General features: G+C 45.9%; 1 protein-coding gene across 2 annotated transcripts; it reads right to left on the bottom strand.

The window, feature by feature from the left end:
- Window positions 1–2,295: 2,295 nt before the first annotated feature.
- Window positions 2,296–61,936, bottom strand: MAP3K3 (mitogen-activated protein kinase kinase kinase 3). 2 transcript variants are annotated; one of them, XM_052657111.1, is made up of 16 exons: window positions 61,839–61,936; window positions 53,881–54,002; window positions 42,836–42,876; window positions 37,430–37,529; window positions 32,143–32,256; window positions 24,466–24,586; window positions 14,916–15,049; window positions 11,168–11,241; window positions 9,257–9,324; window positions 8,975–9,067; window positions 7,905–8,096; window positions 7,237–7,385; window positions 6,492–6,623; window positions 5,891–6,020; window positions 5,352–5,529; window positions 2,296–4,163 (listed from the first exon to the last, which is right to left on the bottom strand). In XM_052657111.1, exons 1-16 carry the CDS (start codon window positions 61,840–61,842, stop codon window positions 3,935–3,937), a joined length of 1,881 nt encoding a protein of 626 aa, XP_052513071.1. In that variant the 5' UTR covers window positions 61,843–61,936; the 3' UTR covers window positions 2,296–3,934. The 2 variants fall into 2 exon arrangements, with proteins under 2 accessions (XP_052513071.1, XP_052513072.1); XM_052657112.1 differs by having other exon boundaries at window positions 11,180–11,241.
- Between the last annotated feature and the right edge of the window lie 574 nt (window positions 61,937–62,510).

The following is a 62,510-nucleotide window of genomic DNA, read 5'->3' as shown; positions in this document are numbered from 1 at the left end:
ATCCTATTTTAAACGTGTTTTGACAGATTCTGACTCTGTATTATATGGCCGATGGGGGGGGGTCGGTTTGTGGCAGGAAGGAAACACCACAAAGAGGTGAAGGGGAAAAGCATCAGGCCAACGCACTCCTGGCCTTGATTGGTGGCAGCGGCTGGTGGTTAGGGTGATGGGTGTCAGGGATCTTATCAGGCAGCCTGAGAAAAGGGGGTGTTCTTCCCGACCAGGTCTCCATGTTGCCAAACTCAGTGAGTTTGAGGACTGAACCCCACTGGGTCTCAGCCCGCGTTGCCCAAGGTCGGGCTGTCAGCGGGTGACGGTGCTGAGCCTCACTGCACTTTTGCTGAGTCCTTACCTAGATCCTGTTTGTCCTGGCAATCAGGAAGGGATGGTGTGAACCAGCGGATCCAACAAGTGTCCAAGAGCTTAGTCTATATGCCCTTTCCTCAGCAAGGAGTCAGTGCGCCCCTTCAGGGTCCCTCTTCCTTCTGCTTTTCCAGCTCCAGGGGATGGGGCACTCCGTCACCATCCCAAGTAGTCGAAGGAGAAGTAGCTCTTCTGCTTCTCTCGGGGACACCAGTTTACAGTGAAACAAACGAGGAGGACCCAAGACCCCACCCCTCAGAATACAGACAGGAAGTCTGGACTGTCCTGCCCCAGACCCGACTGTCTTGGTTTCCCCCAGCTGACTAGACTGTGTAAATTGGCAGAACAAGCGGGCAGACTCCTAGGGGATTACCCGACCCTAACCCTATGCAAGTCTTTAAGTTCCTAAGTGACCTCGTGCCCACAGAACAGGGCAGGAAACAGGGCCTCGAGCTCCGGTGGTAGACAGGCCACTGTGCTGTGTTGCCCTTGGAAGTGACAGAGCTAACAGGAAGCAGAGCCGGCACTCAGCCTGGGTCCTCAGAGTATGAGGGGAATGCGGAGAGCCTCACTCAGGGCAGCTCTTAACTTCTGCACCAGAGGCCTCAGCTGGGGACGAGGACGGTCTTCCTCTGCTCAGAGCTAAGCAACAGCATCAGATCACCCAAGAAGAGAGGTGGCTCGTGGCGGTACCTGCCCTGCAAGGATGTGACTCCGGTCAGCAAGGACTTCCCGGGGCTGGGAGGAGTAGTGGGTGCTACAGAAGTCCTGGGAACTGAGCCACAGTGATGTCCAAGCTGGGTGAGCTGACAGTGTCACCTCAGGAAGTCAGCTGTGGTAGGACTACCCTCAGTAGATCTCTGAGGATTTAGGGAGGAAGAGAGGGTGCCACCTCTGAGCTAGCAGCGGTACCAGCCAAGTCCCACCAACCCAGGACCCCTCTGGGAGTCATTTCAAGTTCTCTGCTGAGGGACACAAGCTTGTTGACAGGCAGCATAACCTGGTCTCTCCCAGGTACTTATTGCCTCCACCCCACAACCAAAAGCACTGCCACAGGACCCCTTGAGTATAAATGATCCCTTTTATTGTAAGTAATGCGCGACACTGGCCTGGCTTTGCACTGCAAGCCCTCGGTCAAGATATAGTCAAATAACTATGGCCGCAGGTTCTTCTGCACGATCCACAATTCAGACACACAGAGCTGGGGTGGGCAGGAGGGCAGTGGAGAGTGGACTGTCCCCAGCCCTGGCCTCTCCATGTTGGGTTGGCCAAGGCCGACATACCCCACGGAATGATAAGCAAATGGTGGCATGGCCCTTCCCACAGCCAGCCTGGGGCTGCTAGGAGATGGCCCTTCAGATCCTTTGGGCCAGGCCATCCTAGGCCCCACAACTTTTCATCTGGATTATTTAATAAAAAAACAATAAATTAAAATTAAGCAACAGCTTGGTCCTGAGGATGCTGAGCCAGCATATCCACAGTTTTTGGCACAAAAAAAAAAAAAAAAAAAAAATTCAGGGTCTTGTTTTTTTGGAGTGTAAGATTTGTTGGCTTGTTGGCAAATTCATTTTAAAAAACACATTCCCTGTGAGGTAAGACCCCGGGGGTGGGGCTCTGTGAGAGCCTGAACCTGGGACACAGAGTCGTCTCATCTGGCACCGGCACCACTTTCCTGTTGGGGTCGGGGCCCCAAGAAGAATGCTACAGCCATTAGGACGGGGTTGTGGAGAGGCCGAGCTGCCAATCGGCAGCTTTGGTCGAGACAAGGGGCCGGCCCCCTCCCTAGGCAAGAGCCGAGGTGGAGGCAGGAGCATCGCTCACTGTCTTCAGAGGGCCCGGCTGGGGTGCCTGACGGGGGCCCCTGGGGGGCAAGGATGGAAACGGGCCCAGGCCCAACTGGCACCGTGCAACACACATTCCTGCAAAACCAGCTGCTTTCGTTTGCTCTTCTCTCTCGAGGCGTCCACCTGTAACAGTCTAGAATTGATATATATAAAAACCATCAAATATGATCTGAGATATAAATTAACAAGTACAAAGCCTCACATTACATGATGTGAAAAGGCTAAAAACAGCGATAGAAACTACATTCATAAAAGTGCATCGTCAACATACAACGAAGGCTTTGGCTTGTTCTGGTGCCCGTGGGGGAGTGGGCATGGCTGGCAATGAGCTGCCTGGCACAAATCCCCAGCTCCTTGGAGACACCCATCCCTGGGCACTGGCTTTTTTTTTTTCCCTCTTTTAACAACAACTCCCAAGGAAACTGGGTGTTGAGAGGGAGGAGCTCTAGCAATAGGCACATTTTGGAGGGGAGGGGCCGGAAGAAAGGACCAGCGCCCAGGCTGAGGTAAATAAGGCCAACTCTAAGCTGCTTGAAGATACTGGCTCCCTGACCCCTGCTGCCATTCCTCCCCCAGGGGAGCGAGAAGGGAAAGGGGCTGAGACCTCGTGGGGATGGGCGAGGCTGGCCACGGAGGAGCAGAGCTGGAGGTTCCAGACACAGGTGGTGGCATCACACAGGCTTTCCCTTCTACCAGGCAGAGCCCTGGGCTAGCAGGTCACAACCCGCAGACAGCCTGATACAACTCCCCGGCCTGTGGAGCGCTCCGCTCAGGGTAGCCAGCCGGCTCAGATGCCCTCACCGTATTGTCTGTCGTCTTCTCTGCTCCGGTGGGGGAACAGGTGCCAGCCAGGAGCACAAGGCCTGGGGCGATGACCCTCAGCTCTTTCCAAGCTGGCCCAAGGCCCCAGCCCACAGCAGGGGCACTCAGAGCCCAGAGGGCACACGAAGTCTCCAGTTTAGAAACTGGGTACAGCGTAAGAGTGACTCCAACTTGTAAAACACAGACAATTGCATTGACAAAACCGGGTCTCCCCTCGGGGGGGGTAGTTCCACATCTCAGGCCCCTGCTTGAGGGTGGGGGGGGGGGGGGCAGGGTCATGGGGGCAGGCAGGACAGGCTCCTCCTTCCCTGAATAAGGCAGCATAACAGTTGCTTCATTCATCTTTGGTAAAGGACAGGGGCTGGCAAAGCTGGCCTGGGGCTCCAGGGAGAGGGCCGCCCCGGCCTCTGCTCTCCATTGGCTGTGGGGTACTGGGCTTTACCTCAGGCTTGGGTGGGCTCATCCAGCCCAGAGATGCCCTGGTGGTCTCCAGACATGGGGAGGAGAAACAAAGTAACACTCTGAAAGAAAGTAACACTATTCAGACCCTTGTGTCCATCCTGTGCCCCAGACTCTCTGGGGTCTGGTGCTGATGGCCATGTCAAGACACAGCCCCAAGGGTGGGGCCCTGGATGCCTCGCACACTGTTCCAGCTCCTTCCCCCCTCCAGGCTGAGCTGAGGACGCTGGCGCTTCGGGTCTGGCAGGCTGGGGGCTCCCAGTCCGTGAGGCTGCAGCCACCCTCCCTGGCCCCGGGCCCCAGCAGCAAAACGGCACAGACAACGCTGGCTGGACTCAGCTCCGTGGTCCGTGGCCCTGCCTGGGAGAAGCAGCAACTTTGCTGAGCCCCCAGCAGCCCCTTGCCCATGCAGAAGGGGCGGCCAGCAGCAGTGTGGCCTTGAGAGCTCAGTACACGAGCTGTGCAAAGTGGTGTGTGAGCAGCTCCTCGGCCGAAGGTCTCTGGCGGGCCTCCACAAAAATGCGCCTCAGGAAGTCCCGGCCGTGCTCAGAGATGTGGGAGGGCAGCTGAGGGTTGGTGGGCTGGGTGGCGATCTTGAAAATGGCAGCCATGGCTTCATACTCTGCCCAAGGTGGTTTCTCTGTCAGCATCTCCACCACTGTGCAGCCCAGGCTCCTGGAGAGAGAGAACCCCTGTGTCACCCCGCAGCCAGCCCCAACCTCCCAGCCGCCCTGCACACTGCTGTGAAAGGAGCTGCCTTTCTCGAAACACACTGAGGCAGGATGGGCCAGGCTGGGGGCTAACACCCCTGAAGAGGGCGTCCACGGCCAGAAGAGTTTTCACAGCCCCGTCAACCTCGTCCACGTGGGCTTCATCAACCTGCACCCACCCAGCTGCTTCCTGATGTTGGGGGGAACCACTGAGCATGTGCAGAAAGTGCTCTGAAATAACGGTACTGGTTTCCTACTGCTGCTCTAACAGTGACCACGAACCCAGTGGCATAAAAAAGCAGCCTAAGTGTGTTACTGCTATGGAGGTCAGACATCTAAGGGCAGTCTCACTGGGCTGAAGTCAGTGGGCCAGTCACGACAGTTCCTCATGGAGGCTCTCAGAGGAAAGCCCATCTCCTGGCCTCTTCCCACTCCTAGAGGCTGCCTGCGTTCTCGGCTCATGGCTCCTTTCTTGTCTCACACCAACTTCTTGTTTCCTTTGTCACACCTCTTACTACTCACTCTAATCTCTTGCCTCTCTTTTATAAGGACCTTTATGAGTACTGGGCCCATCTGGATAATCCAGGATCATCTCATTTCAAAATTCTTAAAAATCACTCTGCAAAGGCCCTACTGCCACATAAGGTAACACTTACTCATCCCTTTGGGATTAGGCCATGGACATCTTCAGGGACCACTATTCCTCCCGCCACAGTAACATTCTAAGAGGAAGGGATGCTCTCATAACTTTCAGGACCTTTCAGAGGACGGACACAAAATTAGAGCAGCTGCAAGGCATTTGAGCACTAGTGGAGGGAGCCGAAGCCTACTACTGCTGCTTAGAGACCCATCCAGGCCTTCAGATGGGATCCGAGCTCTTTCAAGCATTTAGCAAACACCCCAGGGATGTTTACCATGACCTAAGTTCTCAGCAATAACAAACAGTTGCTGTTCAGAGTGAAAACACAACACATCTGCTGTGTGTATTGCTGCAGACCACCCCTGCCCACAGGGAGCCTGCAACCTGGCCTCGCTGGCCAGAGGCCACCCTCACTCTTGCCACACTGCAGAGCCCTCAGCCCCATTTCTAAGCTGGAACCACTACAGCCCAGACCGGGAGACGAGGGTCCCAGCATGTCCCCAGCACACTCACCACACGTCTGCCTTCCTTCCGTAGCCCTCACCACTGATCACCTCGGGGCTCATCCAGTAGGGAGTGCCAGTGACTGAGCGCATGCCCGTGCCGGACATGCAGATGGTTTGCAGGCGCTTGCTGGCCCCAAAGTCCCCCAGCTTCACATTCCCAGCAGAGTCTCGCAGGATGTTGGCTCCTAAGGCGTGAAAGGGCAGAGGCTGCAGCCCTAGACCCCTGGCACTTGCCACCATCCTCCTTCTGTCCCTCCCTCCCAGTCCAAAGGGCTGCTGGGTAGGATGGGGGCCTTGTGAGCTGGAATGAAACTGCACAGAGCAAACAGGCTAGTGGTAGGAGGCATCTGCCCTACAGCAGTGAACAATCACCACAGCCAGCATCTGCAGAGCCCTTCACTGTGTTTCCCCAAATCACTTAACTGATCTTCACACCAGTCCCCCAAGGAAGCCATTAGGGTTTCACTTTTCAGAAAGCTCACAACAACCAGGTGGAGAGTCCCTGAGTTCCCAGGTCATGGGGAGCCCAGAGCCTGCCCCGCTCACCCTTGATGTCCCGGTGAACAATCATGTTGCTGTGTAGGTAGGACATGCCTTCCAGTATCTGCCGGGTGTACTTCCGGGTCACGCTCTCTGTCAGAGCGCCGTAGGCCTTCAGCTGGTCTTTCACTGAACCCTAAAGCCACAGGAGTCAGAGGGGTCACTGCAGGAAGGAGGAGGGAAGGGGGCAAGGCTACTTCCAGCCCCCAGTGCTCACCGAGGGACTGAGGTCCAGTCCCCATCTGTGACAGGCCAGGCACTTGGCTAAGGGCTGTCAGTCAGCTTGGAGAAAAGTATGAGACGGCCCTTCCCTTAGGCCAGGGTGACCCAAACCCAGAAGGGAGGTCTGTGTGCTCCACGTAAAGGTAGTACCTACTGGACAGTGCAGCTGCCCTGTAAGCCTCAGGTCAGAAGAACCTGGGACAATTCTCACCCCACACCATCACTGCAGCTAGACGCAGGGCCTGCTGACTCCACGTCCTGCCCCTGCCTCGCCTTTCCCCTGGAGCCTCTGGTAACCAGACTCATGTCAAAGGGGCCCCTCGCCACAGCCCCAGTGCCATGACAGTCCCTCTCTTGCTGTCCGCCTGCATCACGGGGCACATACCCCTGGCATGTACTCCATGAAGATGGTCAGAGTCTTCTCGGCACGGTCCCGCAGGCAGCCATAGTACTGCACTATGCGCTCATGCTGCAAGTTCTTCAGCAACTGGATCTCGCACTCCAGAGCACTCACCTCCTGGGAAGGGGCCCAGTGTCACCGAGGCTGGCAGGCCTCAGCTCTACCTGCCTGGCGTCAGCTCAGCTTGCCCTAGCCAGTGGCCTCAGAGGAGCCCATCTGCCGCGGGAGCTTCGGCTGGAGAAAACGGGGAATGTCTCGACTGTCTGGCGCTTACCCACAATGCTGGCTAAGCCGTGGGACTGGGCACTCCCGTGCTGGAAGACAGCAGATGGTGGGGTGGGAGATGGGTTTGTGGGTGCAGTTAAGGAGTTCAGGTAACTGCTGAATTTGTCCACTCAAACTGGAGTGAAGGCCACAGCCCAAGCTAAGCTCCAAAGACAGGGTCCTTCCTGGCTCAGGGGCTGGGAGAGAGTGGCATCTGTCTGCTGAGGTGGGGGTTGGGGGGCAGGAGCTGCTCGTTGTGGCACTGGCCATCCAAACCAGTCTGGGTGGTTAGGTACTTTGACACCAACTAATCTCTCCCTAGGACCGGGGTAGATGGTAAAGGAGCTTGGGAGGAAGAATGATGGGAGAAACAACCTGTAGCATCTCAAGCAATTAGTCTGTGCAACAAGACAGGCATTTTGTCGAGAAGGAGGAATTGGAAGTCAGACCATAGGGAAGGCAGTACCTTGCTTGTCTCAGGACTGTCTGGGTCAAACTGCACCTGCTTGGAAGCAAGTTCTCGTCCGGTGTCCACGTCATAGCACAAATAGACCCTGCCAAAGGCACCCTGGCCTAGGAGCTTCCCCCGGCGCCAATTAATGGGGGCACTGGGAGCTACAGGAGAACAGAAGGAAAGAGCATCAGAGTTTACACACTTATTTCCCAACATCCTGCCTCACTGTCCGAAAGCCCGAGCTGCCCCTCACCCGGCATCATCACACCTCAGCACAGCATCTCCACCCTCACCTGGAACAGGCTCAGGGTCCTGGCCAATCAGACCTCAAGGCCCATGCCCTGAGAAGCACAGGACTGGCTAAAATCACGGGTAAATGCTTATCTGAACTGATTAAACACCTTCATACTTCCAAGGCCCCCAATAGCTCATTCTGTCAGGGAGTAAGGAGATCACTCTTCAATTTAAATGTGGAGAAACTAAAGGCCAGAGAGGAGTACCTCATCACGCAGTGGAGTGAGGACTAAGGTCCAGGGGGTCTGCGGCCCCTCAGGCTCTTCCCCTGGGTACGGATGGGCCAGGGCAGCCACCCGCCGAGCCCAACAGCCCATTGGACTCGCTGGCCCCCCGCCCTAAGCATCCCCTAGGCAGGCCCTCCCCAGCCAGGGCGCACTGCTCACACTTGGTGGGCACACTCCTCTCCTGCACAGAGAGGGCATTCTCGCTGTCAGCGCTCCGCAGGCGCCCACGGGGGTCCAGGTACTGCACCGCCAGGCCCAGGTTCTCGCCATTTGTACTCAGGGAGCGGCTCGAGGGCACCAGGGTGAACAGGTTGCCTTGATGACGCCGTATTCGGGGAAATGTTCTTCTGCCTGAAGGGGTGCAGGGGCCAGAGAAGAGCAAGTCAGAACCCTGAGCACAAGGCCAAATGTGCCAACCAGGTCATAACACCAGCTCCAGTCCATCCTCTCTTCCCTCCCACCTGACTCTGGCCAGAATGGCTGATGTCTCAAGCATCCTGAGGATCAGGACAAAAGTAGGAATCAGCAAGCAGCCAAGGGGTTTAGGGAAACCAGCCAAAGGGAAAGCGCAGGGCTGGCCCTCATGCCCCACAACACTGTGGGGCCAACCCATGGCTGCTCTCTGTTTTCCTTGGCATCGTAACCCTACACCTCTGTGGACGCTCCATTCCGTTTGCTGCCTGAGGCAGAAGAGGGCAGTGGAGAGTTGGCGCCTGGAGCACTCCGTGCCCTCAGACAAAGGACTGAGTTCCTGGAGGCAGTATCCATCTACAATACCATCCTCCTTTTGAGATCAGCCCTAGAATTTCCTTGGAAGGAATGATGCTAAAGCTGAAACTCCAGTACTTTGGCCACCGCATGCGAAGAGTTGACTCATTGGAAAAGACGCTGATGCTGGGAGGGATTGGGGGCAGGAGGAGAAGGGGACGACCGAGGATGAGATGGCTGGATGGCATCACTGACTCGATGGATGTGAGTCTGAGTGAACTCCGGGAGTTGGTGATGGACAGGGAGGTCTGGCGTGCTGTGATTCATGGGCTCGCAAAAGAGTCGGACACGACTGAGCGACTGAACTGAACTGAACTGAACTTTTTAAAAAACCCTGACTCTACTGCCTCAAGCCTGGATGCAGTTCCTCAGGAAACGTGGGGCCTGGAGTGCCTCGGCCGCCCCCTTCCAGTGGCTGTTCCTGCGGTGGCCAGCAGGGGGCAGCGTAGAGGCGCACTCACCATCGTTGTAGTCCTTGTGGTGCATGGACACGTGGTAGCGCCGGGGGTAGGTGCCACCTTTGACCCCTTTGTCATAGAGCGGAGTTTCCCGATCTGAGGAAGAGAGAGGGGTCACTGGCTGCCCGACAGGCCCTGGTGAGTGCCTCAGGGGAGCCTCCAGGTCACCTGAGACCTCAGAGCAGCAGGCCCCAGGAAGAGTAAATACAGCCCTGGCTTCTCTTCCCCCCTGAGCTGTCCAGGGCAGACACCTTGCAGTGCTCACCCACCCTCTGCAGAACTCACCCGAGAATTCCTGTCTGTTGTCTGGGAAGCTCTGGGCTCGCGACATTCGTGATTTCCGGAAGGATGGGCTAGAAAAACAAAATGAATCACATAGCAGATTTCAGGGTCCCTCCAAAGTAGCTCACCAGGTCAGAGGGCAGGATACCCAGACACACTGCTTTTTCTGACTCCTTTCCACACGTCATTATACAGTAGGAAGCAGAGTTCAAGAGAACTTTCCTATGCTTCCTTTCTCTTCACTAGTCTGAGGCCCACATCTGACAGGACCCTGCATAATGACGCCCTCCAGTGCTCCCGATTTCCACTGGGGGGCAGAGTGCTGTCTCTTACCCTTTCCTCCCACTCTGGTAACAGGAAGAATGCAAACGATCCCTTGCTCAGGGCAGTCATAAAAACAGTAATAACATCCAGGATCTTCCTTTCAGACTAATCATCACTATCCCCTCTTAGAGATATGGAAAACTGAGGAACAGAGAGGTTAATGGACTTGTCCAAAGCATTCGACTAACATTTGGTGGAGTTGGGTCTATATGGCTCCAGGTGCCATGAAGGGAAGGTAAAAGCTCTGACCTTCGGTTACGCTGGGCCCCAAGGAAGTAAGTCCAGGTCACTGAGTCTGACTCCCAAGGAGATGAAAACAAACCATTGGAGGGGGCCACAGGAAAAACTCAAGAATCAAGAGAGTCATCTTTACCAGCATCCACCTGAACGGTCCTTTTCCCTCATGTGTGAGTGCCTTTGGAGAAGATCAAAACTCAGAAACTCTCAAGGCAGTGGTGCAGGGACTGTCCTCTACTTCCCAACTGCCAGACTTTTTGTGGTCCTGTCCCACACCTCCCCTCCCTACCAGCGTGGCCACAAAACTCAGAAGAGAGTTCACAGCCACAGTTAGTCCCTGTCCTGGAAGAGCCCTCAGTTTGCAGCAACAACTCTGGGACTTTTACCAGTGCCTTCTTGCTCTTCTGCTTGGAAAGCCTAAAATAAGGCTTCAAATTGGATGCCAACAAGCAACTGTAACTGTGCTCTATGATGCCTGGAGGGAGACCACGCTCATCAGAGCACAGATCTGTTAGAAGAGACACAGTACAGACATGGCCAGGGTCAAAGGTGATTGTCTGTATGAGCAATTAATCAGTTCCACAAAGAGAAGAAAACCCTCCGAACTGTTCAGTGGCCTCTGACCACAGCCCTAAGCCCAGCCAGACATGGTCAAAATGTGCTCCTGGGCATGATGAGGTCAAAGAGAGAGACTGGCTGGATCAATGCCAAAGCCATCTCTAAACACCCCTGCTGACTGACGAACCAGCTCCACAGACTATGGGGTGTGTAAAGGACAGCACTTGTTCCCTCCCAAAGTGTAATAAGAACACAGCTGGTGCATAAGATTACACACCAAGCAGGCAGTGTGGTAAGCTAGGCAGTCTAGATTATTTTGTTTTCTGGTTTTTATACCCGTTTCTTTTTCCACCAGAAACACTTGGAGGAAAGAAAAAAATGAAATTAAACCTACAGGTAATAATTCAATCTTGTCCCCAAAACACCGAAGGTCCACTGCTTCTCAGTCCAGACCTCAGCAATGAGGCCAGGGTTACCATGTATTATGTGGGAAGTCAAAACACATAAAACGTGCTGGAAACAACGGAGCCAGCATTTCTCCATGTGAGCTGCTATTATGACCTATTACATCCATCTAATTATACAAACAGAACATTCTCCTGGTGTTTGGAAAATTAAGGAGAGGGCTCGGAATGCTAGCGAGAAGTTTCTTTCCCAAAAGCATGAGGTTCTAGCCATGGGCCTGCAGACCAGTGTCTAGTTCAGGGACACACACACTAGCTAACTCTATTTCCTTAGCTCATCAGTTCCAAAAATGCCTGTGCACCAACTCCCGAACTAGCCACAATCCCATACCTGTCTGCTGACCTGTCCAAGGACTGGCAGCTTCCCGACAAGGAGTTTTCAGCACTGCTCAGAGGATCCAGCATCTGCAAGGCAAGGCATACAGTAAAGACCCAGCCCCACCCCAGCCAGGTACCCAGCCAAGACCAGCAAACGGTCCTTTTTTTCCTCCCCAAATATGAAAGTGCCCTTTCTCTGCCTGGGCAGTGGGAAGAATGGTTAGGCAGGTACCGTTCTCCCCCACAGTCTGAAAGGCAAGTTTCCAGGAGTGAGAAAAATGCCTGGCTGGCATCCCAAGGCGCTCTGCCAGGACAGCAAAGCAGAGACGCTGCTTCTCTGGTTGGCATTTTCTTGGCTTGTGAATGCTGGAGCCTGGTGCTGGAGACGGTACTACCCTGCAGAGGCTTCCAGTGTGTGTGGGTAGGACGGTGATGCTTCTGTTTACACTCCATAATTTATAATTTACAAAGACAAGGAGTGTCCTCGTTTCACAGATGAGCCACTGCAGGTCTGGAAAGGGGAGGAGTATTGTCTGAAGTCACGAAACAAGTCAGTGCACAACTGACACAGAATACAAGTTTCCCAGTTCCTGGTTCTCAGGCAGGGCCAACAGGTACCTATGTGAGTTGAAACGTTTCGCTGGCCCTTGGTCAAATGCAGTAACAAAAAGCCTTCAGATTAGCCTTTTATCCAACTGATCTCCCTTTATTTTGCTTGGGGGCGGGGGGGCAGTGAAGGGGTGTGTTCGCTGTCAGAGAATTCATTATCTGAGATCCAAAGTCAAACATTACGTAGAGAAGCAGAGTATCAGAACTATGAGAATCCATGAACAACTTTCATAAAATTGGTTTCCAAGTCAAATGATCTCTTCCCATTTAATGCTGGAGACCATCTCACCCATAATTTCACCCGTATATTGTCATATGTGATTTTTTTTAAACTGCCAATCAAGGCAAATTAATTGCAAAGTAAAATCCCCAAAATCTTGCTAAGGAGATAAGATTTCCCCAAGTGGATAAAACCAACATGGGAAAGAATTGCTCCCAATCCAGAAAGTACATATTTGGCAAAGTTAGATCAGATAACGGAAGAGAGAACAAGCAAGAATAACAACATGACAGGTGTGATGAAGGAGAATACCAAAGGTTTAAGAGAGGCCACTGGAAAACACACTGAACCCCGTGAAGGTTTCTGTTTAAAATAAAAAAAGGACCCTCTTTTCGGGACTTGCCCTGGTGGTCCCGTGGTTAAGACTCCATGCTTTCGTTGCAGGGGACATGGGTTCGATCCCCAGTGGAACTATTATCCCATATGCCGCTCAGCCAAAAATAAACACCCTCTTCATGACAGTGCTGCAGAAGTCAAAGGGAAGGAAGTTATGCTGTATTAGCAAAATTTTGTTAGAAAAATCAAGCCAAAAAAAAAAAAAAAAAAAACCTAGCCTGAACCATGCTTTGTTCATTCTGAAAATTAGCAAATAGATGCAGCCATTGCTCAAATCTGATTAAAGAAAAAATAAAACAAACTTATCTTAGTTTCACTTTTCAAGAAAGTCCCAGTCGGATATTCTTTCACTACATACCATGCTGTTTTGGTCTCTGTTGAGTAGATTTATCTTGAATGGCCCATTACCAGCAGCAATTCTCTTCCGCTAAAGACGCGGGCACTGAAGAAGGACCTAGTCATTCCCCCGCTGCCACCTTCCACGGCCTCTCTCTAAAGGCCTCTCCTCACTACAAGTCTAATACTCCCATGCCTTCCAGGGCCATGAAGGTAACGTAAAGAAGTAAAAGGACCAGGATATAGGACCATGGGGAAGGAAAGAGAGCAAAGGCAATCAAACTCATTAACAATCTCTGAGGTTTTACACCCAAGTTACCCCTCGTACAGCTGATGTCCGGAAGCACTCTGGTTAGAGAAAAAGGAAAGGATGGTCAGTAAGATAACCAAGAGGGGACTCTGCAGATAAAAGCACTCTAGGTCACTGTTCTAAACATAAATTTATCTGGAAGGCAAGGCTACAGAAGAGAGCAGAAGCTGTATAAAAATGCTTCTCATAGCCTGTACAACTGAAACAATGCTGGAAAAGTCATAAGAATCAGTTTTAGGAAAAGTTGTAAGAATCAGTTTTTTTTTGGCAAAATCCCCCATGTGTTGGTGCTGGCCTTCTACTGGATGCTTTTACCTTTAAGAAATTTCTCCTTTCAAGATCAAATTCCAAAAGTTTAAAAGATGTGTCTTTTTCTTTGCAATCAAAGCAAGCTCACTGAAAAAACATTAGAATGAAGCCAGAGATCTCATTCTTGCTGAGTTTACTAAGCCAAAGTGACATTTTCATCAAGTGAGCCAGAAGTTTAAAAAGCTAACCATCAAAATGGGTAAGCTACTGTAGTGAACACACCCTAAGATGACCCCCCACCCCAACGCCCCTCCCCTCAGATGAGTCACAATCTTTCAGAACCCCATCACCTGAGTAAAGGTAGAACCTGTAATTCGCTTCTAGTCAATAGATCATAGCAAAGTGGATGGGATATTCATTCCCACAATTGTGTTTTACTACATCAGACTCCATCTTTGCAGACTGGAGCAAGAGACTCTCCTGGCAGCCTGGGAGTGAGAGGGCCACACCGCCGGGAGCTGCAGCTGGCTTGCAAGAGCTCAGAGGGGCCCCTGGCTGACAGCCAGCAAGAAAATAGGGGCCACCATGCTACAACCACAAGACACTGACCAACAACCATGTGGACCTAGAAGGGAACCCCAAGCTTCAGGAAGAAATACAGCCTGGCTGACACTTAACTGCAGCCTTGTGCGACCCTGAGCAGAGAACCCAATCAAGTTGTGCCTGTATCTTAGACCCCAGGAAACTGTAAACTAATAAATGTCTGCTGTTTGTGCTGCTAAGCCTGTGGTAGTTTTTACACAGCAACAGATAACTAATTTAGTTGTCTACTATCATAAAAGTTCACCCAAAGTAGCCAGTCCTACTTTGGACTGGTATACTCCCTACCTTTCATAAAGCAATAGCAAAACTAAAAGCTGGCTGATGGAAAAGAAAAAAAACGATCTGTGTGTTCAGGACTGGTCATACGTTCAGACTCTGCTGAAAGGACAGGTGGATTGTAAGGAGCACCCAGACAGCAGAGCGGTGTTCTGCAGCCTGCGTGAGACCAGTGAGAGGGCCGCAGAAGAGGGAAAGGCCGTCAGGCGCACGTCCAGCACCAAGGAGGCCAGGCAGCTTAGCTCCTGTCTCTGGTGGAAGTCACTCAGTCGTGTCCGACTCTTTGCGACCCCCATGGCCTATAGAGTCCATGGAATGCTCCAGACCAGAATACTGGAGTGGGTAGCTGTTCCCTTCTCCAGGGGATCTTCTCAACCCAGGGACTGAACCCAGGTCTCCCACATTTCGGGTGGATTCTTTACTAGTTGAGCCACAAGGGAAGCCCAAGAATACTGGAGTGGGTAGCCTATCCCTTCTTCAGTGGATCTTCCTGATCCAGGAATCAAACTGGGGTCTCCTGCATTGCAGGTGGATTCTTTACCAACTGAGCTATCAGGGAAACCCTGTCTTTGGTAGGAACTGATATTTGGCCCTTAGAAAGGAAACATCCATACCTGGGGAGGGCATGGTTTACAAAAGAGCTACTGGATGGGACTCAAGTCCCTCACTTGCACACCATGTCCACTGAGGACCCCCATTATAACCTTGGTCTGACACCTCCCAGGACACACACCCTCTATATATAACCCAGACTATACTCACGCACTGCTCGCTGGTCTCCGGTATGAACTCCCCCTCGCTGTTGATGCTGGTGTAGGAGCCCTGCCGGGCGATGCGCTGCTGCCGCTCGGGCACATAGCCAGGGGGAGGCGAGCTTCGGCCGGGGTTCTGGGAGCCTAGGGCACAGAAACAAGACCCTTGATGGGAGAGCCCAGGACCCACAGCCTGAGAGGAGCAGACACGGAGCCAGCTTGGACCCAGCATCTGCTTGGTGGTGGAGAGCCCGTTTGGCTCTCTGAACATCCTGGAAGAGAGGGTGGGCCTCCTCCTAGCAAAGCGCTGGGGTTGAGGGAAACTTCCTGAACCAGGCAGCTTCTCCCCCTAATCCAAGGTCCCTAAGAAGGAAGAAAACTCCTTAAGAGAAAAGTCAAAGAATGGTGGCAGGCTTGCTCTTTGAAAGAGAGTCTTTGAGGAGTTTAAAACTACTATTTTCAACGTCCTTCAAAGAAGCGATTCCTTCATTCTTCTACACAAAGTCAGTCATTCAGAATATATGGATCATTCAGTTTGTAGGGAAGATATTTTAATGAATTCACCACCAAGAGGAGTTGGTATTCCAATCTCTTATTGGATGCATCAACTCACTCTCTCTCCAAGAACCACTTGGATTAGGTAGCTCAGGTGGGAAGCACCTGACACTCTCGGTAGCCTGGCTTCCCCACTTGACTCTAAAGTAGAGGCTTGAAACCAAACTGCTCTGAAAACATGTGTAGAATTATGCTGGATTTCCACTTTCAACACCTCACTCACAGCTACAAATTCTGAGATAAGGAGGTGCCTAAACCATGCCTTTCAAGTGATCTCAAACAACCCATGGAAGAAAGAGTCTGCTCAAGCTTTCTAAGCCCTGGCAGAAATTGATGCTGCTCAGAGTAGAAATTTAGTCATTTTCTTTCTCTTTTTTTTTCTGGTCACCCACACAGCATGTGGGATCTTGGTTTTCTGACGTGGGATCAAACCCACACAACCTGTAGTGAAAGCACATTCTTAACCACTGGACCACCAGGAAAGTCCTCCTTTTCTTTTTTATCCTCTGTTACTTTGCCTTTAATCCTCACAACACTCCTACAGTGAAGATGCACTGCTCATCCACCGTGTGCAGAAGCAGAAGCCAAGGCCCAAAGTCATATAGTGAGTGACTCAACGGTGGTGCTGCAGCCAGAAAACAGCCTTTGTGACTCCCAGTACAGTTCGGGCAAGGCCATTTTGAGACTGTAATTTATGTCCAGAAAGGGCAGGCATACTGTTCAACACAGAGATGGAAACCAAAACTTCTCCCCAAGCTGGCCAGGCCATACATTCCCCAGAAGCAATCCAAACAGAGGAGTTGGGGGGATTCACCCATTGGGGAACACGACTGCCTTTCTGCAAGGAGCAGGAGCGAGGCTAATATGGGGATTCCTCGACAGCACAAGAGAAACTCAGGGCCACATTTATACTCAGATTCAGAGCTGTTCTGTCCATGGTCACTTATAAGCTGGATGCAAGATGTCCTTTGGCCAACGGAGGGCTCAAAGGCAACAACAAGATGGAGGGAAGAGGAAATCAAATGGGAATTAGAAAGCTACTCCATTTTTGAGAGGGTCAGATGTCAAAGATCCAGGCAGCCAGCCATTTCTCTCCCCACTATACCATAAAATTCCAGTGTAACCATGGAAAAGAGGTGGCTTTCTTAAGCCTTCAGTTCAGTTCAGTTCAGTTGCTCAGTCGTGTCCGACTCTTTGCGACCCCATGAATCGCAGCACGCCAGGCCTCCCTGTCCATCACCAACTCCCGGAGTTCACTCAGACTCATGTCCATCAAGTCAGTGATGCCATCCAGCCATCTCATCCTCTGTTGTCCCTTCTCCTCCTGCCCCCAATCCCTCTCAGCATCAGAGTCTTTTCCAATGAGTCAACTCTTCACATGAAGTGGCCAAAGTACTGGAGTTTCAGCCTTAGCATCATTCCTTCCAAAGAAATCCCAGGGCTGATCTCCTTCCGAATGGACTGGTTGGATCTCCTTGCAGTCCAAGGGATTCTCAAGAGTCTTCTCCAACACCACAGTTCAAAAGCATCAATTCTTCGGCGCTCAGCCTTCTTCACAGTCCAACTCTCACATCCATACATGACCACTGGAAAAACCATAGCCTTGACTAGACGACCCCAAACAGCACAGTTCACTTTTTTAACACTTGGCTTACAAACATTAGCCAACTGCCTGCTTCCCACTTAGAGCCTTGGATAACATTCTAGTAGCTCACAAGTCCTATGGAAATCCAATCCTATGTTGGCAACAATTTGTCAGCAGCAGAAGCAGCACAAAGAAGTGAGCAAGGTATAGTGAGAAAAGCCTAAGCTTGAAAATCAGATGTGCAGAGGTTCAGAGCAGGTTTTGTCACTCATTAGCTGAATGATTTAAACTCTCACCTAAATTTCCTCACTTACGAAAATGGGAAAAACTATCTACTTTATTGCCTTTTTTGGAAATTATAAATGAAATGTGGTAGCACAGGTACACACCTACATGCTAGAATTCCATTTGTTTCCTTCATTATATGTGGAGGAGATAACGGGTTAGACTCAAGACACATTCTGCCCTTCCAGGGTGCCTTCCTGTACTTCAGAAGTTAATCAGCTAGAAGCTATTAATTCTAAGACCTCCTTTAGGTTCAGCCAGTTGATGCACTTGTGTAGATTTAGATGGCTTCCTGAAATTCCTGCTGTTTCTGGGCACGGTCCCGGAAGCCTTGGTTTTTCTGCTGCAGCGTTAGCAGAGGCCTCACCTGTGGTTCCCAGTTGTCCTGATGTCAAGACACAGGTGCAGGGATCCCCGTGTATGTGGTGTGTGGACAGAGCAGAGGGGCCCTAATTCTGGATCTGGTGGTTTCCTCACTACAGGAGGAAGAGGAGCTCTGCAGCATTTTTAGACTTACTGAGTCTGTTTCTCACTCTTTATGATTTTATAAGCCAGAATGTGCTTTAAATGCCTTCTTCCTGAAACTAGTCAGAGTGGATTCTGTTCTGTGCAACTCAACCCTGACCAATATATTCCAGAGTGAAAAGGTATTACATATTTGACCTAAAACAAACAAAAGATGTCTCTTATGATTAAAGAGAAAGAAAAACTCTTACTTACTGATGAAATCCCACACATTGGTCCAAACTATCCCAAGACAGGCCGAAGTACCCTCAGTCTGTCACACAGAGTGTCTAGGGTGAGACCTCCTGGGACAAAAGATCCATGGCCCCTCGACACCCATTCTCTCTCCTCTACCAGCTACCAGTGAACTCTCCCCTGGTTCTGCAGGTGGGATGGGACTAGCTCACATGAAGCCAGCACTACAGACCCAGGAGGGGCTGGGGGAAAACAGCAGAGGGTTTCTGAGCTTTTATTTCCAGCCAGAGACTTTCACTTTTTCCAATACACATTGCTGCCTGCCGAGAGCCAGCCTTGTTATCTGATGGGCAGTGGGCCAGGGGCTATTGTGCACAGGCCCACAGCTTGGGGCAGGAAAGGGAAGTCTCCCCAGACCAATGGCTATCAGAGGAAGCGAATGGAAAAATCAGGAGTTGGCAGAACTGCTCCAGAGCATTTTCAGTTTTGTTTTTATCTTCATTTCAGAAATTAGGGGCTAATGACACACACAACAGCCGCTGGGGATGAGTGAGACAGGGACCAGAGCAGGACAAGATACTGACCATAGAGACTCACTGATGCTCACATGTTTACCAGTAGGACTGCAGCGAGCCAGGCGGCATGAGCACAGTGCCATGCCGGATGCAGTCAACCCAGGTACCAGCGGGCACGACAGGGAGAGTGGCTTCTCTGGGCCACCCTCCCTTGGCACTCCAGCCTGCTCCTGCTCTAGTCTCATCAGGCCACTTGTGCCAAGGGGCCCCCGTCATTACCAGCTGAAGCAAAAGAACAGACTGATAATCCTGTGTTTAAGGTGGCCGCAGCTTCCCACGAAGCCTCTCTACACAGGATTCACGCTGCCGGCTGGCCACATTCCTCCTTGATCCAGGGCAGCAGAGCTGGAGCAAAACTCTTACCCAGGATATGGCTGAGTTTTTTGCTCTGTTCTCTGACTCAAAGCTGAAAGAGAGGCTCCCAGACTTGAGCCCTTCTCATAGGAGACTCCTGTCAGGAAGCTGATGCAGTCAGGAAGTTGCCTCCACAGGGAGTTCTAGGGCTTTGGGTCAGTGTTAATGTGCAGGTCACTACAAGTACAAAGAGATAGCTGTTTTTGGCCATCAACTATTTTCTCTAAACCCGGTTCTCTCTTGGGGCGCTGATGAGGGGAGGAATCCAATCTTTTTTTTCTTCATCAATGGAAAACCTTAACCAATACATCCCCATTTCCTCACACTGGCCCAGGCTGTACAGAACAAAGCTCCTCGATACTGTCATCCCATGAGGCCCTGAGAACACCCTGTGTCTCAACTTGCAAACCTCCCGTTTTGTTCTGAACTTGCTGCTACCACTGCACAGTTTCTGGTCTCATCCAGAATTGCAGAATTTTAAGCAAGGAGAAAAAGCCTGTGGGAGTGAAGGAAGCTGGCCGTTTGTTTCTGCGTTTGTGGTCACTGCCTCTGCAGCTCACTCCAGTAGATCTGTGCCAGGGCTGGAGGTCCGCCCTGAGTGCAGTTCTCTAACTCGTTACTGTCCAGGTGTCACTGTAAGGCATCTCATCCTCGCAACACTCCTCTCCGAGGACGAGGGCTGCCTTCCTCCTTACCCAGGCACTCTAAGCCCTCGGCCTGGACTTCCCCGTTGACTCTCAGCAGGACCCTAGGGTCCCCTCTTCACCGCCTCCAATCTCCTTTTCAGCTGTCTCTGTGCCTCCCTTCATAAACAAACTCAGATCTCTAGCCTAAAAATAGCCTGACCTTATTTCTGCCACTCCCTTAAGGCACTAGCCCACCTCTTTTTTTTTTTTTCTTTCATGGCCAAACCCTTTGAAAAAGAACTGATTGCCTCTACTCATCACCTACCCATTCCTGAGGGGCTGCAATCTGGCTTGCCCACTGCAGGTCGCAGTAGCAAGAAGAGGAGCAAAATGGAATGAGAACAGGGACAAAGGCACTTAAGAGGCGCTAGGCCAAATGCGAGTCAGATGTGGCAGGGCTGAGTCCTTTACTGAGGGCCTCAGGGCATCGCCTGATGTATTACGGAAGAAACAGTGCTCGAGCTCTCAGTGCCAATGGTGGATAGAATCTCCAGGGGCAAGGACACAAAGAAGGATATCTCCACACAGGGAAATTCCATTTGCCTTGTCTGGAGATCTTCCCCAGGGGTCTCTCTTTTGGGTTAACATATTATCTAGTAGGTTTTATTTTTGGTTTGGCGTGGTTTTTGTTGGTTTTTTTTTTTTTTAAAGCTAATTAGATCGAAAAAAACTGGAATTCAAGGTATGTATATTATGATGGGAAAAAACCAAAGGTGAACATGATAGCTGGTTTCAAGCATCTGAAAAGCTGTCATATGAAAGATGTTATCTGTGCTGCTCAAGAGGGCAGTACTAGAGTCAATGGGTAAAGTGAGAGAAAGCAGAATCTCAACTCAAAATAAGGACTAATCTCAAATAAAGAAAGTTGTCTCAAATTGGGTTGGGCTTCGCTGCACTTCCTCATTATTGAAAATGCCGCACTGGGAGATGAATGACCTGCATGTTCAGTTTTCCGCTCAATACCCACAGGTTATGTTGATGTTGGTGGGGAAGGAAGGCCAAGAGCCCCTCCTGTTGGTGGGGGTTGCATTGCTAAGGCTTCTCATCTGACCCCATTTGCATGGCTAGGACTTCTCCTGTCCCTCATGCTTAAACCCTAACTCCTCTCTTTCTGTTTCCTTCTATTCCAGAAGGCCCTACCCCATTATCAGCAGAGCGAGCAATCAGATGTGTGGGTGAAAAGGACAAGTCTTTACTCTTGGTCTGGCCTTTCCAACCTGGCTGGCGCCATGGAGGGCCTCCTTCCCACCCTGGCATACTCTCCCTCCTACCTCTCTGGCCACTCCTTTCCTGTGTCCTCCACAGGTTCATCCTCCTCTAATGGTCACTGTCTGGATTTCTAAGGCTCAGTCCTAGGGCCTCTTCTCTTCTTACTCTAGAGTATGTTTAGAAACTCTCATCTGGGCCCATGGCTTCAACTTGGTAACACCCATTTTTCTCCTCTACCGCTGGTATTCTCCCCTCTGAGCTAGAGATCTGCAGAGTTAGCTACCCATCTGCTGTCTTCTCTTGGCTGACTCAAACCCATCTCCAATTCAACCTGCCTAAAATTTCATGCCCTTCTCAGCACCTGAAACCAGGCTCACTTCTAATCTCTGTCTTGGTGAAAGGCACTGCCAGATATCCATAAACCAGTAACTTACCATCCTGCTCTCTCAACACCTGAAAATGCAATCCAATACCACAGTGGTTCTTAACCCTTCTGATCTTATAACCCTATTTCACTTCTAAAATTGAGGACACCAAAGATCTTTTATTTATGGTGGTTATAACCAGTTGATATTCACTGTATTAGAAATTAGGGTCAGAAAGTTTAAAACACACTGATACACAAGCACACATTCCATTAGCCAGAGAGCAATGATATTACCCCCAAGCAGGTAACCTCTGGAAAATTCCTCTATTTGTGAGAGAATGAGTGAAAAGCCAATTGATGTCTTAGCATTATCATGAAAATAATAGGTTCTGATCTTGCAGATCCTAAATGGATCTCAGTGACCACCCCACCATCTCCCCAGACCACAATGCCATGTTCTAATAGCTTTACCTTCTAAATGTCTCAGATCCACCTGGTCCTTCCTCTTTACCTTCCATCACTAGTTTAATCCACGTTACTGTCTTCTTTCATCTGGACCACCACATAGGCTAATATGGCTTTCCCTTGGAGCCATGCTTGACCCTCTTGGATCAGCTCTCCACTCCTTATGTAGCTAGAGAAATCTTTCCAAAATAAAAATCCGAATACGTCACCCATTCCTCTTCACTTAAAAATCCTACAGTGGATTTTTCACTGCCTTCAACATAGGACTGAAATCTACCTGACAGTCCACAAGGCTCTGCCCCTCCTCCTCAGCCTCAGCCCATCCTCCTCACCCGGTTCTCAGGTCTCCAGCCCTCAGGGCTTCCTTCTGTTTCTGAAACACATGGCACTCCCCTTTGCGTGAGGCCTCTGCAAGCGAAGCCAGGAACTCTCCTCCCTGTCCTTTTGAATAACTCCCATGCATGCTCTAGGTCACAGCCTAAGGCTTCACTGGCCCTAAAATCAGGTTATATCCTTCACTTATATGTGCTAACACCACCACACACCTTTTTGGTCACAGCCTATAATTAGAGATGAATCATGTCACGACAAGTGAGATCTGACCTCCTACAGGTATACAAGGGCCACAGGGACAGGAACTGTGTTTTTGATTTCCATGATTCTGGCACACAGCAGATACTCTAGGTAATTATTTCCTAAATGAACAAATGAGTAAAAATGCTGTTTGACAGGGAGAGAGATACCATAAGATAATGTGATAAGTGTTACAACAGAGGTGGGAACCAGGGGTGAACACTCCCAGCAGCTGCCCACTGCCCACAGAGCAAGTCCACGTGCAGTTGAGGCTCCTTGGTCATGGCAGACATCCTTTCTTATCCTTCTCTATTTCTCCTTCAAAGACATCAGTCCAGTCAGAAGGGTACGTGGGATCTCCACCAGCAGATCACTGAAATGACTCCCCTCATCCTGGCCTATGGAAATCCTCCATAACCTCTAAAATTCCAGGTCATTCTAGTGAGACATAGCCTCTGCCACATCCCAGCTTTACAAGTCTCTCTCATAATCCAGAACCACATGGTGTTCTCAGAAGCCACCATCTTCTTTGGTGATCGTGCCTGGCAGATGCCCCTTTCTGTGCCCGGAATATCTGTCTACATTTCATGCTCAGTAAATCTTCCCCTCATTTGTCATCTCTAATGTTCCCTCTCTTGTGAAAGCAAAGTCCTGGGCGGAGCTGGTTCTCCCTCCTCTGTGTCCCCATACCACCCTTGGCCTTCCAGGTGCCTCCACTGTAAGCCCCACACCAGCCTAGAGCCTGGGATATAATGCTGGCTGAAGGGAGGAACCCAGGATCTCTGCATGCCGGGAGGCTGTGTTGCCCATTCTGTATATAGACAGAACTCATTTGTAGAAATTTTACTCCTCAGCACTCTCAGACAAGGAAATTCCAAATCGGGCCCCTACGACAATGACCAACCATCTAGCCCCCACCTGCACACACGTCACAGGCACTTGCTTAGGAGCAGGAGGCCAGATCACTGCCCAGCATCAGTACTCACTGCTTCCTCCACAAAGGAGCAGTGCTGCCCCCCTGCAGCCCCTTGGTGTCTACAAGGGCTCTAGAACAGAGGCCAAACTAACAGAGATATGCAGGTTCCTGGACACCTGGATTCTAGGGCCAGAGATGCTCTGGATAAGGTCTCCCTGCTGGGGTACTTGCTCTCCCCTCAACCAGCTTACTGTAAGTACACCAATCATCCACAAGGCTATGGAAATATGAAATGCATATATGGACTTCCAGCTTGGCAACACTTACTACCAGAGCTTGCTCGGGCTCCAGAAATTACTCAGTGAGGCAGAGTCAGTGCCTCAGCAGCACAATCTTTCTGCTGCTCCCTGGGGAGGCTTCTCATTCCCACACAAGCTCCATGACAGGACTGATGCTCAGAATGCAGCCCCCCACCCTGTCCCGCCCTGCTGCCAGCTCCGCTCCAGATCTCCAGAGAACAGTTCAGTTTGATGCAATTCTACCCTCCCAGAGAGAACCTGTATGGACAGCAGCAGGGGTTCCAGCAACATCAGGGCAGCAACCTCAATGCAAATGCTGACAAGGCCAGACTTCCCCCTTGAAACAAATTGCACAATTCAAAAAAAGAGCTTTCTCCTCAAATGTGGAAAAAGGGATCCAGAGCAAAACTGGACTGCCTGGTGTAATGCACAGACCTGATTTAGATTTCTTTCCCAGGAAGGCCTGGCAGCAGCTACATATCTTTCTTACTAATGAGCCAACTGTACATATTACGTCAGTAGTCTCCTGTCCTCCCAGACAACTTAAGACGCTCCAGGAGTTTTGTTGGTCTGCATCTTCCGTGAAGTATCAGAACTCCTGGAACCATAAGCATGAGGCTTGACATCAAAACTCAAACTTGGACCTGACTTCTACCCCCACAAGTCCCTAGTCTTTTGGGGAAAGTATGGTCAGAAGTGAGGGTCCACTGCCACTGAAGGTCCTCAAACAGATGTTTGAGATCACTTTTTCGGGGCTGTTGAAAAGGACCCGATTACCCCACCACAGCAAGACAGCATAAGGGTCAGGACTCCATCCCAATCATATCCCTATTTCTCTTCCCCAAAGAAAGGCATGGAAGATTACTCCAAACAGCGTAGCAGTCAATATTATGTTTGATGACTGTTTTCTAATTAATAATTATTTTTTAAAAGAATATTTTAAAAAAACATAGGCAGATAGATAAGAGGAAAAAAAGGGATGAGATACTCACTGACGGAGAGGTGCCTGCTCCTGGACTCAGGGGGCTGGTAGATGGTATTTACATCTCCCGCAGACTGGGAAGCTTTGATTCGCACTTGCCTGGACACCCCGGAGTGGGGAGAGGAACTGGTCTGCAAAATAAGAGGAAAAAGGCAGCTCACTAAGGAGGCAGGCTGAGAAATGTCCCCTCGCCCCTCCCTGGAACTCACCATGCTCTCAGCCACCTTCATGCTTTCAGTGCATGAGCTTCTCAGCTTTCCCCAAAACCTCACTCCTCAATCAGATTTGGCCCATCACTATTTGCTCAATGTCATTTTACAGTTTCACTAATAGAGAGCACTGATACCCAGTGCTCCAATGTAATAGGTGATGACCCAGACACACAGGAACACCAGGCATTCCTGTAGTAATGTGCCAAACAGAAAACAGCTGTAAATATCCTCTCACAAAACTCTCTGAAGGGTTGGGGAGAACAGCAGGAAAAGCAGATTATCTCAGCAGCGAGATCACCTGTTGCGTGGGGGTTCACCGTGGACAATGATGGCCACCTCTGCATCAAAAACTCTGGTTGATACAACATTTTAAAAATAATGTGATATGCTTCTTCTTCCCCCACCATCATTGCTCCCTGAAAATTAGGGTACAACGAGCTTGGCTACTTCATGTTCCTGGAGTTTAAGTGTGAACCATCTTGGGACTGTGTTCATCTCAGAAAGACTATCACAGGTACCATGCTGCCAGAGGTCAAGGACTTCAGGACAGGGTCAGCAGCCTTGCTACATCCACCCCACTTTGCACTGACTCAGATGGGCCACGAGGTGAGCCCTAGAGAGAAAACAAAGCAATAAAAGGGGGCCTGGCATAAGAAAGTTTACAACTGAAGCCTGAAGGGGAACAAGTGATGTCAGGCTGTGCTCATAAGTAGAGCGCTATGGAGAGTGGGAGCTCAGAATTTATAAATAACTTGGGTCAAAATTTCTACTTGTTTCTCTTTTTCTCTCTCTCACACCCACCTCCCATAAGAAAAAAAAAAAAGTGCGACCAAAACAAACTATCCTGTCCTCCAGGAAAAAGGCTTCCCGCACGCGTTCAGGGGTAGGGTCCAGCTGCCAAGCAGCCTCCTCTGGTCTCCCCGCGCCAGACCTGATCACATGCTGGCTGTTCTGACACACTGTCCTGCTCTAACGGGAAGTCAGAACCAAGGGGAAGTGAGTGTTCTTGCTGAAGCCTCCGATGTGCAATAGCTCTCCGCCAAGGGTCAGAAAGGAAAAAACAATCAAAGCCACACGCTGGGGAAGCAGGTCAGTAAGGGGCACAGAAAGGCTACAGCCCTGCAGTCAGAAAGAGAAGAGCTGTGCAGAGCACCTCAAGGACACCTGCTGAGACACAGGGCCTGACACGGAGTGGGAACTCCGTACATCTTGGCAACACAATCTGAAATTACTGAAGAATATAAATTCTAATCTCTCAATTTTCAAATCTAAAAGCTGAGACAGGAAATGAGGTTCAATAGCTGGCACAAGCATAGGTTTCTAAGAGGAAAGGCTGACTGCAGCACCACGTTGGAAAACAGATGAAGGGAATCAGTGAAGGTTTCCAAGCAGGGCTTCTCACATTGCCACGTGCACACAAACCGTCTGGGACTTTGTTCAAATGCAAGATTCTGATTCAGGTCTGGGGTGAGACTGAGGATCTGCATTTCTGACCAGCTTTCAGGGGATGTTGATGAGGTGGTACCTGGACCACACTCAGAGCAGTGAGGTCCTGGGAGGTGAGTCATATTTGGTTTAAAGCAGTGGTTCTCAGCCCCATCTACCCAGCAGAACTGCCTGTGGGGTTTTTAACACCTCAGACCAACGACAGCAGACTCTCTGGGGGTAAGGCCCAAGGACTGGTATTTTTAAAATCTCCCCCAAGTGTTGGAAATACTCGGTCAAGTTCGGAAAACCCTGATTTTAGGAATGACAAGAGAAAGACATGGTAAACAAAAATGAGGATGCAGCAAGGATTCAAGGAACCTGGAACAAGACCTAGAAGTGGGAAAGAGAGGGAGGAAGGTGGGACTAGGAAAAAATAAAAGTGCCTGCAGAGAGTGAAAGGAGTCCCAATGGGTGCAAAGTGTGTAGCTGGTAGAACATTCTAGAAACAGCAAATAGAAGGCACTCGACCATTTTGTGAAAACCTCACTGAAAGACTCTGTGGGTAGCAGTGTGCTCTGGCCGACACAAACAACATGAAATGTCACCAGGGAACCATGTGCACAGACTGCAGTCACTGGAAACCAGGAGATCAGCAAAAAAACGATTATAAAAGTTGACCCACGAATTATCTTGATAAAAGATGTGGTGTATCAGACAAAAGGAGCAGTTGAACTCAATGATGCAGGGGGGAAAAAGGGGTAACCATGTGCTTGGTTTAGTTTGGTTCATGGAACGTGAGCTGAGAAGTGGCTCTCTGGATCTCAGGGGCCCTCTGTTTCAATGGTGGCACCAAGAGACATTTGCATGGAAGACCAGGATAGTTATGATCACTGTGGGAGCATCCAGATTATTCAATAAATTCACAGCTTTTAACACACATGAATTTATTAAAAGTCTGAAAAAATCTGCTTTGAAGCTATACAACATGAATAAAGGATGACATGTTTATGTTTCTTAAACAAATTCTTATTTCCTTTTTGTTCTCTGATAATCCTCATACTCAAGGGGTTCATTCAAACTGAGATGAGGTGAACAGATCTGTGCTTTTATTGTCCCCACTCTTCAGTGCTACACAGACTTTGCCTAAAGGAATGTATGCTTCAGCTCCCTTTCCTGACTAGAGTTCCAGGCATTTTAGGCTGTTCACGTAAAAAACTGATCCCAACTTCATAAAAATTTGTCTTGTCTTGGACCTTTCTTAGCTCAGTTCCCTTCTAAGTTGAGAAAGGAAGCAAAGGGGAAAGAGTGACACATATCACAGGTTTTCCTCACGGGCAACATTACATTTCCTGTTCTGCTTCGAATGAACTGTGGGAGAACCTGGGTGAGGATTTCCAGAACTACAATAATTTCCAAAGACTACTATAATAATCCTAATAATAAAGGATCTTACAATAATTCTAAGATCCTTTTCCTGGATGGTGTCTCATATGTACTGGACTGCAGTCAGAACATCTGGGCTCGAGACCAACTCTGTCACTATTACCTGCTTCACCCAGGGCAAATCACTCTAGGCCTCAGTTTCCCTAGGGATAGATTAGCAATAACCAGGATCCCTCAAAGTCACAAAAATCAAATGAGAAAAGAAAGTACCTTAGACACGTAAAATGTAATAATTTTTATTTATTTGTTAGCCATGCTACTGGCTTGTGGGATCTTGGTGCTCTGACTAGTGATTGAACCCTCATCCTCACCAGTGAAAGCATGGAGTCCTAACCACAAGACTGCCAGGGAATTCCCAAATGTGTAATGATTTTTAAACAGGGCCAGACTAAAAATATTCTAGCCACCAAGTTTTGCTCCAACTTCCTGCACTTGCCCCATTATTCTTAGAAAAATAAGAAGAATTATCATTTAGATTATCCTGGATATTTAGCTTTTATAATATGTATAAGTGACAAGATAATGTTGAGTTTGAGATTATGTTATGACAGTGGAAAATCTGGAAAGTTGTAAGAAGGTCAAGAGCTTTAGAAGGATAAATTAAGAGTTAGATGAACACATGCTTAGAAAAGCAGTCTGTAATAGCAAACAGCTGAGAGTTGATGGTCCAAGGCAGAGGTCTAGGGCAGTGAGAACTACTGAAGGAGGGAGGTGGTGAAGTATCTTAAAATGGCAGTAAAATCAAGGCTAGAGAAAGGTTCCTCAAACTAACAGAAGTTCTGTGATTACCAAAATCCAAGTGTTCTCAAGTGAAAACAATACTGAAGTCTAAGACATGGCTTTGGCCAGGTGAGATGGGAGGAGTATGACTATCCACCTTGCTGAGGGATGAAGACAGAGGAAAGGCTAAAATCTGTCATAGAAAGACCAATAAAAAAGGAATCCACAGAGAAGAGACAGTACATTTAAAAACAAGAATGAGAAGGGAAGTAAAGGTTCAGATCAGTTCAGGTCAGTTGCTCAGTCGTGTCCGACTCTGCGACCCCATGAATCACAGCATGCCAGGCCTCCCTGTCCATCACCATTTCCCGGAGTTCACTCAAACTCATGTCCATCGAGTTGGTGATGCCATCCAACCATCTCATCCTCTGTCGTCCCCCTCTCCTCCTGCCCCCAATCCCTCCCAGCATCAGAGTCTTTTCCAATGAGTCAACTCTTCGCATGAGGTGGAGTTTCAGCTTTAGCATCATTCCTTCCAAAGAACACCCAGGTCTGATCTCCTTTAGAATGGACTGGTTGGATCTCCTTGCAGTCCAAGGGACTCTCAAGAGTCTTCTCCAACACCACAGGTCAAAAGCATCAATTCTTCAGTGCTCAGTACAACTCTCACACCCATATATGACCACTGGAAAAATCACAGCCTTGACTAGACGGACCTTTGTTGGCAAAGTAATGTCTCTGCTTTTCAATATGCTATCTAGGTTGGTCATAACTTTCCTTCCAAGCAGTAAGCGTCTTTTAATTTCATGGCTGCAATCACTACCTGCAGTGACTTTGGAGCCCAAAAAATTAAAGTCAGCCACTGTTTCCCCATCTATTTCCCATGCAGTGATAGAACCAGATGTTCAGATGGTAACAAAAGGTTAATGAGGTGATAGGCTGCTAAAATTGAAGGAAACTATAGAGAACAAAGTAGATGACAGTGATCATCAAGAGGGGATGAAGACCGGGGTGATGTGGTGTCCTGAAGAAGTGTATTAGAGTATGATCTATGGGCTGGTGCCAGGCTCCAACCTGTGGTGAACCAGTCCTCTACAATATAAGTACTGAAATGAAGAGTAACTTGCTAATAAACACTTTGGTGACAATTTGGCAGAGTGACTTATGCCTATTGAATCTAACAATAAAAATCGTGGGCTTATGTTTTGTCTCTAGTTAATTTGTCCACTTTTCAGTTTTTGTGTTTTTTAAAAAGAACTGGTCTATGACAGATTGGAAACTAGAAGAACAAAAGTGAGATTTCATTACAAACAGAGAAGCACTCTTCTAAGGGTAGGACACCTGCTGCTGCTGCTGCTGCCACTAAGTCACTGCAGTCATATCCGACTCTGCGGCCCCACAGACGGCAGCCCACCAGGCTCCACCGTCCCTGGGATTCTCCAGGCAAGAACACTGGAGTGGGTTGCCATTTCCTTCTCCAATGCATGAAAGTGAAAAGTGAAAGTGAAGTCGCTCAGTCGTGTCCAACTCTTCGCGACCCCATGGACTGCAGCCTTCCAGGCTCCTCCATCCATGGGATTTTCCAGGCAAGAGTACTGGAGTGGGGTGCCATTGCCTTCTCCGACACCTGAGCACATAGCAATTTTGGATCATGATACTTCTGTTTACAAAGAAGCCTGAAGTCTAGTTGAGGAAGTCCCCAAGGAAAGATTTCATCACCACCAATACTGTTAGTCTTCAATGTAAATCTTTATAAATGCCAAAAAATAGGAGCAGCTTAAGCATTCTAACAGTAGCAAAATTGGTTACTGAATAAAATTATGGTCTATCCACTCAAGGGACTTCTGCATCCTTATAATCATGAAGACTGTATATTAATAGAAAAATGTACATGACAATAAGTGAAAAATTAAATTAGAAAACTGCATAAATACCATGACAACACTTAAAAGTGTGTATACATATGGCCAAGAGAAACATATGCAAAAATCAATGTTTTGGTGCTAGAATTATGTAAGACAATCCTTTTTTATTATTTTAACTTTACAGTAAGTTGCACTGACTTTATAATTTTTAAAATATACATCCTTACAAAGAGAGGCATCAATATGGAATTTATCTCTTGCAACATCTAATGTAATGCCATGAGTGTCAAAGATCAGATGGTCACCTTTCATACGGCTCTGGGTGCTGTAGTAGCACCTGCAGCTGAGTGCACCCTTTGATGGATGTGGAGGCAAATGTATAGAATCAGTTGTCTGAAGTTTCGCATCAGTGGAATGGAGGGATCACCATCAGGGTTGCTGGCTCCCAGTTAAACCATCACGTCATTAAATTTCAATTCCAGCTTCTTCTGTAAAGAAGAGCTTTGCTAAAGATGGTCTCTACTTGACTCTTGCTAACATTTCAAGTAGTCACTGTTGCTCTCTTAGGAAGATGGGCTCCAGAACAATAAGATACAGCTCCAGTTCTCAAGGACCTTACAATCTTCTGGGATAAAATTTACAAATACACAACAACTTTAGGGCAATTACTAAGCAACCTATAAACTAGTGTGCAAATTATATCCAAAGACTAAAGGAAAGGGGAATAATCAATATGGCCTCAGTCAAGAATTCTGACCAAACTGTAGCAGGTAAATCAAGCTAGAACCTAAAAAAGGCTGACAACCATGGTCTGGCAAAAAGGAAGAAAGAACTGCAGAAGAAGGGAAGTATGCTGAAGAACTTGGAAAGATGAGACTGGGGAGCTGAAAGAAGGATAGTTAGTGAAAAACCTTGGGTGTGAGGCTACATTTAGATCTTACAAGATGGGCAACGAGGAAGGACTTCAAGGAGAAAGGAAGGAAGTGGGACAGAGAAATGAAGGAATAAAGTTTACATTTCACTTCAGAATACTTTCCAAAACACACCCAGAAAAAAAAGACACTGGGAAAGAGAAGACCAGTCTCGTGTGCAAGGACACTTCTGTAGTATTAGAAAACATCTTTATTCTAAGGCTTCCTAACTACATTCTTCTGTGTCTTTCCCTAATCAAGAGACATTCTAAAGTCTCTTTAAAAATAAAGCACCATTCCCTCTAAATTCTGTCTGGTATAGGGCATCCACAGTTCTCAGGCAGCAACACTAGCTGTCCACAGTTGGCTGTTTTAAAGCATACAGAAAGGAAAGAACACCAAAGAAAACTTCAGGGATGTGTATGTGAAGAAAACTGGTAGAGGAATCAGACAGAAGACAGATACAGATTACAAGTATTCTTGTGAAACGTAGGCCCTTGGGGATTCTTTAGGAAAGGAAACTGTAAGGAAAAATCCCCAAGTTCTGAAGGTCCCTAAGATTGCTGCCATTTGGTAAGGCAGCAGATGCTAACTTACCAGAGGCTCTTTAGTCTATGAACTTTTTCCCACTGAACAGAAGGGAAAAGTGTGTCTTCTACATGTGTCCCAGGGGGAAGTCACAGTTGCCGAGGAGTTGTGGGAGTTGGGTTCACAAAGCATGACAGTCTCAAATCCTTGAAAGCCTTTGCTAATCAGCACCCCCACGCTAAGCAAATCTCCCTTGCTGGGGTCCATATCTAGTTTAAAATTAAAAAAACACATTAACTATAGAGAAAAAGAATCCTCTCCTTTATCATAAAATGCTTTCCTTCCTCCCACACCACAAGCCAAGTAACCTTCAGCTGCAACTTTGACACTGATGATCTGGCTTTGCAGTAAAACCAAATGCACAAGGCTAGCTGGCTGCTGACCCAGTGGGCTAGACCACACTTATGTTCTCGCTTTAGCAGTGACAGAGGAACACAAAACTCTGTCAAGGAAGAACGTGAACTCCTGAAGGACAGCAAGCTGTGTCTTCAGCTGTCAGTCCAGGGCAGGAGCTACTTACATGGTTTCTGTCCTGGGACAGCAACAATATTCTAAGACTTTTCATGCTTGAGCTTCTATCCAAAATGTCAATTGCTTTGTCAAGATCATCTTGATTCTTCAGCAGGATGGAGAGCTGTGACACAGGACACAGAAAAAGGAAATCATATAAAATATGTCTTTAATCTGCAAAAATAAGAAAATAAACACTAAAAGTAAATTTGGAGAAATGCATACTCTGGAGTCCTCAAAGACCTAACTGAAGCCATAGAGATATTTTCTTTTTTTTCTTCATTAAGTGTACAATTTAATAAGTTTTAGGAAAATGACAGAGTTGCGCAACCATCACATAATTCAATTTTAAAACATTTTCACTGCTTTAAAAATATCTCTTGTGCCCATTCACAGTCACTCCTCTTTCCTACCTCTCGCCCCAGGCAACCACCAATCTACTTTTTGTCTCTAGAGATTTGCATTTCCTGGACATTTCATATAAACGAAATCACACAATTCGTATATATTCGATTCAATTCAGTCTTTTGCATCCAGCTTCTTTCATTTTGCTTAGTGTTTTTGAGTTCATCCATGCTGTAGCACATTAGTACTTTATTTCAAGATATTTTCTGAGAAGAGTTTCCTCTCTCAAAATACTCTTTACTCCAAAGCATCAAGTCCCAAACAGTTTAGCCCCCATAATTCTTCCCAACTTGAGCAGTAGAAGCATGTCCCACCCTACTCTGTGCTGACATTAACAAAATAAGCAGAAAAGGCAGAGGAGGAGGAAGAGAGGGAGGACTGAGGATGAAAACATTACTCAAATAAGAACACAAATTTAGGCCACATAGAAGGGTTTAATATCTTAATGTTTAAAAGTTAAAAACAAAATCCATGACTAGAACCAAAAATTACTTCCTCTGTTTTCATTGCACCGAAGTATTAAAGAGAAGATTCTCGAGGATATAGATAAGTCTTACTCGCTACTAAAAAGCAGAAGATATTGAGTTCAGTTCTGTCACTCAGTCGTGTCCAACTCTTTGTGACCCCATGAACCACAGCACGCCAAGCCTTCCTATCCATCACCAACTGCGGGAGTCTATCCAAACCCATGTCTATGAGTTGGTGATGCCATCCAACCACCTCATCGTTTGTCGTCCCCTTCTCCTCCTGCCCTCAATCTTTCCCAGCATCAGGGTCTTTTCCAATGAGTCAGCTCTTCGTATCAGGTGGCCAAAGTATTGGGAGTTTCAGCTTCAGCATCAGTCCTTCCAATGAACACCCAGGACTGATCTCCTTTAGGATGGACTGGTTGGATCTCCCTGTAGTCCAAGGAACTCTCAAGAGTCTTCTCCAACACCACAGGTCAAAAGCATCAATTTTTCAGTGCTCAGCTTTCTTTATAGTCCAACTCTGACATCCATACATGACTACTGGAAAAACCATAGCCTTGACTAGATGGGCTTTTGTTGACAAAGTAATGTCTCTGCTTTTTAATATGCTGTCTAGGTTGGTCATAACTTTCCTTCCAAGGAGTAAGCGTCTTTTAATTTCATGGCTGCAGTCACCATCTGCAGTGATTTTGGAGCCCAAAAATATAGTCAGCCACTGTTTCCCCATCTATTTGCCATGAAGCGATGGGACCAGATGCCATGATCTTAGTTTTCTGAAATATTATGAGTACTAAGTATTAAAAGATGCAGAAGTATGCTATGCCTTAAGACCTAACGAATGTCAGATCTTACACATCTGTGGCAAACACAAGCAAAAATCCAATTAATTTCTGTGGTTCCCAATTTATAATACAAGGAAATGAGAACTCTAAATCCTAGGCCAGGAAATAACAAATAGTAAAAAACGGTATTTAAAATAAAATCTCAAAACAACCCATGGAACGGGATGAAATTCTACAGATCATATCACATTAAAGAATTCATTTCTGAGTAACACATAAAGTAAGGATAAATAAGGGCTAGTGTTGGGTGGAGATAAGAGAAGATAAAGAAATTACTGGAGCATGTTTTAACAACCAAAAAAAAAAAAAGCTACAATTTTGCAAATATATGATAAGGATCTAGTATCCAGAGTATATGAAGAACTCTTACAACTCAACAATAAAAGGACAACAATCCAGTTTTTCAAATGGGCAAAGGATTTGAATATGTATTTGTCCAAAGAAAAATCAATAAATGGCCAATGAGTACATGAAAAGATACTCAACATCATTAGTCATTAACGAAATGAAAATTAAAACCACAATAAAATATCACTTCATACCTACTAGAATGGCTATAATTTTTTTAAAAAAGAAAAAAAAAAAAAGAATCACAAGTACTGGTGAGAATGTGGAGAAACTGCAACCCTCATATATTGCTAGTAGGAATGTAAAGTGGTACCAGCCAATATGAGGAAATATGAGGGCAGTTCCTCAAAAAGTTAGATACAGAGTTTCTACAAGACCCACAATTCTCCTCTTAGGTATATTTTAGAGGATTAAAAACATCTGTTCATATAAAACTGGTACACAAGTGTTCATAGCAGCATTATTTATAATAGCCAAAAGTAGAAAAACATCAAGAGGTGAATGAAGTGAATGAAGTGATACACAAAATGTGGTATACCTGTATCATGGAATATTATTCAGCCATAGAAAGAAATGAAGTCCGATACATGCTACAATATAGATGAGCCTTGAATACATGCTCAGTGAAAGAAGCCAAATACAAAAGGCCACATACTGTGTCATTCCATACATATAAAATGTTCAGAATAGGCAAATCCAGAGAGATGTAAAGTAAATAAGTGGTTGCCTGGGGCTAGGCAGTGGAGGGGGAATGGGAAGTGACTGCTAATGAGTATAGGGTTTCTCTTTGGGGTGATAAACAGGTTCTGGAATCCGGTACTGATAGTTAACACAATTCTGAACATACTAAAAATCACTGAATTGTACAGTTTAAAAACATAAATTTAAAAATAAAAGGGTAAGTGATATGGTAGGTGAATTGTATCTCAAAAAAGCTATTTTAACAAAAATATAAACATAAATAAAATCAAAGATTTTTCATTTGTGGTTCACAAGTCCTGACAAGGGAGGGTTTAGAGGGCAAAGAAAAATAGGTTGAGAGAGTTGAAATTAATAAGATATATATTAGTCAACTCTTAGTCACTGACATTAGCAGAGTATGGAAAAACATGCATGATTGAATATAATAACAATTATGGGAGTTCCCTGGTGGCCTAGTGGTTAGGATTCTGGGTTTTCACTGACATGGCCTGGGTTCAATCCCTGGTCTGGGAAATGAGGTCAAAAAGCGAAAACAGAAACAACAACAACAGTAAAAAAGTGATGAAAAATAAATGCTCAAATACTTTAGTCTTCACTGACTCAAAAAATATATATATTTGGTTTAGAATCAATATCTGCATAAACATTTGAATAAAGGAATGTCCAACATTCTGGGCAGTCACTTCCTTGGCAAAAGAGTTTGAAAATGGATTTGGGGACATACGGAATTCTTAATGGAAATATTAACAGAAAGAGAAACAAGTAGTGCTAAATCATCCAGAAAAATCTTTCCTAACTGAAGAACACCTTCTTGAATGCTGACTAGCTAGCTGATTTTAGCCTCACTTTCTCATACAGTCATGGATGCTTGAACTGTTCTATGGATTTTTCACTTATATTTGGGGGGTTCTGATATCCTGTATTTAAAATGTGTTTACATACTTTGAAATGCTTACATCTGTTTTATTTATTAACCATAGTGTTATTGACTTTCTAAATTTGTTGTAGTTCTAAAATTTATCCAAAGAGCAAAAGCTCATATGGTCTTATTTTTGTTAGCTATATGGCAGCATATACCCAACTGGGGAGCTTCCCCAGTGGCTCAGACGTAAAGAATTTGCCTGCAGTGCAGGAGACGCAGAAGACTCGGGTTCGATCCCTGAGTCAGGAAGATTCCCTGCAGGAGGGCACAGCAACCCACTCTAGTATTCTTGCCTGGAGAATTCCATGGACAGAGAAGCCTGGTGGGCTACAGTCTATGGGATCACAAAGAGTCAGACACGACTGAAGTGACTGAGCAAGCATGCGTACCCAACTGTGGCTGTACATTTTGTTTAAAGAGGGCCAGAAAGTTTTTAGCCAACAAATCTCAGCTTCTACAGATTTCAGCCCCAGAGTCTGGAGGAAATTCTTACTTTTCAACCACTAAAATAAAACTACATGGGAAAGACCTCTCAAAGAGCCATGAGGTTTCCCAGCTTTCCTGTCTATTCCCCTCAACTTAGTTCCCTCAAGGAGCAAGCTTTTTTTTTTTAAGCCTTTATTTTCAACTAAGGGATGAATCGACCCTTTTTTTTTTAAAGATTTTAATTTATTTTTTGGCTGCGACAGGTCTTCATCGCTTTCTCTAGCTGTAGCATGTGGGTTTCTCATTGCAAGGGCTTCTCTGGCTGTAGAGCATAGGCTCTAGGTGTGCGGGCTTCCACAGCTGCAGCACTTGGGCTCACTAGTTACAGCTTGTGGGCTCAAGACTGCAGGCTCAGTAGCGGTGAAGCACGGGCTTAGTCGCTCCGCAGCATGTGAGATCTTCACAGACCAAGGATCGAAGCCATGTTCCCTGCATTGGCAGATGGATTCTTAGCCACTAGACCACCAGGGAAGCCCCTCAAAGTGCAGGCTCTTTACTGGGCACAAATATGTTGCCTTTCAGGCTAATGCAAAGCATCAACCTAAGCAGACTACAGCCTCTAGTACCTTCCTTGGAGGTGGGAAAGCAGCCAAGTAACTGACATTCAAAAGAATTCCTTCCTGAGTGATGTTCAAAGTATGCATAAATAAGGACCATTGGGTGGGGTTAGGAGGAGTAAGCGTTTAAAGAAATGACTAGATGAGGTGCTAATGTTTGACACCAGCTACAATCAGAAGCTAAACTCTGAGAAGAATCCAACATTTATGACTGTCAATAGAGGTTGACAGTCCTACCCACCAATTTTCACCACATCCCCAGCCCTGCTGAACCCTCTGCTATAGCAAGGCAATGCTAAGCTCTGACCCTGATCCCCATACCTGACTCCACCATGGAGTTATTAGAGCTACCGGCCTAGAATGAGCAGAGGGAATGGAAATAGCTGTGCAATCTTCCACGCAGTAAAAAAGAAAAATCCCAGAATTATCGGAATTAACAAAAGAGGCTCCAGAAAATGAAAACCTGCAGATGACATCAGAAGAACAAACTAGGAGATCCTCAGTTAAGCAGAGAGGAAAAGGCAGGCAAGGTGCTCCCCATGCCCCCGCCAGCTGCCTTTCGCACCTCATTGTTCATGTAATGTAGGTCCAGGGGCTGCCCAAACACTGCCGTCACCTTGTGCTCCACATCTTCGTATCTCACAGGCCGGCTGAATGCTATAATTCTGAAAGAGAACAGAAGCATGATTAACTGCATATTTTAAATGCAGGGTTTAGAAGTTATGACTCCTGAGTGATATTTTCCTTTCTTTTCAAGAGTTCTTTTTATTTTTCATGTAGCTTGCCTTTTTCTGTATTTTTTTCTTCTCTTATCTGCCTTTATCTTTTCACCCTTTCTCTGAGCATCTCTCAGGTTTTTCAATAGTACCCACAGGCAGCTAAATCAATGTTCAATCTCAATCAATGTTCTACCACTTCAGCTCAGATCTTTCAGTCAACGACACTTCAGTATCATGGCAGGACACCTGGATTTAAAAGCTATGTTCCAAATATTCCTATTAGGAAGAAAAACTGGAGACTGGAACCACAGTCCTGAAAACATGGTCTTAACTCCTAAATGACTCACATCCAGGAGTTGAAAAGGTCTTTTCTACTGTTCATTTTTGAGATGCCACAGGAGTCTCAATGCTGATTATCCTAAGAATTGACATTTCCCACCACCGAGTCACAGGAATTCCCCTTGAGTTGGTTATATGCCTGATTAGTTTTCTTAACCAGCAACACATGTGTGCCTATAAATAGTATTGATATTGATATTTTTCTAGAGAGACTCACTGCTACTGCTACTGCTGCTAAGTCACTTCAGTCGTGTCCGACTCTGTGAGACCCCATAGACGGCAGCCCACCAGGCTCTGCCGTCCCTGGGATTCTCCAGGCAAGAACACTGGAGTGGGTTGCCATTTCCTTCTCCGATGCATGAAAATGAAAAGTGAAAGTGAAGTCACTCAGTTGTGTCCGACCCTCAGCGACCCCATGGACAGCAGCCTTCCAGGTTCCTCTGTCCATGGGATTTTCCAGGCAGGAGTACTGGAGTGGGGTGCCATTGCCTTCTCCAAGAGAGACTCACTAGGTCTGTTTAAAGAACAATTTCTATAAATATTAACACATGGTAGAGTAGGAACATGTTCAAAGAGGTCTTAAAATAATTTGTCATTACACAGCACAACAAAATTTACAAGTGGGGATAGATGAAACAAGGTTGGCAAAATGTTGATAATGTTGAAGCTGGGTAACAGATCCTTGGAGGTTCAGTTTCACATTCTCTACTTTTGTGTGCATTTGACATTTTTTAAATAAAAAGTTTTAATGTATTAGGGATACTGGGGATAGTCAACAATGTTTGACATATAAAAGTGACCATATCATAGGGGTCCAACCCAATACTTTAAAACTTATTTAAACAAAAATAAAGAGATAAACAGAAGAGAACATAAAAAAGAAACATATGCATACTACATATGTACATGTATATAAGAAAATGTAGAATTAAAAAAATATTGGAGTAGGGAAGGTCTTCCTAAGCATTATATAAAATTACATAAAATATAGAAGTCAAAAGGAAGAAGACAGATTTGACAGCAACAATTTAAACTGCTGATGGCTGCAGCTTTTAAATTTGTCTGAAGTCTGAGAGGGTTAGGCCTCCTGCTTTCTTTTTTCCTCAGACTGCTTTGGCAATTTAGCCTTCTGTGGTTCCAAATGAATTTTAGGATTATTTGTTCTAGTTCTGTGAAAAATGTCATGGGTAATTTGATAGGTAAGCCATTGGATTTTCATGAAATCTGGCTGGCTGAAATCAGTGGGCATCATGAAAGTCATATCTAGAACTGAGCTGTTCAATACAGTAGCCACTAGCCACATGTGGCTATTTAGATTTAAATTGATTAAATTTAAAATCAGCTCTTTCAGTCCCATCAGCACATTCAAGTGCTCACTAGATACTGGAGAACACAGCTATAAGTCACCCCTTTTTATACCCAGGTCTACACATGCAGATCAAAAATATCTGGAAAAAAAAATTCCAGAAAGTTCCAAAAAAGCAGAACTTGAATATGCCCCATGCTGGCAACTATTTACATGGCATTTACATTCTCTTAGGTCTATAAGAAATCTAGAGATGGTTTAAAGTATACACAAAGATGTACATAGGTTATATGCAAAGACTGCACCATTTCATCTAAAAGACTTGGGCATCCGAGGAGTTTGATATCCACAGGGGGCCCTGGAACCAATTTCCTCAGCTACCAAGGGATTTCTGCAGAACATTTCTATTAGAGGGGAAGTTTTACTGAACAACGTTGATAGGCTATTAGTATAATCCTTCACACAAAGCCTAATATCTCAGGAAGATAATTCCTCTATAACTTTTCCTTCATCGGTCACTACCTTCATTTCTGAAAATTATATTGCTGAATATATTGATTTATATCCACCAGGAAATCATCCATATTGTAATTCTTATATTTTCCCCCCTCAAATCAACCATCCCAAGCATTAATCAGGTGCTATCTTTAAAAAAAAGAGAAAAAATTAAGTGCTACCTAGATATGGGTTATCTAGACATGAGTATTTGATGGATTCTTTCGAGAGAATACCTTTCTATTAATTCTTTTGTAATTAAGGAATTACTAAATTCCATAATAATTAAGTCCATATCCCCTTTATCAGGACCTCAGCAATGGTTCAAAAGGGGTCCGCCTTTCTGAATAAAATACCAGATCACTCAGATGTCCCTAACACTGTCAGAAAAAGATCAGGCTCAGATAAATTCTCCTGCATTTGGTTTGGTGATGAACCATTTAAAACTTCCAAAACCATTTAAAAGCAGTCCAAAAGTCCTATCAAAGTCAAGAAAGCAGGACTCCCAGGTTAGTTAAGATCTAAGCTGCCACCATCACCTTAAATAACTGACATCTTCAGGCTAGTACTTCAGAGACAGGTCTAACACCCAGCACAACCATCCCCACCAGTTCAAAAGGCAGGCCCCTTTTGAACTGTGGCTGAGGTCCTGATGAAGGGGATATGATTTACTACAAGGAATAAATAGAAAGGTATTCTCTCAAAAGAATCAATCAAACACACATATCTAGATAACTCATATCTAGGTAGCACTTAACTTTCTCTCTCTCTTTTTTAAACACAGCACCTGATTAATGCTGGGGATGGTTGATTTGAGGTGGGGAAGGAATATAAGGATTACAATATGGATGGATTTCCTGGTGGGTATAAACTAATACATTCAGCAATATAATTTCCAAGGAGGGAGATCTTAGTCTACAGTCCTCTTCTGCCCTCCTGAGGCTAAGAGGGAGGAAAGTTCAGAGTTTGATGCCCACCCATCCAAAGCAAAGGGAAACTCAGCCCACCAGAATGGATATCTGGCAATGACGAAAGGGAAAAGTCACTATTCTTTCTTTCCTCTTTTCTGTAAATTCTAAGTCTATAAGAACCTACAACATTTAAATAGATCCTGTTCCTAGTCCTGTAAAAAGTAAAGAAAGCCCACAGAAATATTTTCAACCAAATCTTTAAGATATGAAATACATGAAACCAGAGCTGTCTGGCACAGAGCAGCTTGTACGTGGCTTCGCCGCACAGACTTTACAGAGTCCTCAATTCCACACACAGTACGCGAACAGTGAAGCACCACGGCTCCAGAAAACAGCTCCATAAAAAGAGCATGCAGTTCTCAAAATCTTGATACCAACACTGCTGCTCGGGGCTTCAAAAGGCCATTCCTGCCTGACCACCTTAAATATTTGTGGTTTCGATCTGGCAGCATCTCTGAAACTAAACACACACGCTTTCTCAGTGTAAGTCCGCTCACTGTAACTATATACCACTTAGGGAACAGGAATTCAGGAGAGCGTAACTGCGTAATTAGGCTCCAACACAATCGAGCCTTTGATTTTGTATCTACTTCTGAAAACTCTTGGCTGCTCTGACTTTGGCAATCCCTCCAAAATCCAGTCTGGTCAGAAGCGTGAAAAGCAGCAACAATGAAGTGACAATTTAACTTCCATGCTACTGGCAGGTCCTAGAATGAACAGCTGGGGACAGAGCTCAGAAAACCTTCTTCCCTCCCGGCCTGGAACAGCCCTAGAATTTACCTAGCAGCAGCAGGCCATGGCTCTGCAGACGGCCCTTTGCACAATGTTTCCACCTCTGACCAACTTGCAGGCTTCTGAATGTATCTTTTTAAGGGAAAGCAGAGCCACAGATATCCAGAGCTAGTTTCAGAGTGGGCTGAAAGATCCCAGCAGCAGAGAACTTTCAGGACAAAAACATTTGAAGGCACTTAAGGTCCTCTGGGGGCTTCCCCAGTGGCCCAGCAGTAAAGAACCTGCCTGCAATGCAGGAGCCGAAATAGATGTGGGTTTGATCTCTGGGTCAGGAAAATCCCCTGGAGAAGGAAATGGCAACTCACTCCAGTGTTCTTGCCTGGAGAATCCCATGGACAGAAAAGCCTGGCAGGCTACAGTCCATAGGGTCGCAAAGAGTTGGACACAACTGAAGAGACTGAGGAAGCATGCAAGGTCCTCTGGTGACTGGTAAAATAGGAGGATCTTATCCTCACAGGTGTGCTCTTTGCCCTCCAAATGTTCATAGTAAAGGAAAAAGGGCGGGGCAGTTATCAACGAGGGAGAAAGGCAAAGAGCAAGAAACAGATATTGAAAAGCATGCTTGTGTGTATACATGCTACACACATGCACACAAAGTGCCCCAAACATCCCCTGACCAGAGTTCTATATGCTTTCTTAAAGATTTTCCTTAAAATAACTTGAGAAATTAAGTGAAGTCATATTTTTCTCCACTGAGAACTTCTATCTTGACCTCCTACAAAAACCTTAATATTGACAATGGGAAAAGGATACAAGGGTTTTGTAACAGTACTTTCACTTCCCCAAGGTAAGATGCAGAATGCAGACTGAGAACTCTCTCTTTCTATGTCCTCAAATGAGCTGAAATCTTTCACAATTGAGGGACTTAATGCAGCTTCCCATGACCTAGAGACATTTTAAGAAACTACCAAGTCACCCAACATGACCACTGATGTGGACAAAACCAGGGACACTCTTTCAGGACAGGAATGGTAGCACGTCACAGGAGAAGCCTCCTCTCCCTCTGATGCCCACAGCTGGCACAGGGTCAGCATGTCTGGAAGCTATGACTCAGTGGAGCTGGAGCCCTGACTTCCTCCCCCAGCACAATGGTGGACCTCACAGCAGCAGAATAAGAGCAAAAGGGTAAAACATTAGCAGTTGACCAGACCAGCAGCTTTAAGACCAGAAACAAGGTTCAGTCAATATGCCAAACCAAGGATGCAGCATTCCCCTTTCTGCCCCATCAACCCCATTACCTAGCCAGGGACCCCACAGGAGTCATTCCAGGGAGATGGCCCCCATAGGCTGCACGCTTTCTGAGAAATGGGGCTCAACGGACACATCCACGCATCAGAAGGCAGACTTACCGCCTCTCCCCGTTGTGCTCAAACTTGATTCTGACGTCACTCTGCCAAAGAAAGGACAGACAGGTTAGCGGGTTTTCTGGCCTGTGTCACTCCTGCCCCACCCAGGTAGCCTCAGGCAGCCCTTCAGCAACATTAGGCAGCATGCCTGGAGGCTCCTGTTGGAGCTTCTCTGCCCTGACAGGCACTCCTGTCACAGAGTTCTAACCTCTGGGGCAACAAAGGTCTTGGGACAAGAACCCTTGGGGTTGCCCAGCTCAGGAGATCTGCTCTGACGTGTCATCTCTAAGTTCACAAGTTCTATTTCCACAACTGGCTCTGGAGCTGCTCCCACTATGTCGCCACCTCTGGGCCAGGATACTACTCCTTCTTGGCTGACGTAACTAAACGGAAAAAGAACTCTTCATAGTGATAATTCCAGCTATACGACCACAACCAAGTTACTTATCCTCTATAACTCTCAGTTCTTCCATCTGCAGAATAGGGCTAAATACCTAACTCACAGAGTTGTTATGAGAACTAAACAAGAAAATGTAAGTATGATACTTAATACATAGTAGACACACAATAAATGGTTGCCACTGGTACCAGTGATCTCCACTACCCTATCATGGCTGCCCTAAGTGGGAGTAGAGTGGCACCCTGGACAAATACCTTGTAACTGTCCCCAGTTTTAGCCTAGATGACCATCAGGGTACCCTATAAGCTCTGGGAGAACAGGGATCATGCCTCTCTTAATTCTGTAGCTCCAGGGACAAGCAAATGTAATGGTATATAATGTTCGTGCTTACCAATATTTGTTAAATGAATTCACTGATTGAAAAACAGAGTTGAGTATAAGTATCAGGAACAAGAGAAGGAAGGGGTGTTAGAAGGTTAAAGAACAAATCAGGGAGGAAGAGATACTATAAAGGTCAAGCAAATAACTTGAGGGAGTTAGAAATGACAGGAAAAGAGAAATTATAGAAGAACAGGTACAAAGGAAAAAGAAAACTAAGATAGTCAGGAAACCACCAAGCAACAGAGATAAAGGTAAGAAAGAGTTCATAGTCAGTGAATGAAAATAATACTGAGACAGGCAAAAGACTGTGCCTTTGAAGAAAGAAGAGGGTTTCAGGATATCTGAAGATGAAGAACATAGAGCAGGCAGAGAAAGTGACAGAAAAAGGAGAAGGCTGAAAGGCAGGGTAGGTGCACAAAGGACTTCCCCTTTCCAAGAGATGGGAGGGCTAGAATTCTCTTCCAGTCAAATGAACTAGACTGATGATTCTAACCTACACTCTAAAAATTTACACTCTAAAGACTCTAACTATACTCTAAAACCCCTAAAAGCTTTTGTTTATGTATATGATATCTATAGATATTTGCCTTATTACAAATTAAAACTAGGAAAACAAATTTTATTCATCTAAAAATAATTTAAAACCATTATGTGTTAACATAAACACATTTTAAAAACTGTATGTTTTTTAAAAAGTGAAGTGAGACAGAGTTTCCTGGTGGCCTAGTGGTTAGGATTTGGCACTTTCACTGGGGAGGCACAGGTTCAACTCCTGGTCAGGGGAGTATCCTCTACGCCACAAAGTGTGGCCAGAATACCGGGAAACAAAAAGAAAGAAAGAAAAAGTGAAGCAAGAGAGTGGGAAACGCTTTAATGCTGGCTTCGTAGGAGACGGCTGGGCTCTCAGATCAGCTTCTGCTTTCAAACTGCTGTGATAACATGGATCAGGTAGCCTCCGGAAAACTCTACTGTACTTTTTTAAGAGTATGAGGGTGAAAAGGGCAAGGAACATCTTAGTACTATTATGAAAATAGTTTTAACCTGAGGGACACCCAAAAAGTTCTTGGGAACCTGCTAGGGGTCCCAGAACACATCTTAAGAGTCACTGAATTGAAATATAAGAATACAGACTCTAACTCACTATTTTAAAGTCAAGGAAATGGAGGCTCAAAGAGCTGTTTCTGCTAAGTCGCTTCAGTCGTGTCTGACTCTGTGCAACCCCACAGATGGCAGCCTACCAGGCTCCCCTGTCCCTGGGATTCTCCCCCAAAATTCACATACTGAACAGCGGACAGCAAAGCTCCTTGGAGTAACAGGCCTGCACTGTGACAGCTCTTCAAAATACAACCCTGATACAGCCCACTCATCCTTCGATTTAACAAATGGACCACTTTATCCATTACCAATAATATGACAGTAGCTGACATTTATAGAGCATTTACTATATACTAAGCCTTGTTCTAAGTATGTTACATGCATCAATTAAACTAACCCTCACAACAGGAACTCTTACGATCCCTATTTTACAGGACAAACTGAGTTACAGTGAAGTTAAATAAATTCTCTCAAGATCATAATGCTTTAAAAGAAGCCTAAATAGGCTACAAGGAGAAGGCAATGGTACCCCACTCCAATACTCCTGCCTGGAAAATCCATGGACGGAGGAGACTGGTAGGCTGCAGTCCATGGGGTCGCAAAGAGTCAGACACAACTGAGCGACTTCACTTTCACTTTTCACTTTCATGCATTGGAGAAGGAAATGGCGACCCACTCCAGTGTTCTTGCCTAGAGAATCCCAGGGATGGGGTCGCACAGAGTAGGACACGACTGAAGCGACTTAGCAGCGGCAGCAGCAGATAGGCTACAACCTAAGTGTTACACAGGCAAGGGAGGCTTATTTTACTCACAGATGCAGGGCTTCAGTGGGAACACTGAAAAGAAGAAACTATCACAGCATCTTCCGAAACCTTACTTTTCAGAACTCATGGAGGAGATGAAGTAATAATGGAGTCAGCATCAGATCAGGGTGGTGACCTTGAGGGAAGCTATGAGGCCTGGGGAACCTGTAGGGGAGGCTCTGGTTGAGGCTGTGCATGGTTGGAGGTAAAGAAGGTGGAATGGGAAGGCAGGGTGCCCTACCTGGTCTGCATTCTAGGTGAGAGAGACTGTGTGTGTGTGAGCGTGCACACGCACACGTGGAAAGATGTGCCACACTATAGAGGAAGTTATGCGGCTTCAAGGTTTTATGAGTGACAGCAGTTTTGCCACTGTCTTCCTTTTCTCCCTCCCCTGAAGTCCCCATGGGAAGGGCCTTCCAAAGCACAGTGTCTGCATCATGCTGCCGCGCTCAGACATGCCACCTCTAGCTTCCCATACCGTCCAGTTTCACACCAGCTCTAGAGGATGCCACGTCTCCACCAGTCTGCAGTCCTGTCTGTCCCTACAGGTAGGGTGCCACACCTTTCACCTACAACATTATTACAGTTAAGCCCCCTACATACCAATAAGTTCCGTTCCAAGAGCACGTTCATAAGTTTGATTTGTTCAAGTCCAACAAAGTTAGCCTAGTTACCCAACTAACACAATCAGTTATATAGTCTGTACTGTAGTAGGTTTATACTTCTCACACAAATAATGTATATAACACATTTTTAATCTTATAGTACAGTACCTTGAGAAATACAGTAGCACCAGCTACATCACCGCTGCTTTTACACTTGTTTCTGCACATCCTGGGCTTGAAATAAAGATACTGTACTACTGTATACAGTACTGTACAGCACACAAAAGCACAGCCGTTGGTAGAGGATGCACGCGCGTGTACGCCAGGCATGTGAACTAACTTACGTAACTGAACATGGGAGGGCACATTCGCATCTTTGAAAGCTCACAACTTGAAGGTTCATATGCGGGGGACTTACGATATTTAGATGCACCTAGGAAGGAACTCCCTCCGTCCCTTTGTGGGACTAAAGGAACTACATTTATTTCATGATGGGACATAATCCAAATGCTATTTGACGTGAATTCAGTCAGAAAGGGAATTAAAACTTTTGCCTCAAACCACAAATCACTCCTACTCAAGACTAACCTAGCCTGTGATTAGCAAGCAGTGTAAGCAAAGACGCCCAGTCTTCTGAGTCCTGTGTCTGATGTGGCTACAGCATTTCCAGATCAGGATGCAGGCCCGTGACTGGTTTCCATGTACCACATGGTGTGCCCAAATCTGCCAAGTTCCTAACCCTGGGTTTCCCCTGTCAGGGCTGACTAGAACAAGCCATGGACAAGAAAGCTCAGCTAAAGCTCACTGGATTCGATTCCCTCCTGCCAACCGTTCTCTGTGTCTCTCTGAGGCACTGCGCATTGGTGGCTGTGTCCTCCTTGCCTCTGTGCCTCTGTCTCAAGCCAGGGAACCTGCCACCACTCTAACCACTTCTGCTTCTTTGCTGGTTCCTCTTCCTCGTGCCTTCTCCCACCCCTCCCCTCAACACGTGACTGTGCCTCAAGGTTTGAACTTTTGGCCTCTGGATTCCTCTCCTTCTCTTCACTTCTCCTTGGTAGGAATTAAAAAATCAGGTCACCTCTAAATAGAAGATTCCCAAATCTCTACGTCCAGCCCCAGCTTCTCAAGCAAAACGTCATCCGTCTGCCATGTAAACGAGACAGGTAAGTCGTAAGGAATGGAACACTAGAGTCAAGTTGTCTGGCTTCAAACCCTGGCTCTATAACCTCCCCGTTATAACCTTGAACATGACTCTCTGTGACCCAGTTTCTTCATCTGCAAAGTGCAAACAGTGGCAACCTGTCTTGTGGAATTATCAAAATAATTAAATGAAATAACTGGGGAAAGCTATGAGAAGGGTACTTGATACGAATGTTCAAAAAATGATAATACAGGTCCATTTTCCTTTAGCCAAACCCTTGGGAGCCAAAAATGTTTCAGAACAGTGGTTGGTGTTCTGTATGCTAAGTGATGCCCCTCTTGAGGGAGGGTGACAGGTGGCACTCCCATGGCAGAGGCAGACACAAACACTTCATGCCCTCCTCTATGCTGCTAAGCCTCTCGGAAGTTACTTTGGGGCTTTGTAACTAGTTCTGACCAATAGCTAGGGACAAAGCTGAGGTCTGCACTCTCTTCCTTGGCAGCCACATGTTCCAGGTCAGAGGAGCCACCCTCAATCAGGGTCCTGACGTGGCTGTGGGGAACACTGTCGCCTCCTTCCCTGCACTGGACACAGCTGTACAGTCACTGAGATTCAGGGTTTACCTGTTAACAGCAAAAGTCAGTTTCTGTATTGAAAAGTATGAATATTCACAATAAGTGCAATAAATAAAGACTGTAAATAGCCCTGTGTCCATTCAGGCCAAGTTTTGTTGCCAAATGAGTTTGCCGGAAATTTTAAAATACATAAATTTTAAAAAGCTCCTTTTAGTTGGCAGTACTCTTTGGATTTCAGAACTGCAAAAGCAGTGCACACACATACCTGCGCACACAGCTCAGTCGTTTTCTATAATTGCAAACTCAACCTAGTCATGTGTCTGAATCAGCCACCCTCCCTAACTAGCCCCCCTTCTCAACGGTGCCACTTCTAATACTGGAGACAGGCTCAAACCTCTGAGCTCTGTTTGATTCGTTCCCTCTTTTCCCTTTCTCAGCAGGTGGCAAGACCCTGCTCTCCCCTCCAGAGACTCCCGGATGAGACTGCTTCCCATCTCTCAGTCCTCACTCGCCTCGAGTCCCTTTCCCCTCCTGAACTCCTGAAGCAGCCTCTGCACTTCCCAGCTCCCCTCTTCCAGCACGTTCTACATGCCTCCACAGTCTCAATCATCTTAGCCACCGCTTTCACCACATCCCTTCTTTATTCAAAAACTAATCCACGATACCCATGACCTACGGAATAAAGTCTAAGTTACTAACTATTATTCAAAGCCCCCTGGAACTTATGCTTACTTAATCATCTCACATTGTTTGTTCTCAAAGGGAACCCTCTCTCCAGCCAGCTCAATGCGCACCCTATTTCCTGAAATATGCCATATGCATTCCTTCCCCTAGGCCTTTAATAATGCAGTCTCCCACCCCAGGGTGCTGCACCCCCTGACTAAACTCCTACACATCCTTCACTGCTTGGCTCTGGTGCCACCTTCTCCGGAGATGACTCTGTGACTCCTCTGGCCCAAGTTCTGGCCCACCTTTCACTTTCCTGGCCGCCTTCACCTCTCAGAATTTGTTCCATATATTTAGAACAGTCACATCCTACCTTAGTTTCTTTTTTTCACATATTTCTTGTTTATAATAAGACTGTGTGATTCCTAGGGTACAGGGAATATAACATATTTCTTTTGTCTAAGAAGCTTGAGTATAAGTTCACATTGAAGTGAATGGAGAGATGCCACAGCTGCTGAGAAAAAAGCACTGGTACAAAAATTCAGGCCTAGGGAGGTTCAAGTCCCCCGCCCACCAGAGCCAGTGTGGCAAAAGAGTAAGAGCCATAGCCAGGAGAAGGCAGTGCAGGCCCCCAGGCTGGGCTACAATCTGGGAACGGCATACGGGCAACAGGAGTGATCAACGATACCAAACTTAAGTAGAAAAGACCTTCTCAAAGTCTGAACTCAACAACTGAACATGTAATCCAGGAAGATTCTCAAGAATTCAAAAAAATAAAATCAAAGTGTTTATTAAACAAATGTCTGTGAACCTCTGACCTGGTGAAGGCCCCCACGAGCCAGTATCTCTGGCACCCTCTCTCTGATTCTGTAGCGCTCGCATTCCCCCACATTGCTATGTATCTTTGCTGGCTCCCACATCTTTGGCACTGGAGCCCTAATTTTGCCAAAGATAGTATATAAATGAGAAGAAAAGAGCACCAAAAATAATTTTATTTGTGTGACTCAGAGAAGTCCTAAGAGATCAGTGGAAGAGGTGATTATAAAGCAACCATCTTCCCTGCCCCAGTTCCTTCTCAGTCCCCAGTCCTAGCACTGTGCAAGACATTCAGTGAGGATGTGAATAAATTAATGATGAAATGGCATATTCATCATTTACTGCTACTTAATAAAATACCACAGAAAAGGAAGCTTCTTACAAAATAGAATATGAGACTTGTACACTGTATGTTTTATTTTCAAACTAGCCAGCCTATCTTATCAATAACTCTTGAAAGAGAAAGGAAGTCCTGAAGAGTCAGGTCTATCACAGTAAAAAGCAAAAGACAGTCCTCTCAGTCCCTGCCCCTGCTGGCAGAACAGCTCCCAGAATTCTCCTCCTTTAGAGCTGATACCAAGAGCCTGCCCTTCTAGTGCCTGCTATGAAGAAAACAACTTTTTCATTCTCAAGTACCAACTAGTAAACATCTCCGTGCAAGCCTCTACCTACCTCTGTGATAAGATTCAAGGAAAACAGGAACCTGTGGTAATAAGGATTCTATTTCTTCCTTCACTGGGATTTTCATATGTTAGGTTAGCTGCAGAAGTCTACAAAGGACCATCTGATTGACAGTAATGTCAATCCAATAAAGGCAGAAATCCTTAACCTTTTCAGCTCCATGACAACAGAAGTGACGCAGTTACTACCGCTTTACACCCGTGCCCTGTGCTCCAATGTATAAAGCGCTTTATATTCTATGAGCTCACAACTTCCAGAGGTAAACAGAAAAACTGAGGTTCAGAAAGGTCATCAGACTTACACAGTACTACTTTTACAGTAGGTAAAACTACTGTGACCAGGAGTCAGAAGACCTGGGTTTGCTTCCTGGCTCTACTTAAAACCTTTGCATAAGCACTTTGAGAATTTTTAAACTATAACACACATGCTTATATTGTTGTTATTGCTGTTAATTGTTGTTGTTGACAGCACTCTCCAAACTGTAAAATTCCACGTTAATGGATTATTAACAACTCAATGACTTCTGGGCTCCTTTCAGTACACTAAGCTGTCAACTTGGAAAAATAGCACCTGTTGCTAAAGCACTGCAAGTGATGACTTCTAAAGAGTCTGCACATTATGGCCTACAGAGCCGTCCATGGGCCCCAAACACACCTAGGGTGCGCCACACCGATCCAAAAATGTGCAGCCAGCTCTAACCAGGTGGTAGGCTTCCAGGGACCTAATGGGAAAACACCAACCGCACAGATCCTAACTTCTAGCAAACAGGTGGATAACCAAGCACGTCATGCCCCTGTACTTCCATAGCTGCTCAGAACGCTTAGCCGTTCTCAAATCATTCCCTTTTTCAATTAATCGCCTAGTTTGTTTACTCGGGGAAGAGGATGTCTGAAGTCTTGCCAAGCAGAGATATTAAACTAGGCTTTCCCGTTCTTCCAGGCCTCGGTCCCAACCAGTTCTGTCACTGAAGTCCCAGCTCCTGTGGCATTCCTTGTCGTGCCAAGTCTGAGCCCCAGGAGGCTACCATTCTCACTCTGAGGCGCTGCTTGCCCCTGCGAGCACCAATCTATCCCCAAACAAACCATCTTTCCTACTGGCCAAAATACTTGGGTTCTTTCAACCGGGACTCTGCAACCTGAATCTTTAGCCCACTGTGACATTTCTTAGACCAATTTGGCATCTCCTAGCCATTTAAATTAGGTTTTTGATCTTTCAGTCCTCTCTCCTCCTAAGCATGGACCTTCTGGCAGAAGTGGTAATGAGGAAACTGTTTATTCCTATCCCAGGCCCAGACAAACAAAAGCAAGAATTTTTAAAAAGGGAATTCACTTTGTAAACTGTAAAGTCCTACAGTAACAAACTATTAATATCTCGAGACTCTTAGGCTGGGCTCTTTTCATTATATCAGGCTGTAAACACTTGTCCCCTCTGCTCTCACCACCCCTATCTTACCCCATCTCACACTTCCTCGGAAATGCATTCACTAAGACTTTCTCTCTCCTTCCGCTTTCAGGATTTTGCTGAAGAATATTTCTCCTGGTCAGAAGCTGAACATCTGCTACACTTCCCAGAAGAGACCACTCTACAACCTTGACTTTATTAACAGCAGAAGCTAGTCTGATGTTTTCATTGTCCTTTTACCTAAAGTTAGCATAAAACTTTGAGCTTCAATTTCTAAACAGCCATGACAGTTCCACAGCTTCATATTCTCCCCAGAACCCCATGCCCCTGGATTAGACTATTAGATAGGTTTCCCACTGATGAGTTTATCACAATGTGTAGAAACGCATGAACTCATGACCAGTCCATGGAGGATGAATATACACATCTCCAAGGATGTACTCAATTTCTTGCCCAACAAATCAATAGTCCCTTATATAAAGTTGTGCTAAGACCATAGCCAATAGCCACATGTTGCTATTTAAATGTAAAATAATTAAAACTGACTAAAAATTTAAACTCAGTTCCTCAGTTGCTCAACAGCCACGTATGGCCAGTGGCTACTACATTGGGGCAGCACAAATATAGAACATTTCTATCACCACAGAAATTTACTGTTCAGCAGTGATACAGGCTGCTTATGAATAATATTGTTGTGAGAAATGGTAGCAGAACACAGGTAATGAGTAACCAGTGCTCCCTACAAATCCACTAAAACAATTTGTCCAGGATATGAATTCCATACACTTCCAGCACTGCAAGATTTAAAAGCACATTTCAGCTTTAATGGGTAATTTTATTCCTTACCAAAAATTTCTTTTTCTCACTGGCCCCTGCACATGAGCTTGTTGTTACTGTGGGGCTGTTCAGAAGGGCTGAGCTGCTGCTGTTGTGCTTTTTCTTTAAAAACAAAAAAACTGAGGTTAATAATTTGTATCCTTCATGCTGCAGAAAAAGTCTGATGATATGCAAGTAAACTGTGGATCCAAATAACTAGTATCTCTTGTTGAGATTATTTCCTGAGAGTAGTCAATCTTTTTCACAGGCTTCTACTTCTATAACCACTGCCTTTACTCCAAGAACACAGCAGTAGGCACAGTAAAAGATCAGGATTTTCTAATAGTAGCTTTAGTATCCTCTGAGCAGGATTCCTAAACAGTAACAGACCACTTCACTCCTCGGCTGGGTTCTTTCGGGCCTTCCAACTCAAGAAAGCTTCCCCTTTTCACCTACTAACTGATATCCACGCTAACAGTCCCATTTGGAGAAGGATCAGCTGACTGGAGCAGCATTAGCAAGCACACTCCACATAGGAAGACAGGAAGGAAAGTGAGGTCATTAGGCTCAAGTCTGGGGGAGGGGATTCGCTTCTGGTAAAATGCTCCTTCCAAAAGCAGCTTTGAATAGAAAGGTTACAGCAAGGGAGAACCCACACAATCAGAATAATGTACGAAAGCAGTACAAGAATGGGCCCTATTCTGTTGCTCCCCCAGTTCTATAAGGTAACCACAAAAAATAAAAGCAGCTCTCTAAACTATTCCTTCCGCTATAACTGAAACAAAAGGACTTGGGGTCCCCAGTTTTCCTAAAGGCAGGAAATACTCTGGGAGGCTACATCTAGCAGACCTCAGACAGAAAAAGTTTCAGCTCCTTCTACTTTCTCCAGGAACCAAGAGCACTTTTAAAGAACTGGTAGACAAGGTGCATATGAGGAGAGAGAAGGTCAGCTGACAACCAAGAGAACCACAAGGAGGAAATCATCAAACACACTGAACACAACCCTCCGATGCCCACTAGGAAGGAAGGCTCCCCCTCACTCACGCCTCTCTTCTGCCAAAGGACCCAGGAAACAAGGAGGTCAGCAACACTGAACAGAAGAAAGTTCTCACCAGTGTACAAGCGGAAATGTTAACAAAATAGAAACTGTTTTCCTAAGAAAGCACACAGCTCTCAATAAAACAGGCACTCTCAATTACCTGAGTTAACAAGGGGAAACAGCTGTAAATAACAACAAAATCACTCATTCTTACCTTTCAGAATATATGATGTTTTATTAAATATATTTCCCGTCCTAATTACATTTAAATAAACTAAAATCAATTAATTCTTCCTGAGAATATACTGTTTAAAGACCTTCTAAGCTAGAGATCATGAGTCTGGATAAAATATTTGCCAAATGATCAGTAAAGGAAAAATTCTATGAATACTCCTCATAATTAGCAAAGAAGTTACTCTTATTCTTCACAAATGAAATACTATTTACAAGGTCAGATGCACAAGGCACTGGGACTCCAGATCATGACCCATACCTGGTGGGTATACATCACTTACCTACCATTCAAGAGACTGTGAAAGGAAGGGGCCAACAGCATTTAAACCTGTAACATATTTCCCATCTGAAACTCACCCCCAACAAAGTTAGTTAACAGCCACAGCTGCACACACCTGCCTATTTGGGTGACCCGTGTCTTTGCTCTTCATGGTCTCATATCCAGGCACCCGGGGACGTCGGCTCATCTGGAGGGCCACCAGGTCCTTCATGATTGAGTTCAATGCCTCCTGCTCATCTGCAAAGAAAGAGAGCACATGGGCTAAGACACTTTAAAACAGACCACAAAAGAAAGTACTTAAACAAATTGTATGACTCATACTCAGGGAGTTTTGCCCAGGTGAAATGACAGGTCCTGTAACTAAATGACATAAATTTGCTATCTGTGAAAAGAGGATAACTGGCAAATTGAATTTTAATAGATTCTAACAGCTCTCCAATCGGATTTCTGGCAGTAATATCTACCTATTCACTGGGAGCGAGAGAGGTGCTCAAACAAACCAATTCTTCCAGCGCCAGAGAAACTCAACCAGGAAAAACAGATGAAAAGTTGGAGTGAAGTGAAGAACAACACAGCACAGTGTAGCAGGGAACTGAGTAGAAAGATGAATTCACGGAGAATCAATTATGAGACAATCAGTCACAGACCTATTCTTCAAGTACTATAGGAGAGCATATTTAAAAGGTACCAAGCAAGGTTGCTGCTTTAAACAGAAGTTGTTTCACAAGCCTAGCCTTTGAATGCCCCTTCCCAACTCTTTACAAGTTTATAGGCCTTCTGCTTCCCACAGGGAAGTCGAAAGGCAGTTCTATTGTTTTTCTTCCCTAACCAAGCAAGCAGTGCATTGTCTCTGCCTTATTGGTATTACTTTTAATCCCCCTTTCTTGAAATAGCATAGAGCACTAGAGTTCTCATGCATTGAAGACAACTGGCCAAAACCGAGAACCTAAAACCAGGCCAATTCCACATTTTGCCAAATTCTCCCAGGTCCTTCAAGAGATCCTTGTCCACTCAAATAGCAGTGGGAGGTTGAAATAAACAGGTCTGTTGATCTGCAAAGAAACATGAGGAATGAGTTGTTATACTTGCTTTCCTGACAAGTGAGTCACAGACTTGGGGCACACCTTAAAAGAAGCAAGCACAAGACCCCACCCACAGAGTGTGCCTATCTTCTGCCCTTTATCCCTGCCCCTTGAAAATATTCTAATGCCCTGTGTACAGGAAAGACCAGCACGAAGCACAGGAAGTAAATGGCATCATTCGCCTCTCCCCTCGTCCTGGACCAAATCTGCTCAGGTGCCCTACTTGCCCTCTGAGGAGGTGCAGGTAGGAAGAAGGGTACCCATGGAGAGATCTCTGTCTGCTCAGAAAAGTAAAATTAGATTTAAGACTTGGAAGAAAAACACCATTAGAGTAGCTTCCTTACTAATTCCACTTCAAAATACATACAAAAGTATGAGTGATACAGTTGCAGTACAAAATGAATGAAGTAAATGAGGTAACGAATGAGGACGAAGTGGGTATTTACACAAAGACACTTATTAAAAAATTAAAACTCATACATCCCATCAATTATTTTATATTTTCTCACAATTTACCTGTAGGCTCCTTAAAGAGAACTTGCTTGGATTTTGTTTTTAACCCCCAAACCAAGATTTTAAAACTAGAGTATAACACCTAAACTAGAAGGACTGGCTTATATACATATAATATAAATACACGCATTTATAGTGGAGAAGGAAATGGCAACCCACTCCAGTATTCTTGCCTGGCAAATCCCATGGACAGAGGAGCCTGGTGGGCTATAGTCCATGGAGTCACAAAAAAAAGAACACGATTGAAGCAACTTAGCATACACACACGCACTTCTATTAAATTTAACATAAATAATTAAATATATATGTATAAAATTGTATATCATTAAATATTATATATGTATGAAATTATTGGACCAAGTATAATAGTAAATGAGGGCTTCCCAGAGTGGCTCAGTGGTAAAGAGTCTGCCTGCCAATGCAGGGGACGCAGGCCCAACCGTGGGTCAGGAAGACCCCGTGGAGGAGAGCCTGGCAGGCTGCAGTCGATCGGGTCTGTCAGATACGACTGCAACACATGCACGCACTTGACAGGAAGTTGGGATCACCATGATCATGACTAGATGGCACTAGATGGGCGTTTTCTGAGGAGCATCCACTGACAGTCCTAACAGCAGAGTGCATGTGATTTTCAGTGTCAAGGAAACCAGCCTTAGAGCTGAGAATAGCTGTCTCAACTCAGATATTGAAACAAAATGGATGTGTATATTCACACACAGATACACACATGCTTTTCAAATCAAATCTGTGACAAGCATGACTAGAGAAATTGTTTCTAATTCTGTATAAGATGATGCTATTATAAGAGCTGGTTTATCAGGTTGACAAATTCTGTTTCCAGGAAGCTAACCAATTCCTGGCATTACTTAACGGATAAACTTGTTTGGTAGTTCCAGCGCTGAGAACACACTGGAGGAATGGTTTGGCTCTATCTCCTGGAATCCAGGACAACTGACACAGTGAAACATAGTTATAGAATCTGCTGTTGTGTCAAGAGAGCATACATTTCTAAAGGCAAACGGGTTCTTAAACTGATACTTCAAACTGAGGAGATGGATAAAGACGGGAAGCACATCAAGTGGTTCTTTCAGGCATTTCTTCCTGGATTGGGATTTTAACTGAATTATCTGTGCTACCGTATGCATTCCTTAAAAAAAAAAAAAGAAAGAAATTAACAAATAGCTTTCTTAGAGTGCAACAGTTATATGGACCTTGGAGTCAGAAAGACTTGGGTTTTAAGGAGCCCTTAGACAAATTATTTATTCTCCCTAAACCTCAATTTCCTCATCTGTAAAATGTACATAATAAAAGTATCATTACACAGAGCTGCTGTGAGACTTAAGAGGGGAAAAAAGAAACCTTACAAATTATTCCTCATGGTACCTAATGCTGAAAAAATGCTGGCTATTATCATCATCAATGGGGAAAAAAAGGTTAATGGGAAAAGACTGGAGGCCACAATATATCCTAATACTTAATTTTATTTTAGAATTTTTATTAATCATTAACAATAACCATTTACTGACTACCTATCATGTATTATACATTAGACAGTTTTGAAAGATACTTTTGATATCAAACTCTAGGGGTAAAAAGACAGACAACACACAAATACAAGGTTATGCAAATAAAGAGATCGAATTAGACAAACCAGAATACATAAACACGTGTGAAAAAGTTTTTTTACAACGTGAGTAGCAAGGGGTTATATAGATAATTTTACAGAATAAAGATATTTTTCTGTTTTGAAAAAAGGAAAGCTGTTCCAGCTATGGATGAGAGCTTTATAAATGAACTGAGGAGGAGAAGGGACGTGAAAGCAAGTGAACAGCGGAGGAAAAGAGGCTCAGGGACTGATCCTGAGTGAATACTCACGCCAACAAGAAGAGTAGGAAGAAGATGTGCCAGCACAGAAGTCTTTAAGAGAACCAGAAAGAAACAGACAAAAGTAACACCACAGAAGCTAAGACCGAAGAAGAGCAGGGGCAGGCAGGTCCAATAGGGTAACAGAGGCAGAAACATCTTGACAGGGAATCGAGAAGCTGAAGATTGGAAGTAGTGGAAATCAATAATTCCTTTATGAACTTTACACGTGAACAAGCTGAGGCAGAGGTAAGAGTATGCTATAACCTTGAAAAGATTTCCAAAGGACGGGGGTGGTATGACACACGTCAAAGCTACCAGAAAGAAGCACAAAGGAAGAAGTTAACTCTAGAGATTAGAGGGTTAAAGATCTAGGGGTGAGGAATATTCATAGGAAAAAAAAAAAGAAGAAGGGCTCTATGAAACAGGATTTGCAATCCAGGTTTAAAAAGTGGAAGCTCTGTCAGCAGTCTCAAGCAGATAGCTATCCGTAATTATCCAGCAGCAAGTACTTTTTCTTCTGCTATCCTGACCTAAGGCTTGGGGGCTGCCAGGCAAACACACTCCTCGCTCATTAACCCCAGCAGGAAGTCACCCTTCCAGACTGAGCTATTACTTCTATCTAAAAGCAGGGTCTTAAGGCACTCCCATTTATGAATTCCCTTGGCTAAAACCCCAGAAAAGTTTCCAGAAGCAACACGTCGTTGGATAAACACTGTTGTCCCGCATGATGCCAGACACTCTTTATCCCATACATACAACTCCCAAATTTAATCTCTGTTTTCATTTAAATGATTTCTTCATCTTGGCAATGCTCTACTCTACCCAACTTTATAAGATCATCCGATCACACTGCTCACTCTGGAGACCCTGTGCCTCAGTGTCTGTGAGTCTGATTTTACTGCCTGACTGTTCATGACATGCTACATACCCGCACGGTTCTCCTCCATCCTGTCCCTCCGGGCAAACATCATCTCCTAGTATAAGTATAAGCAAAAAGGTCTGATCCTCAATTCACAACAAACATTTTTCCTTTTTCGTTCAAGGTCCTGGCTGAAAACTTTGCTAGATCTCAAAGTAAAATTCTGGGGTTTATTTTTCTGTTTCTGTGATATAAGAGTCCTTCAATATTAGTTGATGACTTAAAATTTAAAAATACATATTACAAAGTAAGCTATTGCTTCCTCATAAGAATCCATACATCACCATCATATTTTATTTTAAGTTAATGAAATTTAACCTTTGAGGTCTGAGGACTATAGGATAATGTATGTCAATCTCAAAACTACAGAATTGATCTCTCCATCCAATGTATCTTTACAGTTTTGACAAGGTATCTATAACACCACTTATTTGTTTATATGTTTCTGGTTCACCTTACCTAACTATCACTTCTTAAATACAGGATAAATACATATACAGGGCCATGTACTGTATCTGACACAGAAGAGATGTTCAATAAAAGGGGCAAAGGAAAAATGGATAGCTTAGATAGTCAGAACGAAGAAAACTGCTTCTTATCCTGTGTATTTCACTAAGTCATGCCCAGTTGGACTGATACTTTTTATAAATGCCTAAAATTCAGTTTTAAAGCCAACCATAATTTTGTAAAACATCAGAAGTCTAGTCGTGACAAAGCCACGTTGAGTCATTAAACTATGATCCCAATTTCAATTAACAAACAGTTGCCAACTACTTAGATCTACACAGGCAGTCAGATTCTAGCCAAACAGACTGGTATAACTGGGAGCTTCCAACAGCCTTGAAACAATGATTCTGACTTCAAACCAAGTTATCAAACCAGAATCACACCATCCTAAATCCTACACTCAGTTCACGTTCCTGTAATGTTTCCAAGTTGTTACATATTTTTCAGTAATACTTCCCACCAAACTTTAGATTGCATTTATAGAGCCCAAGTAAACACCAGCAAATTAACCTTAGGTGTAATTAGCAGCATTTGCCACTATAATTACTAAAACCAGGAGGGAATTTTGGTGTGACAAGAAAAAACGACCAGTCAATTTTCAATTTTTTTAATAACCACATAATATCAAAGCCAAAAAAAAAGGCCAAAAACAAACAAAAAGAGCATTTCCTATTATTTACAAGGATAAGTGTAATTTCCACTAGAAAGTTACTGGGGCTAACTGCCAATATAAAATCTGACCTGTTTTCATCACCAACCCAAGCTGTCAAACAAGCTTGAGTCTGGGGCTTAGAACAGCTCAGGAAAATATGACTGTTAACCAAGGAACCTGAAGGGCAGAAACTCAAATTAGTTTTACCCCTTTCCTCGCTGGGCTGGAGTTTAACAAGTATAATAAAATATTAATAAGTCTATGTTTCTCCCTTATTACCCCTTGAACTTATTTAGGACTACATACAGCAACTAACGCATGCTAACCTGGCAATCTGACTTTTCATCATTTATATCACCAAAATGGAAACCAGTACTTAACAGAGAGACTCTGTGTGTGTTTGTACATACACCCTTGCTGAGCCCTATACAAAGCAAACTGAAGGTCAGGTTCTAAGAGAATTCAGTACTAGTTCTAGGTGCATGCCAAGGTCATCTACTTAAAAGAAAGTGAGAATGGTATGAGGGAAGAGTGGTGAAGAAAGCCAGGCAGGGGTTCTTAAATCAGCTTGTCTGCCGATTAATATACTGCAGTCACCAGGCAAGTTAATTTCCCCCTCACTGTCTCACTTTCTTCATGTAAAAACTGACATGGGACCAAATGAGAAGATATTGAGTTTTTGGTCCTTTTTCCTTTGGGGCTCTGGACCCTATCTACATAGTTCCTTTCGTCCCCATCACTGTCTCTCCAAATGCTCACACATTTACATTTTTTGAAATGATTTTGAAATGTGAAAACAGGCTGACCTCTATTTTATTATTAGGCACGAAATGTAGTCAACATATCTGGACACTGATTCAGCACTCGAGAAAGTGGAAAATAGGAGGTCTGCACACCCTTAAGTATTCACACTCCCCTTTGGGATTTAAGCCTGTCCCCGCAGGATAAAAAGGAAAGGCTGATTAGAAAGATTATCACAAATGTAGGTTCACAAATCAATTCAAAGATTTAGTGTGATCATCAAATTCCAGAGCACAAGATAAATGTGTGAAACCTGGGGAGGACAAGAAGAATTATGTACCCCATTTACAGTAAATGCTCAACGAGTATTTGTTGAATTACTTATTTATTCAATAAATACCAGGCCTCACTGAGTTCGTTTTCTGCTTACTGTCACAGACTTTGCCCAGAAAAGCAAGCACTTCTGAAATAAAGCATGGGAAGGAAACAGCCCAATAAATGAAGGAACCCATTCCTTACTGTAGAGGGGCAGCATGGAACAGAACAAGGCAATTCATTCAAAGCCAGAGTGTAAAGATGGGCCACAAAAGATTATCTGCCCAATGTGACACAGCAAACACTTAGCCTCCTACAAAAACGACTTGACCTTGCCATAGGGCAAAGCAAACATTAATGTTCCCTCTTCACAGATGGAATCAGTGGCTGTGCAAATGATCCCTTAACTGAAGTTTACCCCTTGATTAATTAGGACAATAACAAATACTTTGCAAAACTTGCCACTGCAGACAACTGTATCAAAATAACTGATCCAACAAGAGAAGCAAAGTACATCGAACATGTTACTGCTACTTAATGAACTCCAATAGTCGTCTGCTAAATTACCACAAAGGACATGAAATATAATTCAGTTCAAATGCTGCGTGTGGAAGACATTAAAACGTTCCTTAGACTACATCTTCACAACAGAAATTGCAACTATCGATTAAAAAGGAAATGATTTCATAGAGATTCTTTTGTGTAGTGAATGTTTCTCTCTTTCAAAAGTTACATAATTTCAGGGACACCGCTAGATTAAACTAATGGATGTAAAACACTGCAACGAGATTTTTCAAAGAGTAGGATGTGTATTATCACTGGCAGCCGATTCCCAAACTCCAGCAATCTGCGTGCAGCTCGCATTTCTCAACCGCGCGGTTGATAACAGTGATTGCCATTTTAATCACCTCGCAGCCTGTCTCCCCGCACGCCCTCCCCCCTGCGCTGGGGCGCGCACAGGGCTAGAGAGCAAGCCCCGGGAACTCTCACAGGCCCGCCTGTGTGAGCAAAGGGAAGGAAATGACACAGGCAGGAAAAAAAAGCAAATCAAGGAAAAGACACAACAGCAGCTAGGCCTGCACCAGCCTCCAGCCCGGGCCCCACACTGCGCTCGCGCTCCCCCGCCCTCGGGCTCGGGGTCCCGCTCGCTCGGCCCGGAGCGGGTTGCTCTGCCGAGCACGGGCCCTCGACCCGCCGCCGCTTGCTCGGGATGTGCTGGCCGCGCGGCCAGGAAAGAGGCGGCCGAGTGGGCTCTGCGGACCGGGGCCGCCCTTGAAGGCCGGGGGAGCCAGAACCCCCGCCCGGGCCGCGAAGCCGCTAAGCCGCGAGCGGGGCGGGCGGGCGCCGGCGGTCCGCAGCCCCGGCCGGGCGGGCTGTCCATGCCTGTCAGGCGGCGGCCCAGGGTCCTCCTCCCCTCAGCCCGGGGCGGGGCGACGCGAAGCAGCGCGGGCACAGGCCGGGGCGGTGGCGACACTCACCCATGGTGGCGACGGCGGCGGCGGCGGCTCGGGCCCGAGTGTCACCTCCGCAGCCGGAGCTGCATGCCGGGGGCGCGGGCGGCGGGGACGGCAGCGGGCCTGGCTCCGCGCGGGGGGCGCGGGCTGCGCTCGGGGCCCCCGCCGCCTCCCCAGGCTCCGGCTCCGGCTCCGCCCGCGGCCGGGCGCTGTGGCATGGGCAGGGTGGCCCGCTACATCCCCGGCGCTCCTCGGCTCGGCCCAGCCCGGCCTCGGCGGCGCCGCTCGGCCCGCCCGACCGCCAGTCCCTCAGTCCCGAAGTCGTTCCGTCCGGCCGCCGTTCTCCACCTCAGGAACGCTCCGAAAAACAAACCGCTGGTCGCGCAGCTCGCCCCCCTGCCTGTCACTCACTCCAGCACTCGCCAATCCTAGCCAGCCGCTGGCCCATGGTGCCACCCCTCACTCACTTCACCACCCAATAACAAGGAAGAAGTCGCTGCCCCCACGGCCCCTCCTCCCCCAGCTCTCTCCAACACCCTAACTCTCAGCCGCCAGCTAATCAACGGCACCCCTCGATGAACCAATCCCGCCTACTCTCGCAGGATGCCAATAGGCGAAGCCAAAGCAGTTTCCGAGGGTTGTCTACCCTCTGCCAATCATCGGAACAGCTCCCGGTTCACTCCGCTGCTAGCCAAT

The sequence above is a fragment of the Budorcas taxicolor genome, chromosome 19 (assembly GCF_023091745.1).
Source record: "Budorcas taxicolor isolate Tak-1 chromosome 19, Takin1.1, whole genome shotgun sequence".
Lineage (NCBI taxonomy): Eukaryota > Metazoa > Chordata > Mammalia > Artiodactyla > Bovidae > Budorcas > Budorcas taxicolor.
This window is presented reverse-complemented; position numbering and strand designations above follow the sequence as displayed.

Coding starts and splice junctions, on each gene's coding strand:
- MAP3K3 (XM_052657111.1), bottom strand. Junction 9,325..11,167: donor TTGGACAGGTCAGCAGACAG/GTATGGGATTGT, acceptor TTGTTTTTCTAG/CCCATCCTTCCGGAAATCAC. Junction 9,068..9,256: donor CAACAGACAGGAATTCTCGG/GTGAGTTCTGCA, acceptor TCTCTTCCTCAG/ATCGGGAAACTCCGCTCTAT.